At 36.2% G+C, this 72089-nt stretch overlaps 2 protein-coding genes across 3 annotated transcripts; both read left to right on the top strand.

The window, feature by feature from the left end:
- The first annotated feature begins 36146 nt into the window (after positions 1–36146).
- On the top strand, positions 36147–49155 carry LOC110911781 (ABC transporter C family member 2). Its single transcript, XM_022156432.2, has 27 exons — positions 36147–36303; positions 37723–38306; positions 38405–38444; positions 38844–39000; positions 39171–39285; positions 39370–39450; positions 39551–39575; positions 39847–39903; positions 40026–40091; positions 41190–41264; positions 41526–41633; positions 42000–42134; positions 42217–42323; positions 42417–42510; positions 42617–42784; positions 42865–43005; positions 43085–43285; positions 44157–44255; positions 44353–44505; positions 44591–44958; positions 45052–45232; positions 45318–45641; positions 46061–46817; positions 47614–47735; positions 47871–48116; positions 48316–48730; positions 48818–49155. Exons 2-27 carry the CDS (start codon positions 37795–37797, stop codon positions 48913–48915), a joined length of 4845 nt encoding a protein of 1614 aa, XP_022012124.1. The 5' UTR covers positions 36147–36303; positions 37723–37794; the 3' UTR covers positions 48916–49155.
- A 1623-nt stretch (positions 49156–50778) lies between these two features.
- LOC110911780 (homeobox-DDT domain protein RLT1) lies at positions 50779–52707 on the top strand. Of its 2 annotated transcripts, XM_022156431.2 has the most exons (3): positions 50783–51386; positions 51581–51886; positions 52451–52707. In XM_022156431.2, exons 1-3 carry the CDS (start codon positions 51281–51283, stop codon positions 52495–52497), a joined length of 459 nt encoding a protein of 152 aa, XP_022012123.1. In that variant the 5' UTR covers positions 50783–51280; the 3' UTR covers positions 52498–52707. The 2 variants fall into 2 exon arrangements, with proteins under 2 accessions (XP_022012122.1, XP_022012123.1); XM_022156430.2 differs by having other exon boundaries at positions 50779–51386; positions 51581–52707.
- The last annotated feature ends 19382 nt before the right edge of the window (positions 52708–72089 follow it).

Genomic DNA, 72089 nt, shown 5'->3' with positions numbered 1-72089 from the left:
CGAAACCAATCCATTTTAGGTTATCTAATATAACCTGTGTATTTTAATAGAACCAAAAGAACTCATACGTTGCGGTAAGAATTTGGTTAATATCGGTTTTGTTTATAACGCTACCGGCATTCAATAAAGCAATTAAACGAGAAAACCCAAATAATGAAATCATGATATGCTCAAAAGTATATCAACACGTGTTATATATCAATAAAAAAACCACAAAAACATATATCGGTTATGGCTCCAATAGTACCGATTTCGCAACCTATATTCTCCGGTCAGAATCAGTTTGTTCATCAAACATACGATAGAAAAACACTATATTGTGAATACAACTTCGTTTTCGATGTTGGTACCGCTACTGAAGTTGTTTGGACACTGTCGCGTCGATTCGTCACGATAAAAAATAAATGATCAGTTATAATTGAGTCGCTTGGTTTTGAAGAAAACGTTTTTATTGAAATGTACACAAAAAATAAGCATGAATATTTAGAATTTATAAAATCATACATTGTATTATTAGAATAACGAAAAGATAAACGACGTCAATTTAAAAAGAAAAAAAAACTAAATGTGAGATAGCTTTGATAACATGTGTGTTTGTACATTAATTTTTTGTACATCACTATTTATAACTCAGTTTCGAGAAAACTTATATCGAAAATAAAAATAAACACGTCGCAATGTTATCAAATAATATATAAATATATTATAAAAGAAGACACTTAGTTATATAAATGAATTAATCTAAACGTACATCGTTTAATAAATGAGTCAACTTGTTAACTCTTTAAAAGTTAAAAAAAAATAAAAAATCCATATTTAAAATTTAGAAGTGTTTACAATTTAAGTTGTTCGGTACTTTGATTTCTAATTTTTTATGGGCTATTCATTTTTAAAAGTGAAATTGACTTTTTTAATTGAAAACTTACTCAATTTCCAACAACTTTGTTCACCATTCAAACTAATTTTTTTCTTTATTCTTTTTCGCTCGATTTCTTTAATCCTGAACGAAATATATAAACTTAAGCTTATAAATAAGAAGGAACAGAAAATTATTAAAACATGTCATTCATAAAGTTTATTTGGTTATTGAAATTGTAACTAAGGAACCATTCACTTCTTATATCTGCATATGAACTGACCCGAAACACGACATAAATTTAAGTGCAATGGCGGACCTGTGCTTTGGGTTTAGACCGACCGTACTGGGGCGTTTTTGCCCCCTAATACCGCCCGAAAACGCCGGAAACCGCCCTCCCCCCCCCCCCCCCGTGGGCGTGTTTGGCCAATTTGTTTGGTCTGGCATGTTTTAAATAACGCTAAAGGGGCAAGGGTTTGACCAATAAGATTCGTTTCCATTTTTGTAAAACCAATCAATTTTTTTGATTTTTTTTAATTTAGTTTTATTACAAAGATAATGCCCCACAATATACACATCCCCACTACACCCATTTTAGAAAACGCCCAATAATGCCCCATTGTTGACTGGGCTGGCACATGACGCAAAACGCCCAAAGGTGAATTATGCCCACTACGCATGGTCTTAGGGGTGACCATGTCCTATTAATTTTTTAGGTAGAGAAAATTAACAAAAACTTTTTATTTATTTATTATTACCTTTTTTATTTGAAAAGTTGATTTTTTTTTAAAAAAAAAATTGGTAAATAAACATGGTCATAGACCATGGTGAGAATTGATAAAAGGATTGTTGTCACTAGTTGTTGATGAGAACCACGATTGGTGATTCAAACGGGTCGTTTGTAGTCGATAGGGCCATAGACTAAATAACGGACATGTAAAACCAAGGCATAAGCTACCCACAGGATCGTAGAAGCCAATGTTGTGGTTAGGAGAAAATGAGGAAAACCTCGACAAGGAAACAGGAGGCATGAACTAGTGTGCATAATGCCTCCTAACGGATCGGTTTGTGTAATAAACACCAAACAGAATGATAGAAGTGAAAACTCAAAAAATCCAGGTCAGGGTAGTGGATTGTGGATTAAGAGTGTTAAGGAAAAAGTCCCAAATGAAATAATTTGGGTTTGAACCCACTTGGGTGCAAATTTGGTGAAAAATAGCAAAATTTAGCTAAGTGTGAAAACAGAAACAAAACGTGTAACACCTCAATCGACAGCGAAAACGTTGGGGCGTCAAGTATGGTAGATTGTTCAAAAACACATGGCACGAGTTTAAAGTTTCAATATATTAATCAACGAAATTTCATTATACACAATAATTGTTTTTTATTAAGGCAGGTTAAGGCAAAGTCCATTTCCTATGTGTAACAAACTTGGATAAGATCAACAAACACTAGCACCTGAAACATATGTGAAAATAAATAGTCAACTAAAAAGTTGGTGAGTAACATAGGTTTGTGTCCAAGTACATGGCGAAAAGTTTGGTATTGCAATACGTTGGCTAAATACAATAGTTTGTGAGAAAAATAGGTTTCGGTAGCCAAGTACATGGAAAATGTTTAGTAATGCAATGCGTTGGTTTTGATATCGAAAACGTGTAGCAAAAGTGTGGTACAATTCGGATGGCAAGATTGTGTCAATCAAGATATGCACACAAACGTTAAGCATGGAAAACCAAGTAAAGTATAGCTCATTCCACGGGGAAGCAGGAATGATAAGAGATATGCACACTATCGTTAAAGCAAGGAAATCCAAGTAAAGTATGGCGCATTCCACTATGGATCTTCCCAAACCACACAACTGAAAATAGGAATGATAAGAGATAGTTTTGAACTTTGGTATAGCAAGCAAGTTTCACACAGAAAGAGCAGATAATAATCACATATGCCATAACGTAGTCAAATTGTGTTTAGAAAAATAATAGTAACATATGAATCACCGCAAAAGTTTAAAAGTGGAAAAAAAGGGGAACTATGTACTCACCTTGATGATTGGCGATGATTTCTGATATGCGTTAAGTGTGATATATTTTTATTTATATTTTAAGCCTTTTTTAACACTTTAATCAAGTTTTAAATTTATAAAACACGATATTCTACTAACACTAAACACACATATGGGCAAGTGCACCCATCGTGAGCGTAGTATAGCGTTGGTAAGATACTGAGGTCGTCCAAGGACACAAGAGCTTTTAATACCGGTTTATCCTCAACGTCTAATCAAATCAAAAGTTTTAGAAAAGGTTTTTAAACATGAAAAATAAAAACTAAAAATGCTGAAAAATAAAATAAAATAACAACAGATAGACAAGATAAATCACTTGGATCCGACTCGCCTATAATGTAACCTTTGATGATTTCCGCACTTTTGCACTTTTTAAGAGATTATCTTAGTTATAGTAGTAGGCCCCTCTTTTGAAGGTGAAGTTACCCTCAACCCAGTCGTTTGAGTCAGCAAGGATACAATCCTAAAGGGTCAGAATATTGAAAGATAATTAATTAAGTTATTAATGCGTAATGTGGTAGGCCCCTCTTTTGAAGGTGACGTTACCCTCGGCTAAGTGGTTTGAGTCAGCAGGGATACAATCCTAAGTAGCCGGGTTAATGTATTAATAGTAGTTTACATATGAGGGGATCAAGCCATTCGCAGCCCCGCCATCCAATACCAGTGGGTATTGAAGGAGGTCCTAGTAAGCTTGACCCATGTCCTTGCAGGATCTATATATATAGACCGTAGAGATATGAATGGTGAAAATCTTTTATTTTATATAGATAGTAAAATAATGCCAAGACACCACGGACAAATGATAATGTAACATCCTTGTTATTATTTTACGGTTTTCGTATAGTTTACGAAAACAAACATGTAATTTTGATAAATAAGGTTAGTTAAAACTTTTACAATTTAAAAGAATATACAACTTAATGTAATTGAATTCGTCGTTTAAAAGATACGACGAAACGCCACGCGGAAGCTTGTATTTTATCGTGTTCGGTTCCTCATCGAGCTTGATCTTCATCCGGGCACTCTTGACATTCACCCATGATCAAAACCAACTTAAAAGTTAGTTTTGATAGTTAAATAACAAGTTTAAACAAGTTATGTGGGTCAAACAAACAAAATTAAACAATTTTGGGATTCAGGAGGGGCTAGACGCCCCACCTAGCCCCTTTTTTGACAGCAAGTTTCTTTATTGTTGCTGCACTTTTCCTAGCTACGAAAATTCACCAAATATTAACTTAGAACTTGCATAACTTTCACTATACAAGTCTGTTTTACGCGATTCTTTTTCCTACGTGACCGTAATTTAATTCTCCATCTTGTGGAGTTAAAATCCGACATCCGGATTAACAAAATTTCAGACTTATAAGTCTTCGGCTTACTACCCTTTTTACTAAATTTGACCCGTTCATGATTTTATCACACAAACATGTTTATTTGATCTTTACACTCATGAAATTCATAACTTCAATATCTCCTATCATATTAATCTCAAATCACGAGTTTCTTACATAATAAAAACTCGTTTACGCTTAAGTGCTTATTTTGACCCGTTAAGGGTATTTAAGCACTTTCAAGCCTAAAATCGCTTTCGATTGCTTCTAGCATTCCATCACCACATTTCTCACCATATAATCTTCCACCACAACTAAATTTATGGTGGGTTTAATGTGGTGATCTATATAAACCAACTTTTACCTCTCGAATCATTATTTCACGGCAAAGACTCAAATAGTGCCATTTGACTAACATATTACCTCTTTTTAACCATTAAACATGATTTATTATCATCTTCGGTTATCTTGTTCCGTACGACTACACGTCGAAACATTATATCATGATTGTTAACTTATCTTATTCGTAGTTAATATGATGAAAGAATATTTATAATTCAAGAGTAGTGTAAGATATAGTTACCTTGCATCCGAATTACGTTTTTCCTTCATTCTTGATTCGTTTGACCCGCTTCCTTCCCCAAGCTTTCACCTAGCTTGCCAAGCGTCAAACTATCATTGTAATTGTAAGATGGTTAGGTTAGTCATAATCATTTACGACTATTCCATCATACGCTTCTTATATCAAATTTATCATTCGATCATATACTTGGTCGGTTTGACTTTTTAAAGTCAATCTACTTATCAACTTATTCAATGCACATTTGGTTTATTGGATTTCGCTTAGGCATTTCATCCGAACTCTTAATGAAATCAAATTTTACACACTAACTACTAGGTAACATGATTTCAAGCATCTATGTCACGATCTTAACATCAATTCTTTTATATCATACAAAACCCATTTCGTGAGAAGTATGATCGTGTACCCAAATTCATGGTTTAATCAAACACATTCTATTCGTTATCATGCATGTTGATTCTAAGCATAGTTATATCATCAATTTCATCATAACATTAAAACCCACTTATCTAAGTGTGTTAATTCATCAAATCCTCCAATTCATAGCTTGTTATGTATGATTTTCACTTAGGGTTTTGTTCCTAAGCAAGTATACATCACTAATCTAGCCATAGCTTCTCTAATTCATGCCTACTTCGTGATTAGGATGATTATCAAATTTTTACAACTTCACCAATGAACAAGATTTTACATACCTTATGATTCCCTAGCTTGGGTGATCATTAATCCATGTTCGGTTGTGAATTTGTGCATCATTTGGACCTTCAATTTGATACGTATATGTGGATTAGGGTTTTGGCTCCTTGGGAGCCCCCTGAGCTCGATCCAGAACACACACTTCAAGTGTGTATTTTATTTTGATTTTCTTTTATTAAATAACTTTGTTAAGTTATCCCATTTTAACCCCTCTTGTTTGGTTCGTTATTAAGTAGGCCACAACCTACTTTTTTTCTAATAATATTCCCATTTATTAACTAGGTTAAACATTCCTAGTTAAACTAGTGGGTTCGGGAAATCTACAAGTTAGTTTATTTTAAGTCTCGTTAACTCGGGCTTCGATAAACTCTATTTTCCCAAAAGCTTTCGTTCAGCTTTTATTTAATATTAGGCTTATTTATTTAAAAATCCTAATATTCACCGGGTTACTTTCACCCCTAACGGTAATTTACCCGTCTTTTAGTACTAACATAGTTTAATTACCAAATCTGATACGCGTTTCACAGCAAGCGATACACAGTAACCGGTAAGTGATAGAGTGATACACACAATTTATGCGATTAGGCGAAAACACCATAAGCGATAGCGATCCATATAATAAGCGATTGAGATTGCGAACACACAATAAGCGATAGCGCGAGTCACATAATAAATGATTGCGATTTGCGAGATAGATTCTAGTGATAATGCGATTGCGAGCGTCTTGACTTACGAAAAGTCTAGCGATTACATGCTTTGAGTTGCGATTGAGATTGTTACGCCCAGCGATGTAGTGTAGTGTGTTGAAAATAACCACAATAGTATAATAGGTCTACGTTCCAACTCCACATGGCACTTTCTTCACAAAATTTTGGTTAGCATGGCGAAACACCGTCATATTTCAACCATACGCCTTCGTTCCGTGAATAGATGTCACACTTCATCAGACATGGTCAAGACGCTTATATATAGGAAGTACCAGCGGCGTATCCACCACGCTTAACCATGCCCTGAACGTTAAGGCATCATTGAAACTCACTACGATCTTCGTGCACTAACCAAAATAATCCCCTGTGCACCCGTGATTAATTTGATTCTTGCACGTTTATCGTACCTTATCTCAAGAACGCATAGTAAGGGTAAAGTACATTATATAGTACATAGTGCTAGCCTATAGATTGTGCACGAGTACAAGAGAGAAATAGAATCCACATGCGTCGAGAGATAGAATAAATTTCCACACATAAAAGAAATTGACGGCGAAAAGTCGTATTATTACAACAACATTATAAGCAAAATAACGTTGTTGTGGAGTACTCTTGCTGAGACTGCGGTTGTTGCTGAAATTCCTCAAGGTTGTGGTCCCGTGCGACAGTGTTGCGTAAGATGACCATACCAGTTGCAATTTGCGCAATAGCGACAGTTAGCTTCTGGCTGGTGATGATATGTACACGTGAAACACAGGGGATGAGTTCCGTTGTAGGCACGTTTTAAGTGAACTGGAGCTGCTCGGAGAGGTTCTGGTTGCGACAGTCCAGTTATTGAAGAGTCTGGGCTCATGGTCTTTCGTTTATGGCTAGGCTGAGCTTCCTGAGATGATGCAGTGTCGTCGGCGGATTCGTCTGATGATTCGCTGGAGATATCATCGGAGGAATCTTCAGAAGAATCGTCGGTAAAATTGTTGGAAGAATCGTCGGATGAATCGATGACGATTGCTTGATGCGCTTGTTTGACAGGATTCCTGGAGAAGAATCCATCCAAGACTCGTTTGTCGTTGATTTCTGCAGCCAAGCGGTAGGTTTCTTCGATGGTAGCAGGTCTTGCAGCTTTGACAAAATCACCCACACATTCAGGCAAGCCGCGAATGTACTTCGTGATGGCTTTTTCTGAAGTGTTGACTTGACTTGGGCAGATTAGGCTAAGCTGTTTAAACCTTGCGGTGTAGCTAGTATTGTCACCTTCAACTTGCTTGATTTTCCAAAATTCGTCTTCTAGCTTTTGGACTCCGTGGGGAGGGCAGTACTCTTTCTTCATGAGCTCTTTTAGCTCATCCCAAGGGAGAGCGTAAGCTGCGGAGATCCCACGTTTGTTACGTTCGGCTGTCCACCAGTCGAGTGCTCGTGATTGAAATACTCCGGTAGCGCAAGTAGTACGGAAACTATCGGGACACCCACTCTGACGAAGGGTAACTTCGATAGAATCGAACGACTGGAGTAGTTGGAACACACTTCCTTCACCCGTGAATTCCATCGAATCACAGGCTTTGAAGTGTTTGTAGGGGAAAGTAGATTGCGGCGCTTCTGTCTTGAAGTCTTCCGAGGTTCGAGAGTTGCTGAGAGAGTGCACCTGAGCGACAATTTGAGGAATGACTTTAGCCACTTCCTTGGCCACAAGCGAGGCAATCCTCTTATCGGCGCTTCGTTTGGCTCTTCTCCTAGTTGTTCGTCTCGGGGTAGAGTCGTTGGAAGGCATCTAGACAGAGAGAGATTTGGAATGAGATTCGATCATAATGATTTTGAGTTTTGCGATGCGATTGAGCGTGATCAAACTTGTAGCGATTAATATAATAGATTTCACATAGGAGCCACATAGGAGACACGAGATTCCTAAGTTCTCACACAATTGATTCGTTCTGTACATATAAATAGTTGTAGTTTATGCTTACCCACATACATATCGGTGTAGATTGCGCGAGGACACGGTGAAGGGAGAGGGAGCGAGAACGAGCAATTAGACATTAGTTTTGTTGCGAACATTCGTTTTTCGTTTTAGATTGCGATGGTTGTGCGAGTTGTGCGTTTTGTAAAACAAGGGGCGAAAATTGATAAATCGAGAAATCGATAAGGCGTATAATAAACACATAAAGCGTAATTAAGTTCATTAAAGCGTCAAACCGGCGAGTCGTAGGCTTAGTAAAATAATCAGAGTGCCTCGGGTGTTTAGGCGTCGACTACCCAAGGTAACCCAACTATACCCAATAAGTCCGTGCACGCGCGTCGCCTTGGGTGACTATGCTTCCACTGGGATGCAGCTCATGGCATTCGTCCTCCTAGTCATCGCATGGCTCGAGTTATTGTTATGGTCGAGTCCTTGGTGAGAGCTTTTGAAAACCATTTTAGAGAGTGGAACGGTTTATTAAGATACGGGTTTCACCCCTGACTTAACAACTTCGTTCCTAATTGTGGTTATGCTCTTCGAATAAATTCGTGAGTTCCACCAGATTTTGAAATGGAGACTTTCGTCGAGATGTGGATGTCACTCCTAGCTCGATGAAAGGTTCTCGTGCTAGAAAAATGTGCTGAGTGAGCGATCTCATCGAGAGTTCTTGGTTTTCACACCTGGCCTCGACTGGATCACTCGGTTTCGTTATGCGAGTATTTTCGAAAACGTGTGCTTTGTGTCTGCCTTAGGAAAGGCTTGGTAGTATTTCAGCCTTAGGAAAGACTTCTTCGTGTGAAGCTGTAGTACGCGGTGTTCACACAAAGTTGTAGTTTTTAGCAATTTCGATCGAGAGCATCAAGTAGGCCCATACAAACCCTTACTGGGTTCGTACGAGTCGGCCTGTTGGTACTTAGACTATAGACTATGTCAATTTCTAAGATGTCGACCCAGACTAGGTCGAGTCACAAAATTTTACCTAATTCCCTATAGTTATGGCTCTGATACCAATCTGTCACACCCCAACCGATGGCCGAATCATCAGGGCGCGGCACTAGGTGAATCAGATTGCTCAAGAGAATCCATAACAACTAAATTGTGACAGTATTTAATGCGTTCATTGCCCCAAACTAACAAACAATACATTCACATAAGTTATCACAGATTTCTTGTCCTCTCGAACAATACAAATCCGACAACATAGATTTTAGGTGAGTTTCTAGACTTCCTAGCTTGATTTGTTGTAGACTGTGGCTAAACCTACAACATACGTTAAAACAACGTCAATACAAAAGTATTGGCGAGTATACAAGTTTTAATAGTGTAGCGTAAATAGATAAAAGTGTTGCGCATTACCAAATACATAAACGAGATACCTCAACATACATGCATACAAGACAGATACTACCAGCTAAGTCACTCGAGCTGCGATTGTGATTGCTATTCATCCTAACTAGACCCGTCGGGTGCTATAGTACTATACTAGTTGAGGCGGGACCTCGCGAGTATAAGTCCTAACACATATGTAACTAGCATCACGTATAAATATGCATAACAGTTATTCGCAAGTGAAAAACAGTTCGATTGTTTATTTAGTTTTGATAACTTCGATTGAATAGAAACGTATGTTACACCCAAAATGCGATAAAAAGGGTTCGAGTATACTCACAGTAGGTGCTCAGCAAACACCACTTGGTTGGATTGAAGGGAGCGCGTCTGAGATTATTCTGATTACAGATTGATAGCGTAAGCATTGAACGGCGTGTGAATCGGTGTAAAGTGTCGGAGGATCGAACGGTAATCCGATCGGATGGCAATCCAGTAGCCGGTCGATCGGGTGACAATCCGCTCGGATGGTCATCCGATCGGGTGACCTTTCGAGTGGATTGTTACTTCGTTTGTGAAGGATGTGTTTGTGTATGATGGCTTGTCTTTTAAAGTTTTCGTTATAGCATTTTGAAAGCATAGAAGTATCTCTACCTCTCAGGTCGATCGATCGAACGGTCGGTCGATCGGGTGGCAACCCGACTGGGTGGCTGTTCGATCGGACAGTGATCCGATCAGCGAGACACTTTGGTTGATATGTTCATAGCAGACTGGTCACTCGATCGGGCGGCAATCCGATCGGGTGACAATCCGTTGGGACTGTTGAAAATCTATAAAACTGTTTAAGTCTTGATACCAAGTGCAATCCGACCGGATTGCGGGTCGATCGGGTGGCAGTCCGATCGGACGGCAATCCGTCCCGCAACTTGATCATTTCACAACTTGCTTATTTTGTTAAGTTTCTTTGATTTGATCGAGACGGTATGACTACGAGTTAAACAATGGAACTCCACCAAGTCCAAGTCATCGGTTCAGATGGGAATCACCCCGTCCGATCAGTTAACTATTCTCGACGGTTGTTCGTGTTTAACACGATAAGCCAGTCATCTCGTCGATAGGAACCAGTTCTCAAACCGATACTTCACTATAGGAAGAGTATGCGTAATAGCGTTAGTGTGTGTGATGCGATGTGTTATAGCGAAAAAGTATGCGTAATATGCGAAAATACTGCGATATATGCGATATAGGTACATTATGATCCGAATCTCTGGTGCTAGGCGAAACGAGTATAACGAGTAGTAACAACGCACGAACGTGCGGGTTGTTACATCTACAGTCGTAAGAAACCAAGCGGCTATTCACACAAGAAACGAAAAAATGAGCATTTAGTTTAAAGATGTATGCTTGTATGCTCGATATAGGCTCAAAACTCACTTTTTGTGGGAATGGGCTTATAATGTGATCAAGTATATATAATCAAATTTTAACTAGATTTGTCATGCCGTTTCATAATTTTCTTATGTTGGTTCTTTCTATCACGACGCTATCGGTTGTAAATTTGTAAAAATATAACCTTTTTAGAACTTGTTATTCTCAAATTAAACCAAGACAAGTAAAAAAAATGAAAAGTTTTTGAAAAAAAATTTGGGGTGATTAGCAGTTACAATAGAGTTTTGTGTAAGGCTTGTTATTAGGACTTGCAAAATTCAAGGTTTAGCATCCCCCCCCCCCCACACTTAAATTACACATTGCCATTAATGTGTCCCAAAAATAAGTTTTTAGGTTGATTGAATGCGTAAAAAGGTGTTTAAAACAAGGTTTTGATGTTACTGGGCATCTGGACACGGCCTCATGTTCAGATTGCCAGTAACGAAAACTTACAGAAGGTGGACACGGGGGCGTGCCTGGTGAACACGACCCCGTGTCGGGCAGAGTTTAAACAAACATCAGGTTCTGGGCGATGGACACAGGGGCGTGTTGGCTAGGCACGGCTCCGTGTTGACAATCTGCAATCTCTGAAAACAGGTTTTGGCTTCCGGTTCTGGTTTCCGGGCTTATGTAGCACTAATACTTAGTGCTCCCAAGCCTCCTAGGTACCTGTTTTACTTAAAAAATACCACACCACACAAATAACAAACATCCTACCTTACCATAAGTTTAACATCCACAACACAAACTAAAAAAAATGCAGGAAAGTAAAAGAGTTATGGAAAGTAAATTGTTCAACAATGGCATGCAGGCCAGATAATTGTTTTTAAGGGAAAAGGGGTTAACCTGTTAAGACTTTCAACCGTGTTACATCACCTCCCACCGCCTCCATCTCAATCCATATCTTAGTCCTCGTCATCTCCTCCTTGGCCCGCCATGTACTCTCGGATGTTGCTGATTTCATCATGCATCTCGGAGATGTTCCTCTTTATAACTCCGACTCGGGTGTACGTGTTGCCTGCCATATTGTAGGTGTTGCGGGTGCACATGAGGTTTTCCTGCAAGAGATCATGTAAACTTTGGAAATTAGGAAAACCACCTCCTTGAGAGGAGGATTGGCCCGGATCACCATGATACTGATACTGGAACTGGGGAGGAGGACGGATCTGTGGGGCGTGAAGGACGAGAGCCTCTTGTGGGTTCCACACATGTCCCTAAACCGTTTGAAATCGGATTGTCCCATCACCTGCTTCATTGATAATCCCCATTGAGCGGCATATGACGAGGTCCACTTTACCCGACCATGGACCCCTATGGAAGGACCTTGGTATCACTTGCACAAAATGCTTGAAGAGGCGGTAGATCCACTGTCCAAAGAAGAAAGGGGTCGGGGGATTGGCTAGTTGGTTCAAGTGCATATTGCGAAGGAGCAGGTGTGGAACATCGAGGTGTACATGGTTGTGAATGCAGTAGAGGACAGTCAGATCACGTAAGCCTACAACACCAGCACTGTCATGTCTTTGGCAGAGGGAATAGCTGAGGACCCTATGAATGTAGCGGTATAGAGGGTCCCGCAACTGTGTGCTCTTAGTTTGGCTTGGGTTATAGTGTCCTTCCCCAATTTAAGCCCATGTTGCTTGATGTTGTTCTTGCGGGAGTTCACGGAGACCACCCGTGTTCTCCTCATCTCCAGCATCCTCTTCAGCATATAACCCAATGATTGCCCCAAATTGTGCAATCGATATAGAAAGCATATTCCCCGCACAACGAAATTCCAGCCCCCATTATCAAAAGGCTCCGCTTTTCCCTTGAAGGCAAGCGTGCTATAGAACTCCATATTGTAATCGTGAACCGAGTGGAGCCTAGTGCAAAGAGATGCCCTCAGGGGACCAGTGACTAGTGTGTTGAAGCATTCAAGCTGCCCTACCGCTTCTAAGGTTTCTAGGCAGACTTGGCGTGGGTTTTCTTCGGGCCTTGTCTTAAGAATTTCAAACCGGGCTTGAGCAGCCCACTCATTCTAGTTGAATCTCGTAAACTTCTTGGCCATCTGAAAGAAAACACAAAACAATTAGCACAAAACAGTACATTTTTCGAAGAAAACTAAAAATATGCAGCTGAACACGGCCCCGTGTTCACTGGACACGCCCCATGTTCGCCGGAAGTTAGCTCACACCCCCGTGCTCAGGCGTCTGTTTCCCAAAAACTAAATTTTTTGACCCGGTTCCGAAAACTTGAAAATTTCTGGTTGAGTAGGGGCGGTTTTCCCCGAAAATGAAACCCCAAGTGCTGTTTTTCTCAAAACAAACTGTTTACCCCTTTAATTTTATCCTTTTCGGTTCAAAAACAAGGGTTTGAGGTTTTTGTTTGAAATCGGGCAAATCTTCAAACAATTCAAGTTGATTTACTTCCTATAACATGCAACTATACTACTCCTAACAGATCTAAGCAAAAATTTAAGGTTAGATTCGGTTCAAGTTGAAGAACCCTAGATTTTTCCCCAAATTTTTGATGTTAAACTACATGCAAGTGATTAAACTAACTAACTATGATGATAGAATCATACCTTGACGTTGTTGGAAGTCGAAGGAACGTGAAAATCTGCAGAAATTTCCGGTGGAAACAAAGAGTTCTTGGGGAAACGGGGCGTGTTGAAATGAAGAAATGAAGGAAAAAAGGGTTTTATCCCCGTTAGTTGCGCGAACACGGCCCCGTGGGCGGGTAAATTTTGAATTTTTTTATAGTGCACGTGTGAGTGCACTGTTTCCCGAAACTTGGTTTTAGAAATCTTACTGATTTAGAAGCTTTTCCGACGTTCGCTACTTACAAGATATGATGTTGATGCTCAAACCTTCGTTTATTCTTCGGCCGCTTGTAGCGAGATTTCCTCCCCTTCATCCTCCATAAATCCTGGATAAAGCTTTAGCCGTTGGCCATTGACTTTGAATGGGATTCCATTCCGAGATTTAATTTCAATTGCACCGTGTGGAAAAATTTGGGTGATAGAAAAAGGTCCCGTCCACCTAGACTTTAACTTACAAGGAAAAAATCGAAGTCGTGAATTAAACAATAGAACTTGATCTCCTACCCGAAATTCATTTGGTTTAATGTGTTTATTATGCAAATTTTTCATTCTATTCTTATAAATTTCAGAGTTAGAGTATGCGTGATTTCTTAATTCTTCTAATTCATTTAATTGACAAAATCGATTTTTACCGGCAATTTCTATGTCTAAGTTTACGTTTTTAATTGCCGAGTAGGCTTTGTGTGCAATCTCTACCGGCAAATGACAACTTTTTCCATAGACAAGCTTATATGGGGTGGTACCTATTGTTGTTTTATATGCAGTTCGGAAAGCCCATAAAGCGTTATCTAATTTATCGGCCCATTCCTTTTTAGTTAACCATACGGTTTTCTCAAGTATTCTTTCTAAACCTCGATTAGTCACTTCGGCTTGTCCATTTGTTTGAGGGTGATATGCTGTTGAGATCCGGTGATAGACCCCATACCTTGTTAAAAAATTTTCAAGTTGATGGTTACAAAAATGGGTACCTCTATCACTTATAAATGCTTTTGGAGTTCCAAAACAAGAGAATAATCGTTTCAGGAATCTTGCCACAACTCTTCCATCATTTGTTGGAAGGGCTTCGGCCTCGGCCCATTTAGACAAGTAATCCACTGCCACAAGTATATATTTGTTTCCTTTTGACGGTGGGAAAGGTCCCATAAAGTTGAGTCCCGACACATCAAAAATTTCACAAACAAGAATGCCATTTGTGGCATTTCATTTTCGGAAGAAATATTACCTAGTTGTTGGCAAGCGTCACATGTCTTGATAAGACTTTGAGCGTCTTTGTAAATGGTTGGCCAATAAAATCATGAATCAAATACCTTTTGTGCGGTACTAGCGGCACCATGATGTCCTCCGTACGGACCTTCATGACAATGGCGGGGAATTCTTCTTGCTTCACTACCATGTACGCATCGACGGATAAGTTGGTCGGCACACATTTTGAAAAGATAAGGATCTTCCCAAAAATAATGCTTTACATCGGCAAAGAATTTTTTTCTTTGATGATGTGGCCATCCTTTTGCGACTATTCTGCTAGCTAAGTAGTTAGCATAGTCGGCGTACCATGGCTCTTCTCGGTATTCCACCATTTCTAGGGACTCCGTTGGGAATTTTTCATTGATTAGCTCGTCCCTAAACGCGGTTGAGCATCCTGTTTCTTCCAAGCGGGAAAGATGATCTGCAGCGGAGTTTTCTGCTCCTCTTTTGTCTTTTATTTCAATCTCAAATTCTTGTAGGAGTAGAATCCATCCGATTAAACGCGGTTGAGCATCCTGTTTCTTAAAGAGATAACGAATGGCTGCATGGTCTGTATAAACTATCGTTTTAGAAAGAACAAGATAAGAACAAAATTTATCAAAAGCAAATACTACAGCTAGTAATTCTTTTTCAGTTGTTGTGTAATTTTCTTGTGTATCGTTAAGTGTTTTACTAGCGTAATATATTGGGTGAAAATGCTTATTTTTTTCTTTTTCCTAAGACGGCTCCAACTGCAAAGTCACTTGCATCACACATGATTTCGAAAGATAATTTCCAATCAGGCGCTATCATGATAGGTGCATTGACTAGCATTTCTTTTAGTGCTAGAAATGCTTGGTTGCAATCCTTGTCAAAGATAAAAGGAGCATCTTTTTTCAATCAATTTTGTTAGAGGTCTTGAGATTTTTGAAAAGTCTTTGATAAATCGTCTATAAAATCCGGCATGCCCTAGGAAACTTCTGATGGCTCTAACGGAGGATGGGGGTGGTAATCGAGAGATAGTGTCTATTTTAGCTCGATCAACCTCCATTCCTTCGCTTGAGATTTTGTGACCGAGTACTATTCCCTCCGTTACCATGAAATGACATTTTTCACAATTAAGGGCGAGGTTAGTTTCCTCACATCGGGATAGCATCCGTTCAAGGTTATCGAGGCATTGGTCATATGAATCTCCAAAGATAGAAAAGTCGTCCATGAAGACTTCCATAATCTTTTCTATCATATCATGAAAGATGGCCACCATGCAACGTTGAAAGGTTGCGGGGGCATTAGATAGACCAAAAGGCATGTGTCGATAAGCAAAAGTTCCGTAGGGACATGTGAATGTTGTCTTTTCTTGGTCTTCGGGTGCTATCGGTATTTGAAAGTAACCTTGTCGCCGCATTTAATCGACGATAATCTATACACACTCTCCATCCTGTGACGGTTCTTGTTGGTATTAATTCATTTTTCTCATTAGTAACCACCGGCATACCTCCTTTTTTAGGCACTACTTGAACGGGACTTACCCAAGGACTATTGGAGATTGGGTAAATGAGTCCGGCGTCAAGTAATTTGATGACTTCATTTTTAACCGCTTCTTGTACGTTTGGATTTACTCTACGTTGTGGTTGTATTACCGATTTATAGTCATCATTCATTAAAATTTTGTGCGTGCACATGGAAGGACTTATTCCTTTAATATCTACAAGCTTCCAAGCGATCGCGTTTTTGTGTTTTTTCAAAAGTGTGATTAGTTTATCTCTTTCTACACTAGTTAATTTTGACGAAATAATTACAGGTAACTTACCATCTTTGTCGAGAAATGCATATTCCAAACCTTTTGGAAGTTCTTTGAGCTCAAGTGGTGGCTCTTTAGGAGACTCCTTATTTGGTTGCTCATTTTGATTAAGAACCAAGAAGGTTTTTTCTATGGCGACCTGTTCTTCAACAAAGTGGTCGATTTCTTCTCTTGTATCGGGTGGCTCATCTTCATCTTCAATTAGGGGGTCATTATTGCCGAATGGATATTTCATTGAACGCTTAAGATCGACACTTTTTTTGAATGCCCCTAATTGAATGGGTAGATTGTTATGCTTCCGATTTTTCAAAGCTTCGTGGGTCTTTACAAAAGGTCGTCCCAACACTAGTGGAGCGTCATCAAGGATGACGAAGTCGGTTGGGATTACCATTTGATTTGTTTGGACTAACACATCTTCAACTACTCCCATTGATTTTATTGTTTTCCGATTAGATAGAAAAATGGGTATTGGAAGTGGAGAAAAATCACCAATATTTAATTTTTTGAAAATGTAGTTGGGCATTATATTAACACAAAGATCTTTATCAATTGTAATATTACTAATAAAGGAATTTTGAAAAAAAAAACATGGAACCGGTGTAATGTTAATTTCAAATGGATCATCTTTTATTAGCCTAGTTTGATCATTTGTTAACTTAATGCTTACCGTTTCGTCAAGTTTAGTGTTAGTGGTTAACTCTTTTAAAAACTTCGCATGAGTGGGTACTAAACAATGGTTTTCGAAAGAAGGTGATAAGATATTAATTTCTTGAAAATTAGACTCTTCTTGAATTTTAACGTTATCGGACTCACCTTTTTCGTTGTTTAACTCATGTGTCGGTTTTTCACTTACTTGTTCTTCCATTTTTACCTCTTCAACTAACTCTTCTTTATTACATGTTAATTCTTCCCTTGCGCGGGATTCCTCTTCCCTTGCGCGGGCTTCTTTTTTATAGTGCTCGATAGTTTTAAGGTGTTCTATTATCTTTTCGGCTACGGGTGAGATAGTTGGCGGTTCATCAATTTGAGTTGAATAAGTATCCTCAAAGCTTGAATTCGGAAGTTCGATCCTTGGTTCCTCATAATACTCATATGAGGTAGATGGTTCATACCATTGTTCCTCATTGTAAGTATATGATGGATAAGGGTCGTAACTTGGTTCTTCATAATATTCATATGAGGTGGGTTGTTCACGCCATGGTTCCTCATAATAAGTATATGAAGGTGAAGGCTCATATCTTGGTTCCTCAAAGTATGAGTATGAAGGCTCATACCTTGGTTCTTCATAGGATGTGTATGAAGTGGATGGCTCGTACCTGGATGTTTACGAAGGGGATGGTTGAAATAGGTCACAGTATTGTACCGAATGAGGATTACCACAAATGGTACAATAGTCTTCCCTATAATCATCCTCCTCGTAGTGATAGTTGTAACCTCCTGAGTATTGATCCATAAGAATCACTCAGCAGATCATAACAGAGTCTCGGGACCAGAAAACAAAAATAAAAACGGAAACAGAGGCTGGACACGGCCCCGTGTTCGGTGAGCACGGCCCCGTGTTCAGGTTCTATATCTGGGCGTTTCAACAAATGTGACTGGTTTTGTGCAGCATGGGGGCGTGTTCAGTGAGCACGACCCCGTGTTCAGACTTTGTTTCTGGGAGTTTTCTAAAAATTATGCAGCACGGGGGCGTGTTCAGCGAGCACGACCCTGTGTTCAGTCTACTGTAATGCAAAAACTACCTAAAAAATGAAAAATTGTGCGCGCGATTTTAAAAAGGTTTTGAAAAACTGATTAGGCCGTCGATTTTAAGCTTTCTTAAAATCCTTGTGTCCTCGGCAACGGCGCCAAAAACTTGATGTGCGTTAGGTGTGATATATTTTTATTTATATTTTAAGCCCTTTTTAACACTTTAGTCAAGTTTTAAATTTATAAAACACGATATTCTACTAACACTAAACACACATATGGGCAAGTGCACCCATCGTGAGCGTAGTATAGCGTTGGTAAGATACCGAGGTCGTCCATGGACACAAGAGCTTTTAATACCGGTTTATCCTCAACGTCTAATCAAATCAAAAGTTTTAGAAAAGGTTTTTAAACATGAAAAATAAAAACTAAAAATGCTGAAAAATAAAATAAAAACAAATAAACAAGATGAATCACTTGGATCCGACTCGCCTTTAATGTAACCTTTGATGATTTCCGCACTTTTGCACTTTTTAAGAGATTATCTTAGTTATAGTAGTAGGCCCCTCTTTTGAAGGTGATGTTACCCTCAACCCAGTAGTTTGAGTCAGCAAGGATACAATCCTAAAGGGTCGGAATATTGAAAGATAATTAATTAAGTTATTAATGCGTAATGTGGTAGACCCCTCTTTTGAAGATGACGTTACCCTCGGCTAAGTGGTTTGAGTCAGCAGAGATACAATCCCAAGTTGTCGGGTTAATGTATTAATAGTAGTTTACATATGAGGGGATCAAGCCATTCGCACCCCCGCCATCCAATACCAGTGGGTATTGAAGGAGGTCCTAGTAAGCTTGACCCAGGTCCTTGCAGGATCTATACACTGAACAAGGCAAGAACCTTACCAAACCATTCCCTTAACCCCCGACCAGGTAGCCAACATATCTCTATATAGACCGTAGAGATATGAATGGTGAAAATCTTTTATTTTATATAGACAGTAAAATAATGCCAACACACCACGGACAAATGATAAGGAGGTTTCACCTTCAACATAAGAAACTAATTATTAAAGTCATTAATACAAAACCAAATACAAAGTTTGAAAAGATTAAAAATCAAAAGTATTACATTAAATGCCTGTCTTCACCAAGTGATGTAAGAGACTTAGGCAAACATGGCCTTTGATTGTCAAGAACTCGTACTATCAATCTTGGACCCCGAGACTACTACACACACTCTAAGGTGGATGATGGATGATGGTGGTGGATGTGGGTGTTGTAGTGGTGGTGGAGTGTGGGTGAAGTGGAAGAGAGGTGGTTTGCCAAGGGATGCCTTTGAAGTGAGCCAAGCACCCTTATTTATAGACTTCACAGAAGCCCAGACACGGCCCTGTGTCCATTGGGCACGGCCCCGTGTCCATCCTTTTTCTCTTTCTTCATTAATTGCAATTGTCTGCATTAGCTCCACACGCCCCCGTGTTCGCTGGGCACGACCCCGTATGCAGAAGCGTATCTGTACTATCAAGATTTGCTGGATTCTGCGAATCTTAGCGTCGACCACGGCCCGTGTTGAGCTGGGCACGCCCCCGTGCTGGGAATAGAAGCTTCTATAGCTTTGTCTTTTCTGCAGACAACTGGCCACGCCCCCGTGTTCGCTGGGCACAGGGCCGTGGTCAGCCTTCTGTTTCTTTGTTTTTGCTTGGGAAGATGTTGTCGAGGGGTCGGGCATGCCACGTTTATTCCTTTTCTTTGTATTCTTGTTAGATTTTGCTGCATATTTGTTTCTTTTGTTCAATTAAGCTCATTTGGTCCTGAAAATACAAAAGGAATACAAAAGCACATTTTTTCCAACATTAGTACTAAAAAGGGGTTAGTTTTATGCCTCATTTGATGTAATTTATATGTTGCATTTTACACACATCAATTTCGCACGTTCTCAGAATTTTAAGTGAATCCTAATAATAAAGATGGTTTTATTAAGGTTTTTTTATGTTGGTGTTTGTAAATGATAATGGTTAAAAGAACCCTTGGTTAATGGTAAATTACTTTAGCTTTTAGAAAGTATAGATTTTGACAGTTTTCTGTGTTGCTTTTATTTTATGTTTTAAAAATAGTAAACAACGTCGAAAATTTATAAAAATTTCCAGACAACTAAATTAGAATGTGTTCTACAACTTTCATTTAGAAAATTTTTCTCTTTGGAACCCGGAAAATAGTCAAAATTGTGGATCTTTATATAGCGTTCAGTTTTGCGCTTCTGTTTTGTTTTAAATAGTTGAGGGTTCAAACGGAAGTGTTTTTAAGCGTATTAAATATTGTTGAAACTCTATTTAGACGAACTTAAACGTGAAGTAAGAGTTCACTTCATTTGATTAAGTTTTGACCAAGTTATGGTCGTCCAAAGCGATAACTCAGAATTTGTCCAAAACGGTGAAAAACACTTATGTGTTCCCGTTGGTCGTTTTTAGGAATTTTTATTATGCGTAAAATACAGGTTCGGACAGAATTAGATATGAAACTAATTGTTATTCAAAGACTTAATGGAAATAAACTTACTAACTTTAGGGGACTTCTCCAAAAGACTAGAAGAAAAAGCTCAAAAGTAAGAACGAAGAAACTCTTATAAAACTTCTAAGTGAAGGGTTTGCATTTTGAGTTGGTGTGAAGAAATATGAACATTAAGGAGCTATTTATAATGAAAGAAGGTTGCCTAAGCTTTGGACAAGTGTCCAAGAGTGTTTAAGGATTGGTGTCCTCTTAGATGTCAACACATGAATATATGTGACAAAATTGGGAGATAAGTGTCAACATGGGCAAGATAAGTGTCCATGGGTTTCTTATGGGTTGATTACTGTCCTGTGATGTGTCTTAACAAGAGAGAATGGTGGCAAAAGATGAAGATATGTGGCAAAACATAAAAATTTTGATTTTTTTTGTCATTTTTAGCCCCATAACTTCTAGTTTCAGTGTTTTGATGATTTTTGTCCCTCAATTAAATTTAGTTAGGTTATAGGGGAGGTTTCAAGGTATGTGATACTTAGATTTTGTTTTGGTAATAACGTAAAAATCGTTTAGCTAGTATGTAGGATAATGAAAATATATGTAAAAAGAGGTAGAATTTATTAAGTACGAAAATGATGTAAACTCACAAGCTTGAAAATTTTGCGATGGTTACAATCTCCCCTACTTAAAGAAATTTCATCTCGCAATTTAATTTTAGTAGGTTGTTGGTATGGTTGAGAATATTTGGAAGGTTTAAGTGTGAGAATTACGGTTCAGAGGGGTATAAGAGGGTTGAATAACGGAAAAAGGTTGCTTCAAGAGAATTTCTAGATAAAATGATGACCACTCGTGTATGAAACTGATGTGTGTGCCAAAAAAATGTTGAGAAAAAATAGAGGATTGAATTGTTGTAAAAGTTTTGCTAAAGTTATCAATGTATACTTTAGATTTCAAAGATGAGGGCATCGTTTGGTTTTGGGAAGGATGACAAAATTATTGATTAGGAGTATGACAATGATTTAATACTAGTGATAATTCCCGCGAACTTCGCAGATTTAACAAAATAATATATTTTCAAGATATTGACAAAGCACATTATATGTTTATAATGAACATATATAAATTCTTTAAAAGTAATTCTTATGGAATAGTGCTAATACCCGCGAACTTCGCGGATTTAACAAAATTATATGCTTTCGAGGTATTGACAAAACACATTATACGTTTATGATGATTATAACGAAATCCCCGAAAGAAATTATTATGGAACTCACAGGTTCATAAAGTAAATAAAACAACCAACGTGCTAATGATATAAATAAAACGAAAAGATCAATAAATGATCAACTAACTTATAAAGACGTTTACGTTTACCAGAAAAATTTTTGCATTACAACATCATTGTAAATGCTTACATAAAAATGTCGATACATCACTTAATCTTTCTTGGATGGTCTCTGGTGCACCTTGAAATACATAAACAAATTGTATGAGTTAAGCCTAAATGGTTGTAGAAAATGGGAGGTATATATGTGTATACTAATATATAGTATGGTGGTGTGGAATGGATAGAAATTATGGGTCAAGGGCCAAACAACCTTCTGGCCGAACATATCAAGAGTACTTTGTCCATTTTTCAACCAAAGTCACAGTTCCTTCAAAATGACCTTTACAAATTGATATACATGATGTTTTGAAGTTAAAATATGTAACTGGAATGTGAATCACATAAATAGATCTTTCAGTACCAGCTTTCTTAATCCCTGATGAATCAAAAGACAACAAAGAATCATCTATTTATGGACACCAGCAACCTGTACTTGCAGCCTTGTCTGTAAAATCATAAATACACTAAAAAAGGAATCATTACCGTGGTTTTGACTCCTGAACACCAACATGAAACTAAAAAACTGAACATACACATATAATCTTGCAGGTTAATAATCAAACTTGAAGCTAAATAATAGTTTGAAATCCAGGAAGCTGTATAGTTGAGATGATTTTTAGTTTCTATATCCTATTCAAGAAATGGTTTTGTTTTTGAACTCTTAAAAACACCTTATACATGGATTGATGTATTGCAAAATACATCTCTTATTCGTGTACAGTTTGTATAGATTTCATTTATTTTTAGTTCTGATTTCGTTAGAATGCGCATACTTTGATGAAATCTTGTGTTTCCAGGTCAATTGTGCTGAAAATATCGAAAAAATGAAGTTTTAGATGCTGGGAAACAAGTTGAAAAAGAGTTAGAATTATTTCAGAGTTTTTGGGATGTGCAAGCTGGAAAAAGGACGCACAAGTCTGTGAAAAATATGTTGTGGCGTCGCGCCACAGCTACACACCATTACCGTCGCGCCCCGCCAACAATCAATGAACAACTTCTGGAATATTATATGGTCACACCACGCGACCTCGAAGGGTCTTACCCGTCGCGCGACGCGACGGGGGTATTTGACAGCAAATCTTCGTTAATTATTAGGGTTTACTGTATAAACTCAAGAAATCATTATCTAAACCCTAACTACGAATTAAGAGCACTATAGGCGATTTGGAGAGCATTCTAAGAGCTGATTTGAAGGTTTCGAAGCATACGAATCAGTGGTACGAGTTCGGGACGAAGAATTGAAGACTTTCTCGTGTTTTCCAATTCCTTGTTTATAGATTTTCTTTCGAAACTTGTTATCATGAATTCTTGTTTAGACATCTTTGATTTGTTTTCTTTACTTGACATGCTTGGCTAAACTTCTACGCCACCTAGACTTCGATGAATGGATTGATATGAAGTTTTAACCTTTTTCGTTAATTGCATGAATTTTATGGATTAATTGTGTTTAGTAAACAGTTTGGTTTATTGATTTGATGTGTATGCGCACTTAGATCTAGTTTCTTGTTATGATTCTTGGTGACGGTCTTTATCACATAATAGAGTCATGCTAGGGTTTTAGATTTTGGTGAGTGTCTATATCACATAATAAATCTTAACTCTTTAGGGTGAAATTGCGCTAATAATCCCTAGAAATAATTATTAGTGAAATTACTAGTCCTTATAGCTGGAAGGTGCGAGGCTATTGATAGGTCTTACCCGGTGAATTGCTTTAGACAGTCCTTGGAAAAGGTCATGCCTTAGTTTCCCCGTCGATTTATTAGTCTATCAAGTCAGGTTAATAGATTCAAACTACCCTAGATCTATGATTGGAAAAGAGTAGGTCAACATGAGGGTACTTACACAATAATTAGACAATTGGAAAGACGTCTAATAGCCGGTAGGATTAACAGCCTAGGTAGCGCCATAAGTTTCACCTCGAGAAGGGTTGAGAGGCTTAGTTGGTGTCTTAATAGGTTTAGTACTATAAGATCCCGGTTCCATAAATCATGCAGTTAACTTAATCGGTAATTCTTTAAAATCAATCCAGGATTCTAGTCTAGGTGGTCTCGTTCATCATATAAGAAAAGCCTTTGCCTTATTTCGTATTAGTCTAGTTTTTAGCTTAATATTTAGTTTAAATAGATTTCCTTAGATTTTCCGTAACCCCCCCCCCACACACACACAATTAAACAGTTTTAGTCGTGTATGTCAGCGTCTGTTAGAGTCTAGTTTACGTGATAAATAAAGTCTCGCGGTTCGATATCCGGACTTCCTTAGGTCATACTACAGTGATCGGTACACTTGCCGATTGTGTGGTTTAGGTTGAGTCTAGAATTAAAGCTTTTTGTGTCTAGCTTAGAGAGTCTAATTTAGTTAATTTTTATAGTCTGTTTAGCACACATCATGGGCTAAAACCAATAAAAGTTATTAAAGTAAAATCTTTAAAAGAAGACCAGTATTCCTAAAATTACCTAACTCTAGACACCTCTTACATCCTTCGGTAGGTTCTGTTGTGAGTCTGTATCCAAACATTCATCGGAAGTTGATCAATAGTCTTGAACGAAGTATGCACAAGTTTGCTCGTGAACTCATAATAACCAAACAAACACTTTATGAAAAAAGATTAATGATAAAATATAGTCTAGTCACTTATAACCTATATACGTAATTGTTTATAAAAATAATTCAACTTTATCATTAGTCTAGAACCAAGTATGCGCAAGTTTATCATGGTTAGGCATAACCTTTAGGAAAATCGGATATATTTATCACAACTGAAAAAATAATCTTAATAGCACCTAAGCATGGATATTCGAAACAATGATAAGGCTCAAGACCTGAATAGTTAACAGAGAGTGCACACATATCATGGTTACACAAGAACTGGTTGCCATGTAATAGCGAGTTCTATCACATGACCGTCACGGTTGCATCACCAAGACATACATGCTGATACCTCTCGTCTATAAGGTGCATCATCATAGCCTTAAAGAAAAGCAAGGGTATTCATCACAGTAAAATAATACAAAGAAAAAGCTACACATATTAGCAACCAAGCTACTATTTGTGGGTTGTTTTAACGATGTTGCAGATTGATCGACAACGCATCGACAATGGCAACACATTGACCGGTTGCGATGTAACACCCCGTGTTTCGAAAGTCAAAGTCAAGATTGAAGACAAAGGAAGAAAAGATTGCTAATTGCGATCTGTCTCTCCTTGCTCAATTCCTGTTTTGACTTCTTTGACTCGTAGATTAGTCTATTTTATTTTCACTTTAGTTGTATTATGTGGAGTATCTATTAATAATCGCATGGTAATCGCTATTTATCGCATATGTTATCGCGTTATCGCTATCACAATCGCACTCGCAACTCGACTTTACGCATTTTGGTTATTGTTATACGTGTGTGTGTGTGCTTTATGTGTTACTTGTGCATGTTTAATTTATGTTATGTGTGGTAATCAATCGAAACGCAATCGAACTCAATCGCAATCGAAACGGTATGATAATTAGTGGAGAAGAGATAGTGCAAGATATGAGTAGTTGGGATTAAAAGTAATTTAACTAGGAAACTTTAACGCATCGCAATACTCGCAATCGAAATCGAAACGACAAAACTCGTCGCACCGAACTCTCGAATCAAGCGACTGATCGATCAGGCGACTAGCCGATCGACCAGCCGTTCAATCGAACTGCCGTCCGATCGGATTGGCTGTCCGATCGAGCTGCCTAACCGATCGACCAACCCTTTCCTCTTTAGGTAACCCTATAAATACCCCTTGTCACTTTCATACTTTCTACTTTTGGCAACTGACGTCCGACCAGCTCATTCTTCCCACTTTTCTTCAGATTTCTCTCGATTCCGGTAAGATCTCGTCCTAAATCTTGTACTTCCTTAATCTACACGCACTCCTACATCTTTCTACCTTTTGAATCATAACTTTTAACCGTGAAATCATCAAGATTCAAGGTATTCTAGGATGACGTCATCATGTGTTCTTGAAGAACTTCATGTTTTGGCCTCAATCCACCAAGAATAACTTGGATCTAACCGATTTCCACATAAACAAACAAAGATCTTTCATAGATCTAAACATATTCACAAGAAAAAGGATTGAAAGATGGTTTTTCAAACTTTCTTTCAACTCTTTTACACTCGATGCCTTCAAAACCGATAGAAACGGAGCTTGTGCCGACTTACTACCTATTCTTGTGGTTGTGCGGTTCAAGATTTGGATTCTACCCACGAGGTTTACCGATTTCGTGTTAAACATGGAACACCGTCACGAATAGTTAACTGACCGGATTTGGGTGGTTCATGTCCGATCGGGAGAACCAAGTATTGACGAGGTCTCTGTTGTTTGGCACAATATCACATCATCTCGATAAAACGACAAGCAATCAAAACAATCAAGTGTAAGACGAACAGGTCGACCAGGACGGAGTGCCGTCCAATTGAACTGCTGTCCGATCGAACATCCAATCCGAACGACTGGCCAATCCGAACGACTTGCACCTTGGGTCCCACACTTAACCATTTTTGCCAACATTTGAAGTCTGAGTGTTGAGCGAATTGTTGTCCGATCGGACTACCGTCCGATCGAACTGCCATTCGAATCATGAGACATTTGAACTTCCACACTTAAACAAATTTTCAATATGTTCAATGCACAAAGGATGCCACCCGATCGAACAACCGTCCGATCGAGTGATAACCTGTTGTGCACTTGTTCTCGTTAAAGTGTCCAACCAATCGGGTTGTCGTCCGATCGAACGGTCGTTCGATCGACCGACCTGAAAAGTAGAGATACTTCAGTGTTTTCAAAATGCTACAACAAAAACTTCAAAAGTCAAGCCATCATACACAAACACATCTTTCCCAAAGGAAGTAACAATCCACTCGAACGGCCATCCGACCGGACAGTCGTCCAAACGGATTGTCACTCGTACGATCAGCTGTCCGATCGGACTACCATCCGGTCGACCAGCTGTTCGACCCATCAACACTTGTTTCATTTTACGCGTCGCTTATCGTTATGGTATTCAATCTGATCAGGCTAACCCTACTCTCTAGCGCTCCCTTCAATCTATCAATCGCTGTGAGTATACTCGGTCCCTTTTTGCTTTACGCACTTTTGGGTGTTACATACGTTACTTATACAAAATCACATCGAACACACTACGCAATACTTTAAACGCTAACCAATATCGCATGTATACGTGACTAAATGAATACTTGTTTATTATGTTTACACATGGAATGATGTCTACCTGCCTTAGCAACGGTAGTACTATTAGTTTGGACTCAGCACCCGTTCACTCGGGGGTTGTTAAGGACAATTACCTACATGGCTCACAGTGGTGAGTATGTATCGCGAACTGCCTTGGGCAGTCAACCCGCAGTCATTGGTATCGATAGGTTCATGTCGATAACTAACATGCCTCATTTCACTCTGTGTACGTGCAGGTTATACGTAACGCTTTCGAACTCTATATGCTATTATCAAACTTGTATGCTCAGCTTTACACTATATGTATTGACTTTTACTAAAACATATGTGACAGGTGTTTAAGTTGCTAGGATGCTTATTTGCACGGTGATGAAATCGAGGCCAGGGAAGGTCTAGAAACCAATAAACAATTGTCTGTAATAAAAATTTGAGTTGTCGGAACAGAACAATTTGACTAGATCTTTCTGTAATAATTGTATTATCATATATGACATGGTATGGGACATGTTGCTTTAAATATCTGGTAAATATATAGTTGTTATGGAAACTTCTGGACAATCTGTTTCGCTCAGTGCCACACCCCGATATTTCCGCCATCGGTTGGGGTGTGACATGCGATGTAAAAGGCAACCCACTCACATCACCATCACAGTTGTGTTGCCAAGGACCAAATCACAAACATAATTCCACGGATCTCGATTCAGTTTAGGTCCTGGTTCTAAACTTAAAGCAGAGCTATATTGAAGTAACTGAAAGACTCGGCCTTCAAATATTAAATTATGCAAGTTTAGCGGTATATCTAAAATTTCTAATAATTAAATAGGTGATTAAAATAAAAAAAAGCACGGGGTGCCATTATAAAACATCTTGCTTACATCTCATACCTAAATTTTAATTAAATTACAGAAAATTGAAGAAAATGTCAACCAATTACACAAACCAACTGTTATAACTAATAAATCCAATTCGAATTCATACGAAACAAAGACTCAAAGAATTGATATTGTAATAGCTTATTCCCCATAACAGATTTTTAAATTTTACCTCTGAACCAAGAAAACACATAGGTTTTGCCCTAGTTTGAAGTTTATAGTTCTCATATTATTTTGACCTAATTTGAAGTTTATATTTTCTCATATTACGAAAGTGGGTGAAGATTTGAAAGAAAATAGAAGCACATAAATAGAAGATAACTAACCTCAGAATTGAACAAAATCAAATCTAGAAGAACCATTTTACCATCGTCTTCTCAGCCCATCCCGTTTTTTAGATCTGAACCATTTATGCTTCGTAAATCCAGATGAACCATTTTACCATCGTCTTCTCAGGCCATCCCAGTTATTTAGATTTGAACCATTTATTCTTGTCATTCTAACAATCATACTTCGTAAAATATAACCATAAAAAATAAAGAATCGGTTAGTACCTTGTTGATGAAGCCATTAGATCACCTTTGAAGATTTGTGCTGGAAGACGAAAAAACCCTAGAAAAGAAACAGATCCAAATCTGTAAAAATTATTCAAAATCAAAAATCAAAGTTATAAAATATACAAATCCGGATCGTACCTGATGTATTGACGATGTTATAGGGATACGAATTAGGAATCCAATGAGAATGATGAGAGGAAACAGTCCGGATGATAATATCAAACGATTCACAAATCAAAACCAGAAAAAATCAAGATCAACCATCACAAATCATATGTCGGGTCTACAAAATACACATAAGAACACCTTATCATATCAAACAATTGAGATTCGAAGATTATTTTGAAGATCTTGAGGAGCGGCGGAGAAGAAAGAGAGAGAATATGCAGAAACCCTAATGCGATGTTGAAAATGGGGAAACAAAAGGACGGGTTCTTTGTTTATATATGGAATGACCCGAATGAGTTGTTCGGATCCCGCAGCGGGTTTCACTCAAGGGAAATCAAGGGATTGCAAAAATGGCGGGAAAATGAGGTTTAGATGCCCTAGATGGGGGACATGTATCCCCTAGGTATGGCTTTTATTAGGTTGAATAGATAGTTCATAAGCATCTCAAGGTACTACAACCTCTTACCAACTATTGAGCAGGTAAAAGACCTCTACCAGTCGTTAAGCAGGTTTTTAAAACCTTTACCGGTTGTTGAGCAGGTACTACAACCTCTTACCAGTTGTTGAGCATGTATACGACCTATCTTAGAGCTTATGCATTAGAATGTATTGTTATGACACTATGTTATACTAAAGCAATTCGTGTTAACCAGTGTACATTCAAAACTTATGTTGACAAGTAGGAAACCATGAGGGGAAAGCCAAATGGTTTCCTAGAAAACAAATGCTCGGTTTCTATCATTCCACTATGGATCTCCCAGCAAACCACACATATGGGAGCATGAATGGGTCGCCACACCAATAGCGCTATAATATTCAAACCTTGGTAGAATAAACCCAAATGGTTTACCTAAAAAATGGGTCATCAAACTCATAGCGCTATAATATACTATAAGTCGACTTGATTAGAGTTAATGAATGTACTAGTAATGGATATTGCACACACATTTTGCACACACAAAGCAAGTAGATAACACACATGGATTGAAGATAACACAAAACTTCAAGTGATCTGAATAACAATATGATTGGTGATACAACAAGAGCACTTCTATATAGGAAGTAACAGCGGAGTATCCACCATGCCCTTGTCGTATCCATATACGTCCAAAAAATATAAACATAAGATAGAAACAAGTCTAAATACCCGATGATGCGTTGTACTCCTTCAACTGAGTAACGAACGATTAACCACGAAGAGGAGTATAATCTTCAAGATCTGTAACAAAGTCACGAGGATGATCCATTCTTGCATGAGAGAAACTTGAAAACAAATGATAGAAACTTAAAAACAATAGAATATTGTATCGTGTGTGAAGGACAAAAAGGTAGAAGAAGATGAATTGGTGGGTGAAAGACAAAAAGGTGAAAGTTTGGTGTGAAAGTGACTTGTACTATGGAAGATTTCATAGAAAGTGTTGATGAGGACATGGTGCAAAATGACTATACTACCCTTAAATACATGAAGAAGTTCACTTAGAAAAGGTGGACGTGGCTAAATGTTAGCCACACATTGTGATTTACAATGTTTTCTCAAGAAGTAAGGGTTTCTTCTCAATACTTAGGCCACACGGTGTGGAGTGGCTTGAAGACGGGGCATTATGCGACACGTGGACCAAACCTCATAACATAGCGTGGTGTTTAAACCGACGGTGTGGCACATGGCGTTGATGCTTGGTGTTTTCCGGCATGTGGCACAACCTTTGTGCTTTATTTTATAATTCAAATTATATAAAATCTATTAAAATTTTATATTAACATTACTAGAAATTAAACTAATAACATTAATATATAAACTTTACATAACATTAAAACAAAAAAAAACATTACATAAAATTAAAACTAAAAAACACATAAAATAAACATTACATAATACAAAAATTAAAAAACACATAATTTATATAAAAAACCTAATGATTTGCCACTCCGAAACGTGTTTGAATTCACGTCCAACCTCGTGCCGATAGTCGATGAGAGCAACTTGTATGGTGTCGTCCTCCCCAAGGTCACCCCTTTGGTGCTCCACCGCAGTGTGGAGTTGCTCGAATCTTTCACAATCCATACGGATTGTCCTAAAACGAGAAGATAGGGTGTCGATGGTTCGGGTGTGATCAACCCTATGGACCGAGAAGTGTTGTAGAATTCTTCCCCAAAATGGGCCGCTTGACCGGCTGCATGGCGTGTAGTGGCTTAAAGTTTCGACTCACGACTCGCAAAGTGTGATGTCTTCTTCTTGCGTCCACGGGATGGCTGCCATCGTGTCGGTTTTTGGTTGTGGAAGTGTAGGGTTTTATAAAAAGTTTGGATGTGGTGTGATGGTGTGTAAAAAAGAAAGAGGTGTATGGTATTTATAGAGGTAAAAATTGAACTTTATAAAGTTAATATTTTTAATTTTTAAAAAGTAACCGTCGGGGTTCAACAGCTCATCTCCACGTCGAATCAACACGTGCCACGTCAATGCGAAGTTTAGCTCAACGCCGGTGAAGATCCCGTTGCCCATAGGACAACACTGGGCATGGGGTGGAAAAGTGGGCGTGGACTGGCAACAATACCAGGTTTCGACGCCCACACTGTATGGTCTTACAATATATATATATAAATATACATACATATATATACACACGTATATATAGACACACCCATATAATAAAATCCCAATAGACCCATAAAATTTAACATAGCCTCCAACAAAATTAAAAAACAAGTAACCTCCCCCAATTAAATTTGAAAACCAGTAAAAGATCCCCGTAAAATTTTGACCAAGGAAAACTAGGGTTTTCTCTTGATCCTTCATCTAAAACCCCCAAAGATATTTATTAAACAATAATTGTTTGTATTTATTTTATGCATTTCTATTCAAGATTGACGTACTTTTGTTATTTTTTTCGAAAAATTTCCGACCCTATGCAATTACTTATTGTATTTGTTACTGTTGAAGAGTTGTTTGGCAACCTTGTGTTGACCCAAAAGTTCTGGTCGATTAGGAGATAGTCTCTGAATCGGTCAACATGTTTCTAAAACTTACCAGGAGGCTTCATAAACTATTAAGAAGTATCTTTTAAATGAAATAATCACACTCGACCTCTGACTAATTTGATATTTTAATAAAACTATTAAAAGACTAGCAAACAACTCTTAGATTATGATTGATTTTCTAGACAAAAAAAAGATATACATGTCATGTTTTTGTCACATATGGAGCTCCTCAACAGTAAATTATTAAAGTTGTCAACCGTTTACAATTAACAAAGTATATTTTATATTGATTGCATAAGCAGTGACATCATTGATCTCACACTAAAATACTACACGGTATGGGGTCGTCCCCCTCCGTCCTCGGTACGGCGCCGCTAGAACACCGTTCCCCCCCGTTCGGCGTCCTCTCCAGGACGTTGGTGACGGGCCACAAAAGACAAAAACCAACACTACCCCCTCTCTCACACACCTATACATACAATATATACATATACATTTTAGATCCATCCTCCCATTTCCATACCTCCATCCTCTTTGCCCCATCCTCACACCCATCCTATGTGGATCCTACGTGACGAATCATCCTCCAATAGAGGACCATCACCATACCGCATAGCCTAACATTTACTACTTTGAAAAGTTGTTGACCCAAAATATCATGTTTGATCAAAGCTACTTTGAAAAGTACCCTTACATAATGTTAGATAATGTTTAATGTATAAAGAAAATGATTGTTTATCTGAGGATACTCTTATTACTTGTTATATGTATTTTTATAATTACATATATATAACCACAAGTTTATATATTTATAATAACCAAATTATATATATATATATATATATATGCGCAATAACTAAATAACATATGAGTGAAAAACTAATTTACATATACATATAATAATAAATTACATATAAAAAATGATAAAACGGCTCTTAACATATATACAATTAAAAAATACATATAATAAATGATAAAAAAACTTTTAAACAATGTTAAATATTAATATATATATATATATATAAAATGATTTTCTTTTCTTATAGATAACATTGGGTATTTCTTTCATCCAACTTCATGTAATATACAAGTTTCTAACTTAATAATAAATACAAAAATAAAATAAAATGTTATAACATATGTAATACACAAGTTTCAAACTTACTAATAAAAGAAGTAAATGTTATAATAAGTAAATAGTGCGTCGAATTTCATATTTTGGGTGGGAGCTGCCTACAGAGTCCATTTTTCATACAAAGTGTACAAAGTCATAAAACACCACAATTTCAGCCACAAAACACACTTAAAACCCACAAATAAAAGAGTGAAGATCACTAAAACACAATATCCAAACCCTAACAGTCCATAAAAACTTCAAACACACCATTGTAGAACTATGAATATAAAACACAACATGATAATCAATATAAAACACATTAATGTTAGTCATTCGATAATTAAAGTCTTATCATCCAAAACACAACACAAAACCCACATATATGGCGTTTTAGTAATCTTAACTTTGATATTTGTGGGTTTTGAGTATGTTTTATGGTTGACATTATGGTATTTTATGACTTTGTACACTTTGTAGGAAAATGGATTTTGTAGCCGAACCTCACCATCATTTTTTTTAAAGCATACCTTGACTACTGTATGTGTTAACCGATTAAACTATATTTATTCAACATGTGTAATACACATGCTTTTTAAAGATGTAATTATTTTATTAGTTAGTATATATATTTAACTTGTGTAATACATAAAGTTCTAATCTAGTAATAATACATCAGTGGATTTACCCTTTTGATCATTTATTATTATAATAAATATTTTAAATTAATCAACGTATTCAGTCTGTTTTTTTTTCTTTTTTTGTTTGTTAGTTATTACTTTTTAATAAAAATATATAAAATAATAGGGAAATCAACGTACTAGTTACTACTCATCGTGCAAGGGCCTTCTCGTTCAATGGCATGGGGTGATTGTTAATGTTTGGGATCTTTAGAGGTCTCAAGTTCGAAACCTGTTTCAAGAGGTTTTCTCACAGTGGAGGGTTTCCTTCTTGATGGTGTGCCTTGGTGAGTCAAGCCTAGAGCGTCAAAATCAGTATGGATGGTTGACATTCTGTCTCAAAAAGGCTCACTCAGGTATTGGGGATAGTTCCAAATGTTGTTAAAAGAAGTTACTACATTTATAGCTAATAAAAGTATATTTAACGATACGAAATATTGAATTTTTTAAAATGTTTATCTCTAAAACGCTTAAAACTACAACCGTACGCATACAACAATTTTATAAAATCAAGTAGAACCCAAATAATAAAAATCAATAAATAAAAAGGTTAAGTGGTTAACCATATATGTTTTAACAACATTAAAATATACCCAGTAAAAATCAAAATCGAATGCATGAATCTAAACTTGTTACACTTAACAAATGTCAACTTATCACACCTTATTTTTGATATTACCTAACCACATTCTATTTTTATTTTATTAAACCTGTCAAAGCACCGTGTACAATTAGTCATATGATTCTATCGTACGCATCTATTGTTAGCTAATTTCCGAATTAATCCCCACATGTCGGTGGGGGGTTTGTGTATCACTAAACAAATCGGTTTAGAATTCCTAATTTAAATTTTGCATTTTTATTGACGGATTATAATAATGTGGTTAAATCCTTTTTTATTGTAATTCGTATCAGATTCAAATAGGTTAAAATTATTAGCTTGTATAAACTGAGTTTTGGTTTATCATTGTTTTTTTAAATAACAAAGACTTGAACATCCGGGATTATCATTTCGTTGAAGAACATAATGTAGTGATCCGGTCCACCCACCAAGGAGCAAACCCACGATTGGGAAAACATATTAACTCAACCCGGAACAAGATTTATCACTAACGAGAGTTCAATCCATGATCTCTCATTTAAAAAGTCATAGGGCCACCACTTAACCAGAAGACTTGATGGTTTATGGTTTATCATTATAACTACATTTTTAAGTGATTTTTCTTAATTGGTAAAGCTTGGAAGTTATCCAATTAGTTTTGCTGTTTTCATCTTACCTCTTGATCTATTGCATTTAACGTTAATTAATAATAATATATACCCAATTATTATTTATTATTATATATATGAAACGATAATGGATGTTTGTGTTAGTAAACCTTTCATTCTTTCAAATATTCGGTCATTTTATATGTAATTCTGTTAACTAGAAGAGTAATTCGGCCTTATAAATCATCAAATTGTCCTTCTCCTTAACAGAAATAATGGATGAAGTTAACACAGTGGACTAAAATGGCAACGGTGAAACTTTTTTAGACCCACATACAAAAAATAAAACTTTTAACTAAACTGTCAAAATGGCCCTGACCATAGGAAGTAAAATGACATTTAACTCTATTTTTTTATCATACAATCATGTATACACAATATGCCGATGAACTATCTTTATCACTTTTTTTGAACGGACACTTTTTTTGAACGGACAAATAGAACAATTATTATCAAAACCAAAGACAACCAGGAAACTCCCAAGCAAGTGCTTTAGGAGCCCCTTTCATACATACAACAACATAAAAAAGTAAAAAGAAAACAAAAAACCCATTACATGATCTGCACTAACTTTACTATCAAAAACTTTTAAAGTGAACAATAGATAAAAAGTTAAAAATAACTTTCCAAACTCTCAAAATCACTCAAACCCCCAACCCACAAAACCTATCTCGTTTATCCTATAAAGATGTATGTGGCACTACTAGATAAACTCATCAACGATGGAGTACCACCTCATTTTTACCTAAACTGAACCTGATAAACCCGAACTGTAAGGACCACTCCAAAATAATCCCAATGAACTCAAATTCCATTTTGTTAAATTGCAACGGTTATCTTTTCAGCTTCAACATCAAATTCACCAACAAAAATTTCCAATCTAGACCCATCCCAAACCATTTACGACGATGTTCCCGTCCAACCCGATAAACCTTCACCCCATCCCGAAAACGTCCCCATCACCCTAGTTCCCTGAAGTCATAGTGTTACAAAACCGATTTAACTTTTTTTTTTTAAATTTTATTTTGAGTGATGGCAATTAAATTAAATGCAGCATTAAAGATGATATCTTGGTTGACCAAAAGAAAGTAAAAGATACCCACTATCAATCAATCTTTGTAGCAATCAAAAGCCACTTTGTCACTTTCTTCCAATTTCTTAGGTCCATACAATACAATATCGTGTAGTTGTATTCAATCTGCAATCATATTCTCTTCTCTCTTCCTCCGCCTATTTCACTCACCTTTTTAACCTAATCATCATCATTCGATCTGTTTCTATCACCAGATTCTCTTCTTCTCTCCTCACAGATCTCACTTTTTGCAGGTATTTCTTCATCAAATCTCCATTACTGATTGTATTCTTCGCTCGTTATTGTTATGTTCGTCTGTTACTTCAGTTTACTTATGAATTTGTATCGATTACTGTTATTGTTTTGTTGATTTTCACTCTTATATGTGATCGGTGTGACTGTGTGACGGTGTTTAGTGTTGACTTGTTTGATGACTTATTTTAGTTTGAATGTTCTAGGGTTTAATATAGGGTTTGAATGAATTAAGGCGTGAATAATCAGGATTACACGTTTATTTTCTATATTTTGTGTGAATACAAAGATAGAGTAGTTGTTATTGTAATATGAACTGATTGAGGGATTAGTTGCACATGTTTTTTGTTTTTATGATATTGAGTTGAAAGCATGATATGAATGTGTGAGTTTGGTACACGTGAATTAGTCATAATTAGATTGCTAATTTAGATAATTATACTTTTATCTCAGTATTCGGTTGAAATTGCATCGGTGTGACGGTGTTTAGTGTTCTTTTGTTTGATGGCTGATTTTAGGTTTAATGTTCTAGGGTTTAATAGAGGGTTTGAATGAATTAAGATAGGTTTACACGTTTGTTTTTGTTTTTTGGTATATTTTGTGTGAATACAAAGATTAAGTAGTTGTTGACTTTTTTTTTCTGTAATATGAACTGATTTGATGCATCAGTTGCACATGCTTTTTTGTTTTATGATGTTCAGTTGAAAGCATGATATGAATGTGTGAGTTTGGTACACGTGAATTAGTCATAATTAGATTTTGCTAATTTAGGTAATTATACTTTTATCTCAATAATTTGTTTTTTCATGTTCGTGTGTTACTTAGTTTTTTTTCTGAAATTGCGTCGATGAGTGTTGTTATTTCTTTGATTACTGTTCAATTTCTCTGTTTCATGAATTTACATTTTACAGACCGATTTTGATTGAAGTGTTCTAGGTTTTAACTTTTAATATAGGGTTTGAATGAATTAAGGTGTGAATACTCAGGATTGCACGTCTTTTAAAATGTTGTGTAAATACAAAGATAGAAATTAGTAATTGTTGGCTTTTGTTTTCCTACAATATGAACTATTTGGCACCGGTTTCACTTGTTTTTTTTTTTTCTGATATTGAGTTGAAAGCATGATATGAATGTATGAATTTGGTACATGAATCAGTCACAATCAGATAGCTAATTTAGGTAATTATACATTTATTTTAATAAATCAGAAATCTTGCAGCAGCCCTTATTCCAATTATTTTGATCTTAAATAATTAGAAAACCACAATTAGAATCAGTTTTTTTTCCAAACACTCAACTGATTATTACTCTACTTTAGTTTACATATCTTCTGAGAACATTCAATTGGAGTTCCCAAAAATGTGATGTCTTGAAATTTGCTACACATAAACCTGAGTGTTTTAAAAGTTTTGGTTTTGCAGGAAAGAAGGAAAAAACAAAAAAATATGAAGTCATTTTTCTAGAAGCAGCTGGTTCAATTTAAGTAAGGGAAGATGGGCTTTAAGCCCTTAGTTTCATATTGTCGTCCAGTGGAGAATGGTGTATGGGCAATAGCAGTGGAAAATGAATTCGGGCCTTACACACCCTGTGCAACAGATTCTTTGGTCACTGGCATTTCACATTTGGTCCTTCTGGGAGCTTGCATATACAGGATATGGGTTACAAAGAAGAATTTGAAAGTGCAAAGGTTCAAACTAAGGTCAAATCTCTACAATTATTGGTTGGGGTTATTGGCTTTTTACTCTGCTGCTGAGCCTTTGTTTAGATTGATAATGGGCATTTCGGCTTTTAATGTTGATGGAGAAACTGGTCTTGCTCCATATGAGATGGTTACCTTACTTCTTAAGGCTTTGACATGGTGTTGTATGCTGATCATGATTGGTCTTGAAACAATGGTTTATGTTTATGAAGTCCGTTGGTTTGTAAGGTTTGGTGTGGTTTATGCTTTGCTTGGGGATGCAGTGCTGTTCAATCTTGTGCTTTCTGTGAGCAAATACTACACTAGGTTTGTTCTATACCACTTGAAACTCCTTGCAAATAAAACAAAGAATGAAAAAATTATAAAGTGAACTCTCAATTTATAATTGAACTTGTTCTTTGCAGATATGTTCTGTATCTCTTTTTCAGTGAGGTTGCCATACAGGTTAGATGTTCTTAATGTTATATAATTTGTTCTTTTTGTTTTGTAACTTCAATTAATGTATTTTTAAATTTATTGTGTTGTCCTTTGTTTTTATTTCAAATAACAATAAGTACACTAATTAAAATACCACTGTAGTATTATGAGATACGATACATACTAATCCCTTATGCTTCTTTTAATTGTTATTGCAAACTATTATCAACTTCAAATTTGAATGCAGCATGATTACATGTATTTCAAATTATCATTACCCTAAAAAGGATTAAGAATGTCACCACTATAACTTAAATTCTACTTGTCTCAAGTTTATATTGATTTTCAACGTCGATAATGCAAAATACAACACGATTGTAGTATGTTTGAATTGTAAACTGGTTTATCAACTATCATATAATGTAGGTTCTGTTTGGGCTATGCTTACTTGTCTATCTTCCTACTTTGGATCCTTATCCGGGTTATACCCCGATACGTGACGAGTCTTTGGATGATGGTGAGTATGAAGAACTTGCTGATAGAGAGCAAATTTGTCCCGAGAGGCATACCAACATTATTTCAAGTAAGTAACTAGTTTGTTAAAGATTTGTGTACCAAAACTGTTTGTTTAATCTTTTGATGATATGCTTTATTTATCTTGTAAGCTGTAATATTAAAGCACATAGCTTTTTATGAACCTTGTTTTCATGCTTTATTTCATCTATTTATGATATATTCTCCTGTTTCTTTTAGGTATCTTCTTCTCCTGGATGGATCCACTCATGCTTTTGGGATACAAAAGACCTCTTACAGAAAAGGATATATGGAAACTGGACACCTGGGACAAGACAGAAACACTAAATAGCAGGTGTGTCATTGTTTCTGCTTACAATTTTTTTAACTAATTGGTAATTTATATTCTTAATGATGAATTTACATGTTTGCCCTTCAGATTTCAAATATATTGGGCAGAAGAGCTTCGTAAACCCAAACCATGGCTTTTAAGGGCTTTACATCGTAGTCTTGGAGGAAGGTTTGTACAATGACATTTTGCTACGAAGTTTTGTTTCGCGTTACAAATATATTCACTTAGAATGAGAAAGTCTAAATATAGCATGTTTGTTTGATTACAGGTTTTGGTGGGGAGGCTTTTGGAAGGTATCTCGAGTTTTGTTCTTTCATAGTTTTGAATCTCACATGTTACATATATATATAGAGAAGCATCTTCATTGTTGACTTACTAAATAAAATAAATCTATGAAAATAAGATTTTTGATGAGTTGCACACTGTGCAATATGGACTTTTTTGAACTCAAATGTGTCATGTGAGTCCTTATCATTGAACCAAGCAATGAAAATTCGACATGATAAAGTTCTTTTTTGGTTTTTTTAAATATAATTTAATATTGCTCCTCTTGGCCATTTGTAGATCGGCAATGATCTTTCTCAGTTTGTTGGGCCACTGATTTTGAACCAGCTGTTATTGGTGAGTTGGATAGTTTATTTCTTGAATTTCTGTATCTAAATTATTAGCTGCTGTAGTTTCATTTCATTTCATTTCCTTAACTAGCTCCCCTAATTTCTGTGCTAATTGATTATACTTTTCAGTCTATGCAAGAACGTGGTCCGGCTCAGATAGGTTACATCTATGCATTCTCAATTTTTGTTGGAGTGGTACAACTTCTATAGCCTTTTTTTAACTAGTATTATTTTTTTCTAATTAAAAGATTTGTATGACTTCTAAACAATGCTTCTTTTGCAAACTAAGGCTGTGTTTGGTATGGGGTAATGGAATGAACAAAGGAATGGAATGGACGATGTAATGGAATGGATGAGGGAATGCAATGGATTATTACCATTCCATGTCTTGTTTGGTTACCATGTGTGAATGAAATGAATTATTATTGTGTATTGTTCGGTAGACAAGAAAAACGGAGTAATAAAATCAGCGGTGAGTGGTGGTGGTGGTCGGTGGTAGTGATTGTGGGTAGTTATAGGTGGCGGTGGTGGGTGTCGGTGGCGGCGATGGGTGGTTGTGGTGGCAGCGAGTGGCGGCGCGGCGGTGACGACGAGTGGTGGTGGGGGCAAAGTGGCCGTTGGTGGTGGGTGGCTTCAAAGGTGGTGGTTAGTGGCGGCGACGGCGGTTGGTGGTGGCGGCGGTGGTGGCGGCGGTGGTGGCGTCGACGATGGTGGTGGGCGGCAGCATCGAGTGGCGTTGGCGGTTCGTCGCAGCTGTGGGTGATAACGGTGGTGAGTGGGTGGCGGTGGCGGCGGCGGCTATTGGGGTGAGGTGGTGGTGGGTGGCGGCGATGGCGTCGGTGGTGGGTGGTGGTAGTGGTGGGTTGTAGCGAAGGTGGTGGGTTGTGGTGTTGTTGATGAATGGTGCAAGAGGGGATGGAATGAAAAAAAACATGGGGGGTGGAAGGAATGATTTTGAGGGAATGGAATGCCCTTTGGAATGGGTGATTCCATTTCATTGACCAACCAAACACTCTTTTCTTCATTCCCTTGTAATCATTCATTCCATTCCACCTCTCATTCCTGCATACCAAACACTACCTAAGGGAATCTATCTTCTGAACTATCACATTTTTAGTGAAATGTAGCATCCACTTATGTTTCGCTCTCCCATTTTTGGGCTCTAATATATAAAAAAAAATGCTTTATACTTCGGTAGTTCTGTTTCCACTACATTTGACTTAATTTCAAAGATAGTTATATTGTTTATCTACATTTGACTTAATTTCAAAGATATATTGTTTATCAATTTAGGTACTTGGTGTGCTTTGTGAGGCTCAATATTTTCAGAATGTGATGCGTGTTGGATACCGCCTTCGTTCAACTCTGGTAACAACTTCACTCTCATCAAGTGCACTAACTGCTTTTTTTTTTTTTAAATTGTTTGGAATTGGGCACGCAAATTATCACAAATTTCTTGGGAAAGAGTGTCACGCCTTACTTTGTATATGCCTTTCTTCTGTAATCATTTATGTACTTTTGTATCTACTTTTATTTCAGTCATTGGCTCATTGCTGAGTCAACCTCGTTTCTTTTAAAACCTATCTTTCATTCTTGGCTTTTTTATTTAAACCTATAATTGCTTTCAAGATTGCTGCAGTTTTCCGGAAGACTCTAAGGCTAACTAACGAAAGTCGCAGAAAGATTGCATCTGGGAAGATTACCAACTTGATGACAACCGATTCCGAATCCCTCCAGGCATGTTTCATTAGCATTTATGTTCTTTTGAGTCATGTATTGGTTTTAATAAAAATATGATATTTTCAATAAAACTTTTATTGGTTTTAATAAAAATATGATATTTTCAATAAAAAGAAGGTTTAGGAGGCTTTATGCACTAGAAATACACTTTGACATGTTCCCATTTTAGCTAATTTTGTTACTTTACCATTTGGCCACTCAGATAAAACATAACTTAGTTTGTTAACTTATGGTGATGATAATGACAAATCAGCAAATGCAATCTTTATAAGCATGAAATGTTTTAAAAAGGGGTCCTTGAGTGTAAGCTTATTGATTTTTATTACTTTATGAATAATTTTATTTTTATCGACTTTTCCACAGCAAGTATCCCAGTCACTTCACACTTTGTGGTCTGCCCCTTTTCGGATCATTATCGCTTTGGTTCTTCTATACCAACAACTGGGTGTCGCCTCAATCCTTGGTGCATTATTGCTAGTTCTCATGTTCCCCATACAGGTTCAAAGACATTCACACACATACATTATACATTTCAATATATGTAATGTTCATTAAAAATGTTAAAATCTTTTGAAAACAGACTTTGGTTATCAGTAACATGCAAAGAATGTCCAAGGAAGGACTGCAGCGAACCGACAAGAGAATCGGTCTCATGAACGAAATATTAGCAGCGATGGACACTGTCAAGTCTCTCTCTCTCTCTCTCTATACCATCTTTGTTAATGAAAATAATTTGAAAAATTAAAAATCATTTTCATTCAATTTTAATTTGTGTTTCAGATGCTATGCTTGGGAGGATAGTTTCCAGAAAAAGGTTCAAAGTGTTAGAACTGACGAGCTATCCTGGTTTCGGAAAGTACAAATGCTAGGAGCGGTATGTTACCAAACAAAAATCGTGTGCTTGAAATATTTCCACATGATTTTATGATTAAGTCACAGCTATTAAATGATCTGAGTTATCGTTAATTATTGTATTGCAGTTGAATACATTTATATTAAATAGTATTCCAGTGGTGGTGATTGTGGTTTCATTTGGGCTGTTTACATTATTTGGAGGAGAGTTGACACCTGCTAGAGCCTTCACATCTCTCTCTTTGTTCGCCGTACTACGTTTTCCGCTCTTCATGCTTCCAAATATGATTACTCAGGTTTTGTGCAGTTAGTTTGTTTTTTTTATTTTCCATAAGTCCATTTCAAGTTTCTATAATTTATATAAGTCTATTTGCAGGTTGTAAATGCCAATGTGTCGTTGAAACGTTTGGAAGACTTGCTTTTAGCTGAGGAGAGACTTCTTCTTCCAAATCCACCTCTTGAACCCGGTCTTCCAGCCATCTCAATTAAGAATGGATCCTTTTCATGGGATTCAAAGGTCTTCTCTTAACTTTTCTTAACGTGTCTCAAACTCACAACACAGAGCGTTTTATTTACTTTTCTTTTACTTATCGCAGTCAGATAGACCTACATTGTCAAATATAAACTTAGATATACAAATGGGTAGTCTGGTGGCAATTGTTGGAAGTACAGGGGAGGGGAAGACATCACTTGTATCTGCAATGCTTGGAGAACTTCCTCCAGTTAGTGATGCACATGTTGTTATCAGAGGAACAGTTGCTTACGTCCCACAAGTCTCATGGATTTTTAATGCAACGGTAAGTCATGGATCTGTGTTACTTTTCACATCTATTTTGAATATAGACATGGCAAAATAGACAAGATTGGGTAACATGTCAAAAATGGCTTGGGTCTAGGGTTGTAAACGAACAGAACGAACACGAACGAGGCCATGTCCGTGTTCGTTCGTTAAGGAAATGCAGATGTTCGTGAACTGTTCGCGAACACATGTCGAACAGAAGGTTATGTTCGTGTTCGTTTGTTAAGGAATTTTAGTGTTTCGCGAACAGTTTGTGAACACGAGTCACAAACACAAATGCAAACGAAAATGAACATTAAACTTGAAATTAAAATAACGCACCATAAACAAACATTAAAAGCTTCTAATAAATTAACATAAACAAACGAACACGAACAAACGTATTACTGGACGTTCACGAACGCAGTCGAATGAACGAGACCTTTGTTCGTGTTCGTTCATTAACTAAACGAACTTCCTGCCGAATGGTTCACGAACTGTTCATTGAACGTTCGGTTCGTTTGCAGCCCTAGTTGGGTCAAATAGGGAACTTTTATATACAAGGCATAAGACATTGGGACGGGTTGAGTTACAGTACTTTTGTCAATGTGATATAATAATTTGTGTATTTAATATGGTTGATAATCTACTATTTTGAAAAGAGCAATCTAGTAGGTTGTATGCATATGAAATACACTTTGGGCAACTTTCGATCCATTTGACCCTTTTCCTTTATAGCTACTTCTTTAATAAAAAAAGCCCAGTTACAACAAAACATAGCCCAAATCAGTCGGTTCACAAGTAAATGGGTCGGAGATGCAACCTCTAATTGAGCCTAAAGTGCTAGTTAGGTCTAATGGGTTGCCATTTATTTAAACACTTCTTTCCAGGTACGTGACAACATATTGTTTGGATCCCCCTTTGAACGTGAAAAGTACGAGAAGACTATAGATGTAACTGCATTGCACCATGACCTAGACCTGCTTCCCGTAAGTATCATTATGTTTCATCAAAGAGTTTTTATATCCATATCCTTAATCTTAAATTATATAATATTAGTTATATATTGTATGGTGTTTATGGTAGGGCGGTGATCTTACTGAGATTGGTGAAAGAGGGGTGAATATTAGTGGAGGGCAAAAGCAAAGAGTTTCCATGGCTAGAGCTGTATACTCTAACTCAGATGTATATGTGTTTGATGATCCTTTAAGTGCTCTCGATGCTCATGTGGGCAGACAGGTAAAATTACATAATTACCCCTAGCTTTAAGTAGTTGATTATATGATTACCTGATTAAGTGCTCTTCATGTATTTTAATTACCAGGTTTTTGAGAAATGTATCAAAGAAGAATTAAGAGGAAAAACACGCGTTCTAGTTACAAATCAGCTACATTTTCTTTCACAAGTAGATAGGATCATGCTGGTCCATGAAGGCATGGTGAAAGAGGAGGGATCTTATGAGGAACTCTCACAGAATGGCGTACTCTTCCAGAGGTTAATGGAAAATGCAGGAAAAATGGAAGAATATGTGGAAGAACAAGAAGAAACAGGAGGTTCTGATTCAAAGACGTCAAAACCTGTTACTAATGGCGAGTTAGTTAAAGATTCTGAAAAAAAGAAAGAAACCAAATCCGTTCTTATTAAGCAAGAGGAACGGGAAACAGGTGTTGTCAGCTTCAATGTTTTAAAGAGGTAAGACGTACCTTTTTGTAAATCTAGACCAATTTTAAATTTGCATGGAAAGTAGAAATAACTTCTTTTTTTGTCCTTTTCATTTTATTTCAGGTATAAAGATGCATTAGGAGGGTGGTGGGTTGTGGGTATACTGTTCGGGTGCTATACAGCAACAGAGACTTTAAGAATACTGAGTAGCACATGGCTAAGTATTTGGACAGATGAAAGTACTCCAAAGATCTACAGCCCGCTCTTCTACAACATTATCTATGCATTATTATCACTTGGTCAAGTATGTTTCTAATCGGTTTTATTATTGCATTGGATGTATTGATTTACATTACTTAAACCTTATGGATTCACTATCTGGTTTTCAGGTTTTGGTGACTCTGGGAAATTCTTATTGGTTGATCATGACAAGTCTTTATGCAGCTAGAAAGTTGCACAATGCGATGCTTAGCTCCATACTAAGGGCTCCTATGGTCTTTTTCCATACCAATCCACTTGGGCGTATTATTAATAGATTTGCAAAAGATCTTGGTGATATAGATCGAAATGTTGCCCCATTTGTGAACATGTTTTTGGGCCAAGTATCACAACTTTTGTCAACCTTTGTTCTCATAGGATTGTTAAGCACCATGTCTCTTTGGGCTATCTTGCCACTTTTGTTGCTCTTCTATGCAGCTTATCTGTATTATCAGGTATGTAAGTTTTACGTATATATACTCAAAGTAGGGATGGAAAAATGGGCGGGTGGCTTGCGTTGGGTAACTATTCAAAACGGGTGATTTTGGTAAAGGTCGAAAGGTCTGGCCGGGTTGTGTCGACCCAAAAAAACACTTTCTGTCCTATTTTGTTGTTAATGGGTGTGTTAATATGACTAAAACAACTGTGTTACTACAATGTTAATCTTTTTTTTTTTTTTTTTTTTTTGCATAAGGTGCCTTAGGAGGTTGGTTTTAGTTGACTTCTGATCTACCCATTTAACTTATTTCTGTTTTTAAGTAAAAAAATATTATTTGGCATATTTGACTCGATAGAGATAAAATACAACCCAAATCGGCTCATTTCTTCTAAATTTTATTAATGTATGTATTTTATCTGCTTTTTGTTTCTTTAGAGCACTGCACGTGAGGTAAAGCGAATGGATTCAATCACAAGATCTCCTGTATATGCACAATTTGGAGAAGCACTGAACGGTCTATCTACAATCCGTGCATACAAAGCCTATGATCGAATGGCCAAAATCAACGGTAATTCCATGGACAATAACATCAGATTCACATTAGTCAACATGAGCGCAAACCGTTGGCTTGCAATCCGATTAGAAACCGTTGGGGGTCTCATGATTTGGTTCACCGCAACTTTTGCTGTTATGCAAAATGGCAAAGCAAGAAATCAAGAAGCATTTGCATCCACCATGGGTCTACTTCTAAGTTACGCATTAAATATCACTAGTTTACTGACAGCTGTCCTTAGACTTGCAAGTTTAGCCGAAAACAGCTTGAATGCTGTTGAACGTGTTGGTACTTATATTGAACTGCCTTCTGAGGCTCCTCCTGTAATTGAAGATAGCCGCCCTCCACCTGGCTGGCCTTCTTCGGGATCTATAAAGTTTGAAGATGTTGTTTTACGGTATAGGCCTGAACTTCCTCCTGTGCTGCATGGTTTGACTTTTTTTATTCCTCCAAGTGATAAGGTTGGAATAGTGGGAAGAACAGGGGCTGGGAAATCCAGCATGCTCAATGCTTTATTTCGGATTGTAGAATTGGAAAGAGGAAGAATTATTATTGATAATTGTGATATTGCAAAGTTTGGTTTGACCGATCTTCGTAAGGTTCTTGGTATCATACCTCAAGCACCCGTTCTCTTCTCAGGTACATCAAATCTGCTCATAATTTAATAACATTAAAGATTTAAAAGTTGCAAAATTAGTCTGCCAGGTGGATTGGGGAAGGATAAGATGGTGCGGGTCAAAAGCGGTTATGTTGTATCAGTTTAGGTTAACCTGAAACACTTTTCCATAATCTTTAGCGTGTGAAAAATTATTATAAAAATTTATATTTATTTCATTATTAAACTATTAGACGAAGTATTATAGTATAGGGACTAGATGTGTATAATGGTGTTCTATATAAACACCCACCTCATGTAACCCTAATCACACAATTATAATCTAATACAATCACAAAGTCTGATTTAAACTAGTATTTTGCATAAAAATCTGCATAAAGTGATTAAGGAGATTTTATGCATTAAAGATTCATTTTGGGCGACTTTCAACTTATTTTAAGCTATTTCTTGTTTGACCTGTTAAGAGAAAAAATGTATCTTGAATCAACCTGTCCATAAGTAAATCACCACATGTAAATGATATGACTGCTAGTTATTCTGTATCTCCAATACTGTTAGTCTGTATCTGATAAAGTGCCCATTGGACTCTCGGAACCTTTGGAATATCTATCAAAGTTTAAAAAACATTATAGAAGAAATCCAACTTCCAAAAAATGTTAAAAAATTGTTCCAACTTTGTAAGCATGTTTCTGTTGTCATACTACCCAAATAATCAATTTTGAGTGATAAGATGGCATTCCTTGCATATCTGTTTTCATCAACGATACCCTGCATTTTAAGGTTTTTTTTCTGACATAATAGAATTGTTTTTTTTTACAGGGACTGTGAGATTTAACCTCGATCCTTTCAACGAACACAATGATCCTGATCTTTGGGAATCTTTAGAGAGGGCCCATCTTAAGGATGTTATCAGGAGGAATCCATTAGGTTTAGATGCTGAGGTACATGTTCATTTCTGATTCTTGCATTTTATATAAGCGAACTGTTATTTGTCAAATAAACTCTTAGTAAGGGTTGTTTGTATTTCCAATTTTATTGACTTGATTTTAATTTTGTTTTGTTTTGCTGTAATAAAGGTGTCAGAGGCTGGAGAGAATTTCAGTGTTGGACAACGACAGTTATTAAGTCTTTCACGTGCATTGCTCAGGAGATCAAAGATTCTTGTTCTTGATGAAGCAACTGCCGCTGTTGATGTTAGAACAGATGCACTTATCCAAAAGACCATCCGTGAAGAATTCAAGTCATGTACTATGATCATTATTGCTCACCGTCTAAATACGATTATTGATTGTGACCGTATTCTTCTGCTTGATGCTGGTCAGGTATATAAAGATTCTAAACTAACCTAATTCCATTCTTGTTTTATATAACTAATATGTTAGATATGATTATGAGTTCTTTTTCAATATAACTAATTTGTTAGACATGATTATAGAACACTTTAGCATACTTTGGGTGACTTTGAACCATATTATTATAGAACACAACTGAAAAAGGAGTTATTTGCTTTTATTATCCCAGGTTGTTGAGTACGATGCCCCGGTAAAACTTCTGCAAGACGAACACACTGCTTTCTCTAAAATGGTTCAAAGTACAGGGGCTGCAAACGCACAATATCTACGAAACTTGGCATTTGGAGCAGAAGGAGAGAAGGCGGAGAAAGTGGCAATAGATGGTCAAAGGAAGTGGCTTGCCTCCACACGGTGGGCGGCAGCCGCCCGTTTCGCACTTGCCTCTAGCCTCAGTTCATCTCAAAACGACCTCACGCAGATAGCAACCGAAGACGATAACAATATCCTCAAGAAAACAAAAGATGCAGTTGTAACTCTTCAGGGTGTTTTGAAAGGTGAACATGATAGAGATATTGAAGTCTCACTTGAACGGGCCCAGGTCCCAAGTGATAGATGGTGGTCGGCTCTCTATAAAGTAGTTGAAGGTATGTCAGTAGTTATACATATCGTTTTATTAAATTATATGATTCTTATTGTTCAAAATTACATAATCGCTTTTAATTCGTCTGCAGGTCTTGCAGTGATGGGCAAGTTGGGTCGTAACAAGCTCCAGCTATCAGAATACGCCTTAAAAGACGAACCGATTGATTGGGACCATGTTGAAATGTAGGAAATACCTGCTGCTTAAGTTGGTTCGCCGAATCTGGTTCACCGACTAAACCATGATTGTAATTTTTGAAACCCAACTTTTTCAACCATAATTGTAACTTTAAAACCCTTCTTTTCATACTTTAAAGCTAGATAGCCGATAGACGGTCATGAGCTTGTATCGATGAATTTGTAAATCAGGTTCAAGACTGTGTAATAGACTCAGAATAATTTACCCCAATCGGAGGTTTTTTTCTTTCTCTGTGGTTGTTAGCCTTTTACTCTATTTTTCAAAATGACTATTTTACCCTTTAATTAAGAAAACACAAACAACGGGAACACCAAATAAGCCTTAATGAAGGGTCTCCCTGTTCTTCACATTTGCATCTCATGCTAAGTTCACTTGACCGTTCCGACGACATAGGGTGAGAATGAACGTAGTAAAAATAAAAATTCGAGAAGGGATCATCGTTTTGGGGTTACATAAGTTGCAAATCGGTGCGGATCTAAAAGTCATTTTAATCGGTAAACTCATGCAAGGGTTTAGGTGTTTGGTGGTTATGTGACCGGAGTTGTTTGTCTCACAGAGGAGACAGACAACTATCGGTTTGGTTTCGGTTTACCAAACTTTACATATTTGTCCATCCAACCTAAGACGAAAAGTGTGATGGTCGAATAAACAGTAGGAACCGCAATAATATAATTTCTCGAACCTAAAGACGAAAGCTAAAATTTCAACAAACCACGGGTTTGATATTAGTAATTTACTCTTCTATTTGTTCTTTCTGACCATCATTTTTAATATTTTTGCAAAGTCACATGTCTCAGATTCACTTTTTGAAACATTAATCGGATTAATAATTCAACTTTTACAAAGTACTAACACTTAATTATATTTTTTATTTTATAGATTCTTAGGTATTCATAGTCGACTTGTTGTTCGACTATGTGATACAAAATATATATATATATATATATAAACGGACAAATATTTATGTTAACTGGAAATGAATTAGTTGAAGAAATTGATTATAAAACTTTTATTAATGAGTTTGCATCAAACAAATTATAACTTAAATAGAAAAATAAAAAAGTTGAATGACTTTATATAATGTTGTTTGGATGTGCATGACGAAGTAGACATATTTCGGAAATTTCTATCCCAAAGAACAAAATTAGGAAACACAATAACCAATTTACGTTCCGCTTGCGGTATGCTCATATAATGTATATATGTGTGGGCGCTCGGGGGCAAAAGTGAAAGTGCTCTAATTTTAACGTTATTTTACTAATTTCGTAAAAATAACATTAAAAGAATGGATGGTTAATCATGCATCATGTGGTGGCGTTGATAACCAAAAGTGAAAGTGCTCTAATTTTAACGTTATTTTACTAATTTCGTAAAAAACAACATGCGAATTCATCAAAAATTATCACATGCGAAATTGTTATAAAAAAAAACATGCTATTTCATCAAAATTATCACATGCGAAATTGGTACAAAAAAAACAACATGCGAATTCATCAAAAATTATCACATGCGAAATTGTTATAAAAAAAACAACATGCGATTTTAAAATGCGGGAAGATGATCTGACGGCTGAGATTGAAGCGTGCGTAATGTACGATAAGCAATATTGTACAGTACTCTTTACCTATATATATATATATATATATATATATATATATATATATATATATATAATTATAAGGAGAAAACCCACTCCAGTTGACTAAACTCTGAAAACTCTCACATGTGGATCAGATTTAGCCACGTTCCTTGTTAGTTGAGAGGAGACAAGGGCAATTTTGACATTTTCTTTCTTTACCTTTTGAGAATTGTGTGACCCTTTTCATTTGTAAGTCTGCACACGCAGACCTTTTAACATTGCTTTTCTTGTCATGTTTTTCATTAATTACTTTCTCTCTCTCCAATTTATAAAAAACTCACCAGATTTCATCTTCCTCATTCATCTATCCTCTCTACCACACTTTCCCCAATCTCTCTCTCTTGTTCCAATATAGATAAAACAAAATCACAAATGAAATCGGAGGAACAAATGAGCATCAGATCCATATAGACGACATCTAAATCTAGATCTGGATCTAAATCTAGATCTGGATGCATCTAAATCTAGATCTGGATGAAATCGGAGGAACAAATTATTTTGTGGGTGTTGTAAAGTTGAAATCTGTTTTCTCCTCTCTCTCTCTCTCAAGAATTCCCCCCTTCTCTCTCTACATATTTGTCTCCGCACAAAATTATTTTGTGGGTGTTGTAAAGTTGGAATCTTTATGTCGGTTTTCATCTTGGAACCCTAGTTTTTTTGGGTATTTTTCGTGTGAATTTTTAGGGTTTGTTTCAAGTTCTGATTTTTAGCTCTGTAATGGAGACTAATGATAATATTAATGGTCAAACTGATGGATTCAAGAAACCCAAACGCCAGATGAAGACTCCTTATCAACTGGAGATTCTTGAAAAAACCTATGATTGTATGTCTCTAACTTTCTAATAATTTGTTGGTTTTTGAGTTGTGTTGTATGATTTTTTTTTTTTTTTTTTTGGGGTTTTTAGGGGTTGTGTGTGTGATAAATTTGTTAGAGTATTATGTTGATGTATTAATTTATGATTATAATTTATAAAGATTTATTATTCATGTTGTGGATGATTAAATATATGTTTGCAGCCGAGATGTATCCGTCTGAGGCGACAAGAGCACAGCTGTCGGAATCCCTAGGGTTAACCGACCGGCAGTTGCAAATGTGGTTTTGCCACCGCCGGTTAAAAGAGAAGAAAGAAGAAATTGTTAAAAAGGTAGTCGGGGAACAGATGGAGGTTTTAAAATCTTCTAAACGAGAATTGATTGTGGCTGAGCGCGATGGTTCGTGGTCTATGTCGCGTCATGAGTCATGGTCAGGTTCAGGTTCAGAGTCGGATTCTAGCCGGGATAATGAACCCGTGGTGCGTAGCAGGGCGAATGAATTGACCCAAGGTACAGATGACATGACTCATAATTCTCATCATTTTTCATTTAGTTTACGGATTGAAATGTTATTTTGGAAATGAAATGTTTGAACTGCTATTGCTATTTCAAAATCCATTGATTGGATAGATCTTTTGTAATTTATGTTCAAATATGTGATAAAATACCTGTAATGTGTAGCTCTTGGGGATTTAATTTTTTTTTTTTTTTTGCAATGTGGGTTGTGTGTAATAAAAATAAAGTGAATTTTTGTTACATGAAATATACTAATTTGCAAAAGTGATGGGGATTCATAGAGTGTAACAAATGGGTCTTTACATTTTTATGTAACAGAAAGTAAATTGGTCACGGCTAATGCTAGTTTACAAAAATCAGGGGAATTCATAGAGTGTAACAACTGGGTCTTAACATTTTTATGTAACAGAAAGTAAATTGGTCACGGTTGTGTTACAATTTTTGTGTAACATCCATGTTGATAGTTCATGTTTGCTGGGTTCAGATCCATGAAAGTTTTATACTCTGTTTTTATTGTTACATTTTATTGTTATTATTTGAAGTTTTTTTTCTTGACAGAACCTGCCGCCATAGTGAAGGAGAAAAGGGTTTTTGTAGGTGGTTGAAGATAGTGGTGAAGGTGCATGTTACATTTTTTGATCATGTAAAAAGTGGGTTTTGTTGTTGTTACACATTGTGCATGTTACATTTTTTGATCATGTAAAAAGTGGGTTTTTTTGTTGTATAGAAACATAGTGTTATTTGTTATAGATGTTTACAGAAACAATGTGTTACATAAAGTGGTTTTTGTTATTGTTACACATGGTATGTTTTCATATTTATGTAACGTTTTACATGTTATATTTTTTTGTATAACATTTCTATGTTACATTTTCATGTTTTTATGTTTACGTTTTTGATGGAATTGCAAGAAAAAGACTCTTACAATTTTTTTAATAGCCAAAAAGATGTAACATACAGTCAATGTATTTTTTTAATATCCAAAATGATGAAAGATGAGAGAGAAAATGAAGAAAGAGAAGAGAAAATGAAGAAAGAGAATAGATTTGATGGGTTTGTTGCAGGTCACGTGTTTACAACTACAACAATTGTTACCATTATACCCTTTGGATGTACTATATGAGTTTAATAATCTAAAAAAGTAACAGAGATCACATCTCTCATCCTAGCCATCCATCCATGTTAATCAATGGTTTTTATAGAGTTTCTTGGGTTTAGTCAACTGGAGTGGGTTTTCGATTTATCCTTGCCCTATATATATATATATATATATATATATATATAATTACCATTGATTAAGCATGATGGATGGCTAAGATTAATTTTGGGATATGTGTTGCTTTTTCTCCCTTTCTCTCAATATTTAAATGTATATGATGTACTTGGAAGGTAAAATGGGAAAAGTCTACTTCTATATGTCAGATTTTTTATTTCTTTTGATGTAATTCTGTTTTTTTCATTTTTATATAAATCAGATTTTTTGTTTCTTTTTTATATACATCTGTATTTTATTACATAAAAATGTAACATACATTTTTTAGTTATCAATTTATGCCACATTTCTATAACATAAAATATTACACAGAAACGTAACATATAATTTTTACATGATCAAATGCACTTTATTTTCTGTAACGGACATTATTTCTGTAACACAAAAAAAATGTAACATGCATTTTTGCTTTGATTGATTGTTACATTTCTAACACAAAAAAAAAAATGTAACAGGCATTTTTTCTTTGATTGTTATATTTCGTAACTATGTTCAACATCAAACATCTTTTGAAATCATCTTCAACATCTGAAACATCATCTTCAACATCTGAAACATCATCTTCAAAGTGTAGATTTCCAAACAAAGCTGAAAAAAACATACTTATTCACCTTCTTGAACAAGATCTAAACAAATTTTACACAAAAATGATGCAATCAATAATAAAAACAACAGTCTAAAAAAGTGTACAACACACTTTATTTTCAGTAACGTGCATTATTTATGTAACACGAAAAAATATAACATGCATTTTTTAATTATCAATTTATGCCAGAAACACAAAACACTATATTTTCAGTAACGTGCATTATTTATGTAACACGAAAAAATGTAACATGCATTTTTTAATTATCAATTTATGCCAGAAACACAACACACTTTATTTTCAGTAACGTGCATTATTTATGTAACACGAAAAAACGTAACATGCATTTTTTTAATAATAAAAAATTGCAGATCCACAAACCACAACAAAAAAACAAATTAAAAACATTCATCTTCTTGAACAAAAAACAAAGTTGCATATCTACAAAATACCAAAAAAAAAATGATAAATCAAGAAATTAAAAAATTGATAAATCAAGAAATTAAAAACATTCATCTTCTTGAACAAAAAAAAACAACATATCCAGAAAAAAGTTGCAGATCTACAAAATACAAAAAAAAATGAAGAACTACAAAACGCAAAACAATTGCAAATCTGGAAAAAAAAACTGAAAACAAACATACTTATGGACCTCGAAGATCTTTGGGGTCATCTTCAACATCAAACCGGATCTGAAAATGAATTAGATCTTCAAGATCTGGATGAAGATCTTCAATTGTTTAAGATGAAAAACCCACTCCACTTGCCACCATCCTTCATCAAACTTCAACGATCACCACCCACCTGCGACCATCCTTCATCAACAACCGCCAACATCAACCCACCTGCCACCTTCCTTCAACAACAACGACCGCCATCAATAGCCGCCATCAACCCCACCTGCCACCATCCTTCATCAACCTTCAGCCGTCAATTTGAGTTATCCTCTTTTGTACATGAAAACCCCAAATTTTTATTTCGAACAAACCCTAACCTTCCACCAAATCTGCAACCACCATTGCAGATCTGGTTCCCGAAGAGAGAGATGGGAGATGGTGGAAAGAAAGAGGAAGAGTGATGTTTAATTCTGATTATTTTCGATCTGGATCCGGATCCGACTGTGGGGATGAGAGTTTACGGCGGTGGTGGTGGTGTTGGAAGTAGGTTACGGCGGTGATGGTGGTGGTGGAAGGAGGAGGCGATGTTGATGGTAAAGAGATGGAGCAGAGAGTTTGGAACATGGAAATGGGAGTTTTGTTTCAGATCTTAGATCTGGAATGAAGTAGAGAAGTTTTTTTATAAGTGTAGCCATTATAAATTCTAGAGAGAGAATATGTAAAAAAGTTGTCAGAATTCTCATAAAGGTACCTGTTACATTTTCAGGCTATGGTAAATTGACGTAAATACCCCTCTCTTGGCTGAATTGTAGCCATACATGTGGGTTTTCAGGGTTTAGTCAACTGGAGTGGGTTTTCTCCTTATAATTAGCCTATATATATATATATATATATATATATATATATATATATATATATATATATATATATATATATATATATAAACGGACAAATATTTAGTTAACTAGAAATGAATTAGTCGAAGAAATTGATTATAAAACTTTTATTAATGAGTTTGCATCAAACAAATTATAACTTAAAAAGAAAAATAAAAAAGTTGAATGACTTTATATAATGTTGTTTGGATGTGCATGACGAAGTAGACATATTTGGGAAATTTCTATCCCAAAGAACAAAATTAGGAAACACAATAACCAATTTACGTTCCGCTTGCGGAATGCTCATATAATGTATATATGTGTGGGCGCTCGGGGACAAAAGTGAAAGTGCTCTAATTTTAATGTTATTTTACTAATTTCGTGAAAATAACGTTAAAAGAAGGAATGGTTAATCATGCATCATGTGGTGGCGTTGATAACCAAAAGACAAGGGGTACATGAACTATTCAGCGTTTGTCTCAATTGCTGAGCGTTATGTGCCTTATGTCCAAGGCTTGATACAAAACTACTATCGAGTCGGGGGGTCTCACTTGAAGCAGCCTCTCTATTCCTACGGGGTAGAGGTAAGACTGTCTACATCTTACCTTACCTTACCTTAGTTTTGCTATTGGTGGGATATACTGAGTATGATGATGATGATGATGATGATGATGATAAATAACCAATTACGGTACAGGTTACTTAGCTAGACCACTTAGCTAGACCGGGTTGATCTCAATATACATTTTCATCAATTTTATATAAATTAATAGGTTATATATTTTTTACCTATTAACTCATGTACCTTTTTAACTCTACTTCTAAATTACTACATATATAATTATTACACATTATATTTAAACTAATTTAAAACATGGAAAAGGGTGAGACGAGGGAAATTTTTCTTTTGTCCTATAAGATAGAGACTTATAAATAAGATTCTTGGTTCTAATTGCCTTTATTTTTTACATTACAAAAAAACAATTTATATACTACATATATAGAGTGGAGTTCTAAAGTGAACACTAGTGTATTTGTAAAGTGAGTGAACAAATCCTGGCCATTGATTTACATCATCAAATCGTAAAATACATTATTGTATTTTCATCATCAAATTATGGTCATTGATTTACATTTGTGTATTGATAATCAATGGCTATGATTAATTCACTAATGCTAACAAAAGGTAGCGATAAAACTTAAACAATAGTTAGACCACCCGTAGTGGTAGCCCTTTTGGGCGTTTGGGCGTTTTTGGGGCTCAATCACGCCCACATCCCCACTACGCATGGGCGTGATTGGCAACATTTTTGTGCATGCGTTTTATAAATCACGCCAAAGGGGGGAGATCTTGTCCAATCAGATTTGAGCTTGCATTGTTTTGTCCAATAACATTTATTAAATTGTTTTTTTTTATTTTATTTTATTACAAGCATAATGCCCCACAATCCCCACATCCCCACTACACCTCTTTTGTAAAAACGCTCAATAATGCCCCATTGCTGACTGGGTTGCCACATGGCGCAAAACGCCCTAGGGTGGGGCATTATTCACCCCAACGACTACGCATGGTCTTATATAATAGTAGTATAATGGCTAAGAAAGAAGGTGACACAGTTTAATTATGTAATTATTTAGCTAAAAATAGTTATAGTAGTAGTATAATAGCTAACAAAAGGTGGCACATTTACTATTAAGTAATTTTTTATTGTTATTTTTAATTATGATAAATTATGTTTAACCGAATAAATCAATCATCTCTTTTGCTTTCTACATCACTATCCTATAAGGAAAGAATTGTGACTTTATTATCCTTGTTATAAGACTTATTCTACTCTTAGATCTTTACCATTCAACGTAAGTCACTTTTTCTACTTACACACAACAAATGTGTACACTATCGGTCTATAATATAAGTCAACTTAGTTTGATTTATAAACTAGTAAGTAGTAACAACTTAATCATTTTATGTGTTGCTTTTAAGGTATAACTTTTAATTGTTAGAAGGTTGAACCACTCATAATACAATATGTCACAACATAATCACTATAATATCTTTAGGGTTAGATACTATAAACCCACTTTACCTTTTCTATTTTTTGAAAAAGTCACTTAACATAGCTTTGGTGTTATAAATGTTAAAAGTTCATAAACATATCTAAAATATGAAAAAGTCACTTAACATAGCTTTGGTGTTATAAATGTTAAAAGTTCATAAACATATCTAAAATGCATGTGGTTTTAATAAATATTTTTTAATAGTGACTCGTTAAATTTTAAATTGGTTCATATATATTTGGTATATTTTTTCGATAAAGATGTTGAATATAATTTTATCAGCTTTTGATCAATTTAAGAGATTTAGAATCACATGTGTTTTACTCAAATTTAGAGATATTAATAAGAAAAGCTAGTTTTTTTTTTTTTTTTTTCATAAGCATTAGCTTTATATGAACAACTATTAAGCGTATGTGTTATATTTTTCTCATTTTCTTTCACCCCAGCTCCATCCATGATCTATGTTATACTCATCTTCAATCATGCACATACTTTTTATATATTTATTTTAATATTAAATAGAAAGAGAGAGAAAGTAACTTTATGGTGAGCAAGGTGGGGTCTTCCCCTTCACGCAATCATGCGGAATGAGGGGAAGACCTAATGTTCCCTTTCCATCCCCCAATGACGCATTAGACTAAAGGGTGTGAGGGACGTCCCAGGGTCGTCGAGGGGCGTCCACACCGCCCCCCTTTGGTCCGTCCCCGTCCCCTCCCCATCGTCCCTCCATTGACGCTCCCGACGGACCCATTGATTCCTTATCCCACACACACATATATACATACATATGTGACGAATACTCATCAGTATCACCATACCTTTGGTTCATTCCTTTGGCTCATCCTTAACACCCGATGACATGACCGTCTACATGACGGATCATTTCCAAAAGACTACCCTCCTCCACACTCACCAACCTTACTCCATTATTTACCCATAACACTCACCCAACCTAAATGTTAAAATAAAAACCATAAAGACGTTGCTATTGTTAAATTGTAAATACTTTAATTTAATGATTTAAATAGCCACTACTAGTGGACCCAGTCTAGACCGTTTGGATGCCAATAAGTTGATGCATTTATTCGGAAAAAACCACTGTGTCATTTTCAAATCTTCTTAAATTTTTTCTTTTCGAAATATATTTGACACATTCTAAATATTTAGTATTTACTCAAAACGTGTATTTTAGACTGGTATGTAAAGAACAATAACATAACAATATTAGTATGTTCTAAAATAACTTATGGATCCATAATATTATTACTAGTGTTTTTTTTAAATGTTTGATGAATTAGTATTAGACTGTCACTCAAGTATCATATACAAAAAATATATAAAAACAAGTATATGTAATACATAAATAATTACCGATAAGTTCTCACTTCTTAGTAGATATGGCCCAACTAAAATACCGAAAACAAGTAAAATACTTTATTTTGTTAGTGGTAAAACGAGCTAAACTATGGGGTGTGGAGGGGCTTAGGTTAGAGACATTGCTCGACACGTGACAGGTGTGGGCTTCACCGGTCCACACCCAAAAACGTGGGGTGTGGAAGGAGCGTCGTCAGGCCGACGTTGGGGCGTCATGTGGCACCTAATTTTTTTATTTTTTATTTTGTTTTTTATATTAATCATAAAATTTAGTAAAGTAATTTGAAAAACACATTTTATTTATATTAAAAAACCACAATAAAAAAAAACATTACATTACCAAAAAAAATCAATCATCTTCGTCTTCATTGGAATCGAATCTAGGAAGTGTTGAAACATGTTCTACCAAATCAGCTCGAAGGTTTGAATTTATTTATCTTGACTCGATTAGATATTGGTTTTGCATTCTCTCTTCGTCACTAATGTCTTCGTTATTTGATTCGGGCTCCTTGCCATAATATTCAACAATTGCACGCCCTTTATCCTCTAAAATCATGTTGTGTAGAATGATGCACGCGTACATCACGTTTCTTATTTGATCTTTTTCATACAATCGACAAGGCATGATCAAAATGCGCCACCTTTTCTGCAAAACACCAAATGCTCGCTCGATGTCTTTGTATGCCGCCATCTGAACTTTGTTAAACTTTATTCTTTTAGGATTTAGGGTTTCATCTCTTGAAAATGATTTCACAAAAACAACATACTCATGGTAAATTCCATCAACAAGATAGTATCCATATTTGTACTCAACCCCGTTTACAAAAAAAAAAAAAAATGTTCCTTTCGATCAATACCATTTATTCGATCATTGAAAATTGGCGAGTGGTGTATAATGTTTATATTGTTATGTGAACCGGGCATACCAAAGAATGCATGCCAAATCCAAATATTGTGATACAACTGCTTCAAGCATTATAGTCGGCATTCCATGTATGAGAGCCTTGCCATGTAGTTGGACAAAGTTCCTACTCCTATTTCATACAATCTAAACTAACGATCATCCCGGGGAGACCATGATATTCAGCGTGATGTTCCAAAAATTTTTGCATATCACTAAACATCGGTTTTCTCAAGTATCTTTTCATATATAGTTCAATGATATACGCACAAAAATTGTGAAGACTTTCTCTTGCCACTCGTGCTGACATTTTTAAATAGTCGGAACGATTGCCATAAGCCAACTGTCTTAGGGTGGCCGTGACCTTTTGCCACGTGGTAAATCCTAATTACCACGCGCCTCAGGTCTTTGTCGGAAAAAATCATAACTATCCTGTAAATCCTTTGATATTCTTAAAAATAAATTTTTACCCATACGAAAATGGCGTCTAAACATTCTTTCATCATACGTTGGTTCGGATGAGAAATAATCTCTTACCAGCAAATCGTTTGCGGTTTCGCGTTCACGAACAATATACTTCATCCGTTTAGGTGGGGAAGTCCTTTCATTTGCACCGTCAACAATAGCTTTCACAACCATCGACACTGCTAATAATAATAATTCCGCCCCATCGTCCGATGAGGATGACATCAAATTTCTCATACGAATCACTTGAACTTGAAGAAGCCATTATATATATACATACATATACATATATGTATATATATATATATATATTTGAGTTTGATAGTGGTTTTTCAATTTTTGGATGATAAAAATGAGTAAGAAATGAAAGGTTTATATAGGAAAAAATTGAAAGATTTTTTTTTTAAATAGTCGTTGGCCAACGGCTATGCCTAACGGTCATCAACACCCAGCCATACATTGTCAGCCACATCACCCCAGGCCAGCACCCCACGCCAAGAAATATTGCCACGCCAAGCGGACAATGCTGACCAAAACGCCAACCCGGGGTGGAGCAGCCGACGTTAAAGGGCCAAAACGGTTTGTTGTGTTTGACTTTTGGAGTTCTGACAAGGGTGAGACTGTGACTAATATCTGACTTGAAAATGGAGGGTAGTTTAAGAGTGTTCAGACATCCCTTTATGCATCTTTATGTGAGTGGGTTGTGCATAATCTAAAAAGTAGTTGTGACTTGTGAGTGGATGAAAGACAAATTGTTATTGTTCATCTGTATATATTTGGAGGAACATTGTTCACCCATATTAATTTTTTAATATTTTATTTTGAAAGTGGTTGTTAGTGGAGGAGAGAGAAAAAAGTAACGATAAAGATATAAAATGTATTATTTAACAGAAAAAAAGAGAGAAAATGATGTGATTTCTAGTGTAATTAGGGGCGATCAAATAACCGAACTGTGACTAAAAAAACCGAACTGAAACAAAAACCGACGGTTCGGTTTTCATAGGTTAGGCTTATGTGAACAATATCAATTAAAAAGGTTAAATATAATAACCTAAATGTAAACATATAAAAAGGATTCTTAAATTTTAAATTATACTTTTTTATTTTTTTGAATCTTACATGATTTTGTCCAAAAACCGAAATAATTGAAAAACCGAACCGGTGTAAAAACCGAAAAAAAACTAAAACCGAATGGTTTTAAAAAACCGAAAACCAATATTTCGGTTTTGCCCAAAACCGAACCGTGCACACCCCTATTAAAATCATTGCCTTTACTAAATTTTCAATTACATAATACTTTTTATATACCTTTTAATATTAGTTTGTCATTACTTTTCCTCTCTCATCCACTCACAGACCACTTAAAAAATATTAAAAATTAATAGGGGTGAACAGTGTCCCATAAAAAATACAGATAATACCATTTTCTATCACATCCACTCACAATCACTTTTTATAATATACAGAATCCACTTACATAACGATGCAGAATGGGATGTGAATGCTCTTTTGGGAAGAAGATTTAATTGGGGTTTTTGGTGTGGTACATATTAAAAAAAAAAGTAAATAAATGCCTACTAGGTCTTAGGATCATGTAAAAAAAAAACATTTTCGTGAGAAGGCATAAAAATTCATATGTAGACATCATGTTTTGGACTTGGACATAATATTTGGGTTGTTTTGGCAAGAAAAATACTAAACATAATAATTTAAGATACAATGCAATGAATTATATGCTTAAAACTTAAAACACCATGCCAAGAACGTTAAGTAATGTGTTTTAAGTGTTAAGTAGTGTGTTTTAAATTTCACGCCTATAATACGTTGCATTGTGTTTTAAATTGTTATGTTTGGTATTTTTCTTGCCAAAACAACCCAAAACATCATGCCTAAGTTCAAAACATGATGCCTACATGTCAATTCTATGCTTTCTCATACGTCTCACGAAAGAGGTCATTTTTACAGGAACCTCACCCTGCCTACTAGTACTCATCATGATAATTTGTTGAATACGTAAAAAAACCTAACATTAGGAGACTACTTAAACTTAAGTGACCTAATTGAAACCACAAAATGTTCGATTGAATTAATTGAAATAATATGTAAACGTGGCTACTATTTTATAAAGTTTTCCCTTTTAATAACATTTATCATGTTAATTATTTATATAAATCTTTTTATTGCCCGAATGGAAACTTCTGAAGAGATCACCATCATGGACTCTCACTTAGGTACACTTATATACGGAGTTATCCTCTCACCCACATTCAATGTGCATAAAACACGTTGGTGAAACTTAAGGCAGAGACATTCCCTGTGACTCATTATCTTTCATATAGACAAAACATGACGAAACAAATACGGGATTTGCCTAAGGTGGCACAAGCGCCTATAGGGACTCATGGTCCCCGACAAGCCTTACCCCACCGTTGTAAACAAAACAAAAAAAAAGATTCATTATGACTCTCATACCAACTAGTATCTACTGCATTTCCCATTACGAACTCACACATTTGCTTTTGATTACTTGGGTGGCAACTTCCCAATATGCGACTCACCACTAAAGCACATTTAAATGTGAAGTTCTCCCCTCGCCTAAGTCTAATGTGCCCAAAACTGTAACATCCCAAAACACGAATTTTAAAATTCGTTAGAATGGTACCATGTTTAATTAAATAAATATAATAACTAAGTTACTAAACTTGGTTAAATGTCTAAGAAAACAATCAAGGAAAGGAATTTACTTACAATTGTGATCAAGTAACAACTAGAGGGGCCAAGATTGTCAAAAAAGGGGAAAGTTTATGTTTTAATTAAAATAAAAATAAAAACCCCCAAATACCCACACCTGGGCGTAGGGGCGATCGACTAGAGAAGAGCAAGAGGGGTGAAACCCTAATTCAACAACAAAACCTTTAAATTGGAGGATTAAACGAAAGCCAAATTCAGATTGGAATATATATAAACGATCACCAAGTCAAGAGAATCGTAAGGTATGTCGAATTTTTGACATTCATGAAGTTGGGAAAATTAGTTAACTTTGCATGATGCGATCTGTGTATGAATCGTAGAGGCTATGGCCGAATTAATGAAGTGTGATTGCTTAGGAACAAACCTTAAGTAGAAATATGAAGTAAATTCAGATTTGTTGATGCTAAATTCATGTATGTGATGTTTTTAGGGTTTTGATTGCTAAAACTAGTGTTATGATATCATGAACATGCTTAAATTGAAAGCTGAATTCAAACAGCTTCTGATCAGAATTTACAGCCGACTTGTATTGGCTGTAACATGGACAAAACATGACAAAAACATGTGTTTCTTGAGTCTAAAATGTAATTCCAGGAAATATCTTTAAAACCCCACTGGAATCGCATTTTTTCGACGAAAATTGAGCGTTTTATGAATTTTTCCGTATCGAAGGTTCAAGCTGCGTTTTCTGGCAGAATTTGCAGCCCATTACGAATGTAATAACTCAATTTAGGAATTTAGTTATGATCTCAAATCTTTACTGTAGATAGTTTTAAGTGATTACAAAAATCCCCAATTGGAATTTCATCAATCGGATAAACGAGGAATTTTAAATGAATTTTTCCGTAAGCTGCAGTCAGAAGTGACGAATCTGATTGCAGCTTAGTAAATGAATTTTTACGAATTTTTGGTAAAGAGTTAGATCTTGAAATTTTAACACAAGGCCTAACCCTCCGAGAGGCACGCCACATAAAAAAATCATAATTTTTGAAGACTTGTAAACAGGTTAAACAAGTCACCAAAACAACCCATTTTTCAGTGATACGAAATGCCTAAATGAAATCGCGGTCTACTTGGTTGTGTTACTATGTGAGTATGAAATGTAAACTACGTCCGTAGTATAAACGACTATAAAGTTGTGGATGTGTGAAATTAGATCTCATTAAGTACATGCTTTATCAATATGTGCTATATGTGATGACATGAAGAATTATGTGGAATGAAAATATGCGACTCTAGTTGTACTTTGATATGTTGGAAATTGATGAGTAAAGTTAAAACGAAGCCGAATGTGAAATATAAATTGATATGATCATTCATATGTATAATTTTATATGCTAACAAGAATGTGGATGCAACGCAATGAAAGTATAGGGATCATGTCAAAATGGATGGAAGCATAAAGGGCTAACGGGTCATGCGGACGTGAGGAAACGAGAGCGGATACGGATACGTAAGGTAAGTAACTTCCCGGACTTTCTCTTTAGTAGTAAATGAAAGTATTGGAATATTATTGAAAATTGTTAGTGGTCATGTTGAGATACACTTTTAATGATGACATCAAGTAAGGGTATTAAGTAAGTGATTTCCGTAATCACTTCTTAGATGTTTACGTAAAGATATGTGTTAGTTAATTAAAGTAATGGTAGTCAAGGTCAAATAAGGATGGATTATATGAAATTGATGATTTTCGTTAAGTAGAAATAATGGGGCCTTGTAGTTATATCGAAATGAAAAGTAAGAATTGGCTAAGGTTTATTAACCGGGTAAAAAGGTAGGAATGCACATAGGTACGCTAATTGGTAAACGGAAATGTGGATAAGTATTCGAAAGATTCGGTTGTGAGTTGTGGTTAATGAGTAAACATTCTCGCGAATGAAATTTGGATTAACAAAGGTTGAAGTAGTATGATGGTATAAGATGAATGAACTAACGCACAACGGGTATCGGGTGCGTAAACCCCAAGTAAGAAACTCCGGATAATGTAAAAGTATTATGGCTATAGTGTTCATGTAAGTTTTGGACTAAAACGAATGTGTTATTGGATGAAAACATAAACGGGTCGAATAAATCGTAAATGAATAATAAGCCGATAACGCGTAAGTTAAGAATTTCTTTAATCCGGATATGGGATTGTAAGTTCACATGATAGAATGTCAAATTACGGTCATGTAGGAAGAAACGGGAGGTTAAACGGGTAAACGGGTCAAAAGTTATGCAAGTTTTAGCATTAACGTACGACAAAACGGAGCTGCAGAAAAACAACATTTAGAGGGGCCGTCGCCGACGCCCTCCCCATGTCCAAAAACCTGAAATTTATTATTTAAGTTGATTTATGTATAGTAGGCTTCGGTACGATATCCGTGGACTACGGTACGATATCCGTGGACTACGGCGGGCCTCCCAAACATGATTTCGAGTGTTCCCTTGACGTTTATGAGTTGTAAACCCAAGTCTAAGCCTCATGTAATTAATATAAGAGTATGATAGATGTATGTAATGAAGTTGGACATGTATTACATGTAAATGGTATACAAGAATGCGTACGAAACACGTAGGTATGAATACATGATTGTAGGTATGATTGAATGTATATAGGTATGTAGATGTGTAGGATTGTAAGTATGTATGTGTGCAAGTATGTGCGAATGCATGATTTAGATGCATTTGAGAATTAACGCTACTAACAATGCCCTTGAGTTTGGAATATAATGCAGGAATGAGAATGGCGGATTCTTATGAAGTTGAAGCCGAACTCGGAACAAGAGACTTCGAGAGAATAGTCGAATGAATCGAAGCTATATTGTCGAATGTTATACGAAAGTTAATTGTGTGAGAATAGTGTTGTATGAGGTTGTCAATGACTAATGATTAAGTTGTATGTGATGTTCATAGGTACCACACAGAATTCTTCTACTACTAACGAATATGAGCGGACGTAGATCGAGTCAAGAGCAAGGATTGTACGGGAAGGATCGGTCACATAGTTTAACAAATATAGGTCCGAAGTATTAATATAATGAAACGTGGTAAATCCTTTTTAATGAGTGTATGACATTTGGTATTCGAACCTTCCTGTAAGTATTATGTCTAATAAAAAACGAAATTTTGGGTTCATATTTTCCGTTGTGTTGTATTTTTAAGTTATTACAAGTTAGTTTTACAGGGAATTGTTCTTAATACGAACGGGTCATGCCCGATTTTTGTTAAATTATAGTATGATAATATCACATTTTGGAAGGTGAAATCTGGGCGTTACAAAAACACATTGGTAACATTTAGGACGACGCATTCCTTATGACCTGATATATCTTCCATGGGAAGTTAATAACAAAATACTGAAATAGTGTATGATCTGCCTAAGGTATCACATGTCGTTTAAGATTTTGGTGAAACATTTTAAGTTTTTGATTTAATGCTTTAAGTGTTTTTTTTCTCCATGATAAGATTGTAGGATCGTTTGCACGACCAAACGAGTCGTTCAGAAGAGATCTCGTCCAATACGAGAGGCGGAATCAAACGTATCAGAGTTATTTCAGCTGTATACACACTAGAATCACTTAATCTATCTCTTGTATTGATTTGATGACGATTACAGACCTGGAGATACTTCGGCAGAGCTTCGCTACCGGAATGACAAAGTTACAAATGAAAGACTCAAGACCACTATATATAGGCCAACTACTTCACATGAAGTGGACATGTTCCAGTCCACATGAAGTGGACATGTTCCAGTCCACATGAAGTGAACATGTTCCAGTCCACATGAAGCGAACATGTTCCAGTCCACATGAAGTGACCTTGTCCAGTTCATTGAACTGGCCACTTCGTGTGAACTGACTTGTTTTGGCCAATTTCCAGTTTTTCTCGTTTTACGTGACTTGATCTAACAAATCTAAAACAAGACTCGATACAAGACGAAGTCGACAGACATATGCACCAACAGACTCCCCCTTGGATGTTGACGAAGTCTTCGGTGTCGAGTCTTCGGTATGTCACATCTTCAGTCTTTATCAGTCTTCTCGCTCTCTCCAAAGATTCTCCATTGTAAGCATCCTCAATCAATCTCTTTCTCTCTCTCTTCCAGAATCTCAATCTGTCTCTATCTTCTCTTGATCAGATCTCTTGATTCCTTAAGTTCATCAGTATCAACATCTTGCATGGACACTAGGATTCGAACCTGGCTCTTTACCATTCAAACTTCCTCCTGAATGTTGATCCAGAATCAGAAGCTGGCTCTTGCATCTTCAGACTCCCTTTAGGCTGTCTTCAGACTCCCCCTTTCGATAAGCTAGGATCCCAGTCTGGAATTCACAATCTACAGGCCTTGGATCGAAAACCTGGCTCTTATCCCTTTCACAGGTTCTAAGATCGTGACCTGGCTTTAACCTACACAAACTCTACCTCACAATAAATTTCCCAAATTTAATCAATTTGACAAATTTGTATTCCACTTGCAGATATCGTTCAAAATGATTTAAAATTATAAATCTTTGATGACCACTTGTAAGAGTAACATTTTTCTAAACACACTCTCCCAAACCTGTTCATCATGTTTAGCACTTGGAATTTTGAAAATCAGCTTTTCAAACATTAGTTGTCGAAAATCTTTTTGTATTTTTCATGATTTTATGCTAAAACACTCCGAAAATCTTTTTGGATTTTGTATTAAATGAAAAGTAATAAAGAAATATTTACAGACAATATTTTTGTGGGTTTGTGTAAGAAGATCATATCAGTTTATGAGACAAATCACAAACACCATGTAACACCCCGAAAATATAAAACTTTATGTTAAAATTATAAATTATTAATAAACGGGAGTTTACTAACTAGAAACTTTTAACCTAGTTAGTTGATAGACTAGAAATAACTCATGAAAGGTTAAAGCCTACTAAATAATGTGTAGAACAAAGTTGAGGGGCTGGAATTGTCAAAAGTTAAAATTAAATCACAACTAGTAACCAAACACTCCAAAATTTGGAGTGTTGGTCGATCAGAATAGCAGAAGGGGGCGACACCCCCATTCCAAAACCCTAAACTCACAAAAACATCAAATTGAAAGCTCAAATATGATCAAAAACGAAATCTAAACATAGATTAGTGATCCTCATCACGAGAGGATTCCAAGGTATGTAAAAACTTGTGTTAATTCTTTGCTTGAATTTCTTATGATGTTGTGAAATCTGGAAAATTGATGTTGCATGAGTGTTATTTGGTTAGTTTAGAATCTATTTGGTGTTTAGAGGTTAGACTCAACCAATTACATGTGAAATCATGACCAAATTCAGAAAACTCCATGAACACCTTGAAGGTGGGTTGTGGGTTTTACAAGATGATGATGAATTCTAGGGTTCTTAGTGGTTATACTAGTAAAATTCGACCTTAGAAGATAGTTCCAGAATAGATGTGATGTTTACATGATATATGATGGCTTAATTGAAGTTAAGTTAACTACTAAGCAATCCATAAACATGAATATGAATAATATTGAAATTCTGCCCTCTTGATGTTTGTAGAAATGCCTCAAAGAAGGCTGACAAATAGAAATTTGAAGCTTTAACGCTTAACTAAGATGTTTCGGTATATTATGCGAAATGATGTCTAAGAGGGTTCTAAACATGTTTTGTAAATGAACTCTATAGGACAAGATACCGGGACGTCGAGCGGACAAGCCGGTGGTGATTCTCGTTTGAAGGGCGTGCGCCAAGGTATGTAACATGACTCGTTACATTATGTGAAATTTGATCATTGTAGTTGATTATCAAAGTTACTAGTTATTTTGAATTGAAGCGAAGGCATTGTTGTATTGAATACTTGTTTGAATAACGAATTAAACTCGTTGGTAGTTGTCATAAAGGAAGGAATTCCGTAGACAAGCCAAACGGGTCAAATAATCAAGTAAAACATGATGTACATTCCAAACATGATAAATTGATGTATGTAGTGGTTATATTATGACGTACTAGAAATATCAGATTTTTACTACATTGATGATGCTGAATGTTGAAACCCGAGAGTTGGGATTTTGGTTGAATTGCTCAAACAAACAAAAACATGGATTCCCAGGTGCTACCGTAATTTACGGTGTCACCGTAAATTACGGTAGAGACCAATGATTTACGGTGGTTTTCTACTGTGTTACGGTGGAGCCTGGAAAACTTTTATACTTTTGTTGTTTTAAAGTGAAGTTAAACCTTGAAATCTTATCATTCATAAACGTCATAGCTAATGACTTATTTGTTGATTCATAGGTAATTAGGTGGTCACAGAGATGGCGATCAAGCGACTTGATGATGAACCGAACACTCCACTACGAAGCTTCCGCTATGTTTGAACTTGTTAAATTGTTGTTCTTGGTTTGTAAACAATTTCTTAAACACACTTAGTACGTTCTATCTTAGTCCTTAGTAGACTAAGAAGTGTAACATTTTTGAAACTTATGTTGAATTATTATCTTTTGGTATAAATTAGCTATTAATTCTAGTATAAATATAAGGGTGTAATAAGTTGGTAATCAGAGCCTCAGTTGTCAATAAGTGTTCGGTTCAAGCTTGATCGACCATCCGGTAAGAACTAATTTCAGTTAATAAATCTTATATTACGTAAAGAATGAGAAATGAACAAATATGCACGAAAAGAGCAAGTAAGCTCAATCAACAGCAAGAACGATTGAATCAAGTTGTGAACTTGATTGAATCAACAGCAAGAACGATTGAATCAAGTTGTGAACTTGATTGAATCAACAGCAAGAACGATCAAATCAAGTTGTGAACTTGATTGAATCAACAGCAAGAACGATCAAATCAAGTTGTGAACTTGATTGAATCAACAGCAAGAACGATCAAATCAAGTTGTGAACTTGATTGAATCAACAGCAAGAACGATAAAATCAAGTTGTGAACTTGATTGAATCAAAAGCAAGAACGACTAAATCAAGTTATGAACTTGATAGAATCAAACAAGAACAACATGTGTTATAAATGGAATGTTTTAACAACTTGTGTAAACATTTCAGAAACGAAGATGGCTGATAAAGGTAATGATGATGCGGTGCCAAGAGTCACCGAACAAGTCAGAGAGGCAATTGCCGAAGAGGTTGGAAAGGCAATCGAAAACAGTCTGACAGGCTTCATTGATAGAATTCAAAACACAGTTCTATCAATGGTAGAAGATAGAATCAAGAAATTAGAAGACGACTCAAAACTTGAAAAGGAAAAACATGGAGGACGGAAACCTTGTTCATACAAGGAATTCATGGCTTGTAAACCACCAATATACAATGGGGAGGTTGACCCAATAGTGTGCCAAAGATGGCTAAGTGATATCAAAGGGGTATTCGAGAGAACCCATTGTGATGTAAATGACTATGTAGCCTATGGTACGGGTCAACTAAGAAATCAAGCAAAAGATTGGTGGGATAACAAGAAGAGAGAGATCGGTATTGAAGCTGTTAAGATCATGACTTGGGATGAATTCAAGACGCCATTTCTGAAGCATCATAGCCCCAAAGCGGTTATGAATAAAATCAAGCAAGAATTCATGCAGCTCAGGCACAAAAACGAGACCATAGACAAGATCACGGCAACGTTTATGGATAAAATGAAGTTTTGTGATGATCTTGTGACAAACGAAGAACAAAAGATATACTACTATCATAACATGTTGAGTGCCGAGTATAGGGAGTTTATCACCCCTTCCAAATACGAGACCCTTACCGAGATTATAAATGCTGCTCGGGAGAGGGAAATAGAGCTGAAAAAGAGTATCGAAAGGGGTGAACGGAGGGCACCTGATGTAAATCCCAGCCCTACTAAAAAGGCACGAACAAGTGAGAGCTCAAGGAAATCTGATACGAAAGGCGGGTCACCGAGTTGCAAAATTTGCGGGAAGGGCCATAAAGGCGAATGTCATTACAAGGATAAGCCTTGTCCTATATGCAAGAAAACGGGACATATAGCCTTATCATGCCCGGAGAAGGTAACGGTTTGTTACAATTGTTATCGAACGGGTCATAAGAAATCTGAATGCCCGGAATTGGTTGAAAAGAAGGGTGGGCAGGAACAGAAGGGTGAAGCCCCTAAAGCAAAGGCAAGATCTTTTCAACTAACCGCCGCAGAAGCAAAGATTGAACCTGACGTGGTCTCAGGTATATTTACTGTAAACTCGATTCCTGCACGTGTGTTATTTGATACGGGTGCGAATAAATCCTTTGTTTCATATGGATTTATTCGACATCCTTCATTTATCCTAACTAAATTACCTGTGCCCTTAGAAGTAGAGATAGGTAATAATAAAAGTTTTATTGTTTGCGATGTATGTGAAAATTGCAAACTGAGCATTGACGATGAAGAATATTTGATAAATCTAATCCCGATGTCGATGGGAGAATTTCAAGTCGTCGTTGGGATGGATTGGCTATCTCGACACCATGCAAAGGTCGTGTGTTTCCGTAAAGAGATAAAACTGACATCTCCGAGCGGGAAACACGTCACTATCTATGGCGAGAAAGGAGGCAATCCCATTGTATGCTCAATGTTGAAAGCACACAAGCTAATGAAGCAAGGATGCAAAGCATTTATGATATACGCAAATGAACCCGAAAAAGAATCACGAAAGATTGGAGATGTACCGGTAGTACGAGATTATGAAGATGTTTTTCCGGAAGATTTGCCGGGGATACCGCCCGAACGAGAAGTAGAGTTCGGGATCGAATTGATTCCGGGCGCGAAACCCGTAGCAAAAGCCCCGTATCGACTTGCGCCGTCAGAATTGCAAGAATTGATGTCCCAAATCCAAGACCTGCTTGACAAGGGATTCATAAGGCCGAGTGTGTCTCCTTGGGGCGCACCGGTATTGTTCGTGAGAAAGAAAGACGGGAGTATGCGCATGTGTATCGATTACCGGGAGTTAAACAAACTCACGGTAAAGAATCGATACCCGCTCCCGAGGATAGACGATTTATTCGACCAACTACAAGGTGCGAACTGGTTTTCCAAAATTGACCTTAGATCGGGGTATCATTAGTTAAGGGTCAAAGAAGAAGATGTGCCGAAGACGGCTTTCCGCACGAGATACGGACATTACGAATTCCTTGTGATGTCATTTGGACTAACAAACGCACCCGCGGCTTTCATGGACCTCATGAACCGGGTTTGCAAACCAATGCTGGATAAGTCGGTCATCGTGTTTATCGATGATATATTGGTATATTCGAAAAGTGAAGCTGAACACGCACATCACCTACAAGAAGTGTTAGAAGCCCTTAGACGAGAGAAGCTATACGCAAAATTC

Source organism: Helianthus annuus, chromosome 15 (genome assembly GCF_002127325.2).
Source record: "Helianthus annuus cultivar XRQ/B chromosome 15, HanXRQr2.0-SUNRISE, whole genome shotgun sequence".
Classification (NCBI taxonomy): Eukaryota; Viridiplantae; Streptophyta; class Magnoliopsida; order Asterales; family Asteraceae; genus Helianthus; species Helianthus annuus.
Note: the sequence above shows the minus strand (reverse complement) of the source record. Positions and strands in the feature narration are given on the sequence as shown.

What these genes read in the sequence shown, in the direction of transcription:
- LOC110911781 (XM_022156432.2), top strand. Translation starts at nt 37,795, where the DNA reads ATGGGCTTTAAGCCCTTAGTTTCATATTGTCGTCCAGTGGAGAATGGT. An exon ending in ACCGCCTTCGTTCAACTCTG is followed by an intron (nt 41,265 to 41,525) that starts GTAACAACTTCA and finishes ATTGCTTTCAAG; the next exon opens with ATTGCTGCAGTTTTCCGGAA. An exon ending in CATGGATTTTTAATGCAACG is followed by an intron (nt 43,286 to 44,156) that starts GTAAGTCATGGA and finishes ACTTCTTTCCAG; the next exon opens with GTACGTGACAACATATTGTT.
- LOC110911780 (XM_022156430.2), top strand. Translation starts at nt 51,281, where the DNA reads ATGGAGACTAATGATAATATTAATGGTCAAACTGATGGATTCAAGAAA. An exon ending in TCTTGAAAAAACCTATGATT is followed by an intron (nt 51,387 to 51,580) that starts GTATGTCTCTAA and finishes ATATGTTTGCAG; the next exon opens with CCGAGATGTATCCGTCTGAG.